The sequence below is a fragment of the Malus sylvestris genome, chromosome 9 (genome assembly GCF_916048215.2).
Source record: "Malus sylvestris chromosome 9, drMalSylv7.2, whole genome shotgun sequence".
NCBI lineage: Eukaryota > Viridiplantae > Streptophyta > Magnoliopsida > Rosales > Rosaceae > Malus > Malus sylvestris.
Genome location: NC_062268.1, coordinates 10,938,616 through 10,998,201, shown reverse-complemented (window position 1 = coordinate 10,998,201; position 59,586 = coordinate 10,938,616). Strand labels below are relative to the sequence as shown.

General features: G+C 37.7%; 8 protein-coding genes, 1 long non-coding RNA gene and 2 pseudogenes across 15 annotated transcripts in view; 2 read left to right on the top strand and 9 right to left on the bottom strand.

Annotated features, from left to right (window-relative positions):
• Positions 1-7,253: 7,253 nt before the first annotated feature.
• On the bottom strand, positions 7,254-8,737 carry LOC126633698 (probable leucine-rich repeat receptor-like protein kinase At1g35710). Its single transcript, XM_050304272.1, has one exon. It carries the CDS (start codon positions 8,656-8,658, stop codon positions 7,411-7,413), a length of 1,248 nt encoding a protein of 415 aa, XP_050160229.1. The 5' UTR covers positions 8,659-8,737; the 3' UTR covers positions 7,254-7,410.
• Positions 8,738-12,020: 3,283 nt separating this feature from the next.
• LOC126634124 (proteasome subunit alpha type-4-like) lies at positions 12,021-12,892 on the bottom strand (annotated as a pseudogene).
• A 5,838-nt stretch (positions 12,893-18,730) lies between these two features.
• On the bottom strand, positions 18,731-18,882 carry LOC126634125 (small polypeptide DEVIL 3-like; annotated as a pseudogene).
• Positions 18,883-23,892: 5,010 nt separating this feature from the next.
• LOC126582164 (36.4 kDa proline-rich protein-like) lies at positions 23,893-25,559 on the bottom strand. Of its 5 annotated transcripts, none has more exons than XM_050246180.1 (2): positions 24,614-25,559; positions 23,893-24,577 (listed from the first exon to the last, which is right to left on the bottom strand). In XM_050246180.1, exons 1-2 carry the CDS (start codon positions 25,482-25,484, stop codon positions 24,117-24,119), a joined length of 1,332 nt encoding a protein of 443 aa, XP_050102137.1. In that variant the 5' UTR covers positions 25,485-25,559; the 3' UTR covers positions 23,893-24,116. The 5 variants fall into 5 exon arrangements, with proteins under 5 accessions (XP_050102137.1, XP_050102135.1, XP_050102136.1 ...); XM_050246178.1 differs by having other exon boundaries at positions 23,893-25,069; positions 25,103-25,559; XM_050246179.1 differs by having other exon boundaries at positions 23,893-25,102; positions 25,136-25,559.
• A 3,490-nt stretch (positions 25,560-29,049) lies between these two features.
• LOC126634096 (vegetative cell wall protein gp1-like) lies at positions 29,050-30,824 on the bottom strand. The gene is made up of 3 exons (XM_050304573.1): positions 30,675-30,824; positions 29,592-30,317; positions 29,050-29,286 (listed from the first exon to the last, which is right to left on the bottom strand). The coding sequence occupies exons 1-3, from the start codon at positions 30,820-30,822 to the stop codon at positions 29,252-29,254; spliced, it is 909 nt and encodes a 302-aa protein (XP_050160530.1). The 5' UTR covers positions 30,823-30,824; the 3' UTR covers positions 29,050-29,251.
• A 3,191-nt stretch (positions 30,825-34,015) lies between these two features.
• On the top strand, positions 34,016-35,069 carry LOC126634098 (uncharacterized). Its single transcript, XM_050304574.1, has 2 exons — positions 34,016-34,651; positions 34,840-35,069. The coding sequence occupies exons 1-2, from the start codon at positions 34,157-34,159 to the stop codon at positions 34,948-34,950; spliced, it is 606 nt and encodes a 201-aa protein (XP_050160531.1). The 5' UTR covers positions 34,016-34,156; the 3' UTR covers positions 34,951-35,069.
• Positions 35,070-37,404: 2,335 nt separating this feature from the next.
• LOC126582923 (UDP-glycosyltransferase 71K3-like) lies at positions 37,405-39,731 on the bottom strand. Its single transcript, XM_050247150.1, has 2 exons — positions 38,760-39,731; positions 37,405-38,152 (listed from the first exon to the last, which is right to left on the bottom strand). Exons 1-2 carry the CDS (start codon positions 39,721-39,723, stop codon positions 37,671-37,673), a joined length of 1,446 nt encoding a protein of 481 aa, XP_050103107.1. The 5' UTR covers positions 39,724-39,731; the 3' UTR covers positions 37,405-37,670.
• Positions 39,732-42,489: 2,758 nt separating this feature from the next.
• Positions 42,490-44,274, bottom strand: LOC126582377 (7-deoxyloganetin glucosyltransferase-like). Its single transcript, XM_050246523.1, has 2 exons — positions 43,699-44,274; positions 42,490-43,583 (listed from the first exon to the last, which is right to left on the bottom strand). The coding sequence occupies exons 1-2, from the start codon at positions 44,225-44,227 to the stop codon at positions 42,655-42,657; spliced, it is 1,458 nt and encodes a 485-aa protein (XP_050102480.1). The 5' UTR covers positions 44,228-44,274; the 3' UTR covers positions 42,490-42,654.
• Positions 44,275-47,408: 3,134 nt separating this feature from the next.
• LOC126582372 (7-deoxyloganetin glucosyltransferase-like) lies at positions 47,409-49,129 on the bottom strand. Its single transcript, XM_050246514.1, has 2 exons — positions 48,583-49,129; positions 47,409-48,486 (listed from the first exon to the last, which is right to left on the bottom strand). The coding sequence occupies exons 1-2, from the start codon at positions 49,112-49,114 to the stop codon at positions 47,546-47,548; spliced, it is 1,473 nt and encodes a 490-aa protein (XP_050102471.1). The 5' UTR covers positions 49,115-49,129; the 3' UTR covers positions 47,409-47,545.
• A 5,647-nt stretch (positions 49,130-54,776) lies between these two features.
• The window catches only part of LOC126582376 (7-deoxyloganetin glucosyltransferase-like), a 30,952-nt gene continuing 26,142 nt past the window's right edge, over positions 54,777-59,586 (bottom strand). The window contains exons 1-2 of one of the 3 annotated variants that reach the window (XM_050246519.1): positions 55,947-56,511; positions 54,777-55,849 (exon numbers count right to left, since the gene is read on the bottom strand). In XM_050246519.1, coding sequence (XP_050102476.1) covers positions 54,921-55,849; positions 55,947-56,475 — 1,458 coding nt within the window. In that variant the 5' untranslated portion in view covers positions 56,476-56,511 and the 3' untranslated portion in view covers positions 54,777-54,920. Of the gene's footprint in view, positions 55,850-55,946; positions 56,512-59,586 lie in introns of those variants that run through there. The other 2 variants (XM_050246522.1, XM_050246521.1) reach the window with 2 other exon arrangements.
• The window catches only part of LOC126582395 (uncharacterized), a 29,419-nt gene continuing 25,091 nt past the window's right edge, over positions 55,259-59,586 (top strand). The window contains exon 1 of the long non-coding RNA XR_007609492.1: positions 55,259-55,372. This is a non-coding gene — a long non-coding RNA (uncharacterized LOC126582395). The remainder of the gene's footprint in view (positions 55,373-59,586) is intronic.

Sequence of the window (59,586 nt, the reverse complement as noted above, 5' to 3'; positions counted from 1 at the left end):
CAGAGATATATCTCATGGCCTGGCGAGCTGGCGAGACATGGAAATATTATTTGATTTATGTGTTTGAGTTGTGAAAATAGCTTATTTGCAAAACAAAAATAAGGTTGCGTACGATATATATTTCTTTTTCAACCCTCTCAAAGCTTGAAGCCTTAGGTCATCTCTAACCGATAGTTGGCCAGAGAGCTCGTTTTAGCCCTCTGACCCTTCAAAATCCTCCAAGATATTAGGTCATCTCCAACCGAAGGGTCCAAAGGGCCAGAGGGCTGAAAATAGCCCTAAAACCGTCTCCAACCGAGGGCTAGGCCAGAGGGCTCGGGAATCTGAGAGGGCCCCACGGAATTTCAAAGGGCCAAAGGGCTAGCTGCTTTCGGCCAGCCAGCCAGCCCCGGGCTGGCTATTTTTATTTTTTTTTATAGTTTTCCTATTGTTGTCGGTTATAACCGATAACATTAAAGAATGATTTTTTTAATATTGTTGGTTATAACCGACTGTAATAGGTATTCATAGGCAAATTTTTTTATTTATTTACTATTAGTGTCGGTTATAAACGACACTAATAGTTTGAATTTTTTTTTAATATAACGGCTAGCTGAGTCAGCTAGTCGTTGGGGTTTTTTTTTTTTTTAATTTAAACATTTCCTTTCTTCTATAAATATGGTGAAGTTCTTTTAATTCTTCACTTCATTTGCAATATTTCCTTCTTCAATATTTTTCAATATTTCCTTCAATATATTTCTCAATATTTCCTTCAATATATTTTCCAATATATCCTTCATCTATAATATTTGTTTCAATTTTTCAATAATTTCCTTCATTTTTTTTCCTATAACTTATATTTCACAAAATTTGTTTCATATTTTTTTTAAATTCCATTTTTTTCCTATAACTTCTATTTCACAAAATTTGTTTCATATTGTTTTTAAATTCCATTTTTTTCTATAACTTCTATTTCACAAAATTTGTTTCATATTTTTTTTAAAATTCTATTTTTTTTCCTATAACTTCCTAAGCCATTATACAACATTAAATTAAATTAAGTAACATGAAACAACATTAAATAACATTAACCAACATAAAAATTATACAACATGAAACTTAAACAACATTTTAAAAAACATTTAAAAACATAAAACGTAAATGCCTACTCTATGCTTCTTTGGGCCCAAAGATGTGCAACAAGATCTTGTTGTAGGTACTTGTTTGTGGCACGAGAACGTATCATTCTATAGCGCCTCATGTACTCATCTATAGAGATACTACCAGTTCTTGGATTGAAAGGCAAATTAGGCTCATCATATATTTTTGCACGAGCCCTTCTTGACCTATTTGGATCTTCTTGGTCGTCATCGGACTCTCCATCAATATACCCATCTCGCTTATCCTCCATTATCATATTATGTAATTTGATGCAAGACATTATGATGGAGTCCAAATTTTCTCGACTCCACCCTCTTGCCGGTTCGCTGATAATCTTCCACCATGCTTGTAGAATACCAAAAGCTCTCTCAACATCTTTCCAATATGTCTCTTGGTGTAAGGTAAACAACTTTTCCGTGTCATTCCTAGGGTTTGGAATTGCTTGGACAAGTGTCGCCCACTTTGGGTAGATGTCATCTGCCAAGTAATACCCCATATTGTATTGACGGCCGTTGATGTAGTAGTCAAGTTGAGGTGTTTTACCTTCCGTCAAGTTATTGAAGAGGGGTGAACGCCCAAGAACTGTAATGTCATTTTGGGATCCAGGGACTCCAAAGAAAGCATGTTAGATCCATGTGTCATATGAGGCAACTGCCTCTAACACAACAGTTGGCTTTCTCGACCTTCCGCTAAAGCCTCTTTGCCATCCGGTGGGACAGTTCTTCCAATCCCAATGCATGCAGTCTAATAACCCTATCATGCTCGGAAACCCACGGTCTTCAGCTTTGCGAATGAGCCGATTCAAATCTTCTTGATTTGGCTCGCAGAGGTACTCGTCTTTGTAAAGCTGAACAATTGTGTCACAAAATTCTTGAAGAGTATCAAGGCATGTAGACTCATACATAACATGGGTTTCATCAATCGAATCAGCTGGGGAGTCATAGGCCATCATTCGGAGTGCAACAGTAACCTTCTGATGAGGTGAGAAACTAGGGCGGCCTGTTCGGTCCCGCTTCTATCGAAAGTGCGGATTGACTTGCTGGACATCACAAACTAAACGCTCGAAGACATGACGCCTCATCCGGAAGCGACGTCTGAAATCCTCTTCTGCGTACACCGAGTTGGGGTCAAAGTAGTTGTTCATCAGATTGGCATGCGGCATCGCTCTGTTTCATGGTTTGTAAGAATGACCAGCAATAGAGCCACCCCATTGAGGTTGTTCCTCAGTTAGCTGACACATCATGGCCACAGCCATGGCTGCTGCTATGTTTTGTTTGTTGCTCCTTACTTGAACTTCTTCATCAGACTCCTCATCTTCTCGTCTCATTTGCGCCCATTTTGCTTCTATTTTGGAATTGGATGAGGACCCCCAATTGGAATATGAAGAGGATCCAAAGTTGGAATTCATTGCAAACTTGAATTTAAATAGATTGAATTCAAAGTTGTGTGAATTATATCCCAATCTCCACCCTATTTATAGCAAAAAAAAATTCAAATCCAATGGCTAGCTGACGTCAGCATGATGTCAGCTACCAACTGCTAGCTGATGTCACTTAGCCGTTGGATTTGAATTTAAGTTGTAGTTTTTAAATAATAAATTATGTTTGGCCCTATGACCCTTTGGCCCTCAGTTGGAGATGGTTTTTTGTGAAAATGCTAAAACGAGCCCTCTGGCCCTTGGTTGGAGACAGAGGCAAATATGGCCCTGTACTGTTCATTAAAATATTAAGATCTTGGAGAATCTTGGAGGGCCAGAGGGCTAAAACGAGCCCTCTGGCCAGCCATCCGAAGGGTCCAGAGGGCCAGAGGGCCGAAAATAGCCCGAAAATCGTCTCCAACCGAGGGTTAGGCCAAAGGGCTTTGGAATCAAGGAGGGCCCCACGAGATCGGAGAGGGCTGGAGGGCTGGCTATTTTTTTTAATGCTTTGTTATTTCTGTCGGTTATAGCCGACAGAAATAATATACACTATATTATTAGTGTCGGTTATAACCGACACTAATAGCAATGTTAATATAATATCAGTTTTAACAGTGTCGGTTAAAACTGACACTAATTTGAATTCTAATTTGAATTCAAACGGCTAGCCAGTCACTAGCCGTTGTATTCAATTTTTTTTTTTTTTTATGAATTTAAACCTTTTTTTTCTTTCTATAACTTCCTATAACTTTTTTTCTATAACTTATATTTTCAAAATTTGGTTCATATTTTTTTAAAATTCCATTTTTTTCCTATAACTTCTATTTCACAAAATTTGTTTCATATATTTTTTTTAAATTCCATTTTTTTCCTATAACTTCTATTTCACAATATTTGTTTTATATTCCATTTTTTCTCCTATAACTTCTATTTCACAAAATTTATTTCATATTTTTTAAATTCCATGTTTTTCCTATAACTTATATTTCACAAAATTTATTTCATATTTTTTAAATTCCATGTTTTTCCTATAACTTATATTTCACAAAATTTATTTTATATATTTTTTTAAATTCCATTTTTTTCCTATAACTTCTATTTCACAAAATTTGTTTCATATATTTTTTTTTTAAATTCCATTTTTTTTTCCTATAACTTCTATTTCACAAAATTTGTTTCATATTTTTTTCCTATAACTTTCTAAGTCATTATACAACATTAAATTAAATTAAGTAACATGAAACAACATTAAACAATATGAAACAACATTAAATAACATTAACCAACATAAAAATTATACAAATAGAAACTTAAACAACATTTTAAAAAACATTTAAAAACATAAAATGTAAATGCCTACTCCATGCTTCTTTGGGCCCAAAGATGTGCAACAAGATCTTGTTGTAGGTACTTGTTTGTGGCACGAGAACGTATCATTCTATAACGCCTCATGTACTCATCTATAGAGATACTACCAATTCTTGGATTGAAAGGCAAATTAGGCTTATCATATATTTTTGCACGAGCCCTTCTTAACCTATTTGGATCTTCCTGATTGTCATCGGACTCTCCATCAATATACCCATCTCGCTCATCCTCCACTATCATATCGTGTAATATGATGCAAGACATCATTATGTTTGGCCCTATGGCCCTCGGTTGGAGACGGTTTTTTGTGACAGGGCTAAAACGAGCCCTCTGGCCCTTGGTTGGAGACGGAGGCAAATATGGCTATGTACTGTTTATTAAAATATTAATATCTTGGAAAATCTTTGAGGGCCAGAGGGCTAAAACGAGCCCTCTGGCGAGCCATCGGTTGGAGATGACCTTAATATTTTAATGAACAATACATGACCATATTTGCCTCCGTCTTCAACCGAGGACTAGAGGGCTCGTTTTAGCCCTGTCACAAAAAATCGTCTCCAACCGTGAGCCAGAGGGCCATAAGGCCAAACATAAGTTATTATTTAAAAACTACAACTTAAAATAAAATGAAACAAATTTTGTGAAATAGAAGTTTTAGGAAAAAATGGAATTTAAAAAAAATATGAAACAAATTTGTAAAATAAACGTTATAGGAAAAAATAGAAGTTATATGAAAACTTTTGTAAATAAAAAATAATAATAAAACTGTAAAAAAAAAATAAAAAATCAAATGCAACGGCTACTAGCTATTGCATTTGAATTTTTTCTTAAGAAATCATGTCGGTTATAACCGACAGGAATACATTGATATTATTTAGTATAAATGTATTACTGTCGGTTATAACCGACAATAATACATTTATATTAAGTAATATAATGTATTCTTGTCGGCTATAACTGACAGAAATAACAAAACATTAAAAAAAAATGGTCAGCCCCGGACTGGCTGGCTGGCTGCATGCAACCAGCCTTCCAGCCCTCTCCGATTCCATGGGGCCTTCCCAGATTCCAGAGCCCTCTGGCCTAACCCTCGGTTGGAGACGGTTTTCGGGCTATTTTCGGCCCTCTAGCCATTTGGACCCTTCGGTTGGAGATGGCCTTATTGATTTGGGATACCCCTTAGAGATATATCTCATGGCCCAACCATCAACACACTGAAAACATACTACTTGATAAGGACCTATCTTTCTTGTGGCCCTTATACCAAGAGGAGAATTATCTTCTCTCCTAATCTCACCATTATCTCCCTTCATACTTGAACAATTGCGATTAAGCCACGTAAGCATTTTATATTGAACATTTTATGAGGACAAAAAGACACAAAGCAAAGTGTGAGAGAAGGGAAAGGAAGGGAATGAGAATAAAAGGGAATATTCCTACTCCCTTATACCAATTGAGTGGATTCACAAACTTGGGGAAAAAAGGCTACCACAACACTTGGATTCAGCCATCAATATAAAGAAAATGAGTCACTCACGTGTCATGCACGACTAACGTTAGCATTTCTTATAAACTTGTATATATTGGTGCAAAAACACCATCGACGGGTAGTGCAACATGACTAGCTGGGCGATCATAAATCTCACAAGGGAATGGGCCATACTATATTTGGTTGCTATGCGGCTCATCTTGGTCAGGTGCTTTCTCCAACTACACTCTACGCGTAATAAATTATTGACTAAAATTCTGAATCCGCCACAAACACGCAACAACAAGATCGTTGGCGTACCTCGTGGAGTAGTGAATTAATGTTGGGTTTTGCATTGGACCTCTGGCCTCTAGGTGACGTGCATGCATGGATATGTGATATGTGATATGTGGACCACAAAGGAGCTGCTTTGGCATGCCGAGATCCGTTTGGTGCGTGACAAACTTCAATTATGCACTTGGTTTGGCTGCCTCACACCTCTCACGACAAACATTTACGAATATTATTATTAGCCCCATTAATATTTGTATTTATACTTACCCCCTCCCTTGCATGAATGAAAATATATACATGATTCCTTGGGTGTCTTGTCACAATAATCTTGAAAATACATACATGGCATGTCAATGGTTAAAAAAAGTACATTTGCCACGGCACGTCACATCACGTCGTCAATCCGTTATGGGTTATAAATATATTATATCACATATTATTTTCTTTCATGTTTTGTCTTCTTCGTTAAAGAGTGAGAATTTATACATAAAATATATTTTAAATATTGAAGAAATAAGTAGGAATTAACTTCGCTGAACAATTCAGCAGTCAAGTCTTGTTCAAATAAGTATTAACATATTAAAATGTGACAGTTAATGTGTCAGCTAATTATTGATCACAAAATGTAACAACTTATTTGTCACCTAATAATCACAGACTAGGATTCTCTCTTATCTTCTTTCCATCCCCTTCCATCATCTCCTCTCACATTCTCATATTTATTATTTCTATTGCTATAAAAAATTAATTTGTTGACGTGACTTAACCGTGATCGTTCAAATAGAAGAGGAGGGAAGGAAAGAAAACAAAAAGAGGGGAGAGAATCCTACTCCAATAATCACTCGGAATTTTTGGTTGCACATGGAAGGCTAATTACATTGTACTCAGCAACAAATTTAAAAGTAAAAGGCACGTCAAATTCAATTTTAAATTCAAATCTCAGGCACGATAATTAATTAATAAAAGTAAAGAGTTACTAGACTTATCATATTATCTTATTTTTCCACCAATGTTATAATCTCACCCACCTTAAAAAGTAAAAAAATTAAAATGCTATTTTCTCACTCACTATTATTCCCAAAATAACCTTTAATATATACGTGCATATGAAATTATAAAATTGTCTCTTAAAAAATATAACAAATAATATATAAATGAAAACCACTAAGGTCTGCAATTCAAATAGAAACGACAGAGGTATCCAAATTCAAAAGAATTCGACAAGAACAAATTTAAAAATACGATGGACAAATTCAAATGACATACACACAAATTATTATTCTACATTTTCAATGGAAACATAATCTTCTAACTCTTCCATAGAAGCGTCATCTTCGAAGTCCATTGCTATTTTTTTACCTTCTCTCAATGAAAGGGGATGAAAATATAAGTTAGGGTTTAAGGTAGACAAATTGTCTCCCATGCCCAACCTAATTTTTTTTTTAATTAAGCAAAACAAGATAATTAATGTCCTTATCAATCTTTTTGTAAATGGACAAATTTGTAATTAAAATTTTCATTAAAAGATGGGTGGGAAGATAAGATATTAGGATGGGAATAACATCACTCTAAAAGTAAAACGAACATAATATTTTTCTTTTTACTATTTACAAATACCAACGTGGAAAATACAAATCTGTAACTATATTAAGACAAACGAATTAATAATGTTAATAAGTTGCTCAAACCTCCCTAATTATAGTAGCTAAATCATCAGTTCTCCACATTAGCCGTAGTTAAACACCGAGCACTGCGACGCCGGCCGCGACAGATCCGTTCCCGCGTTGGCCGGGCACGCCTCCATCCCCGCCGGCGGCACCATGCAGTTGTAACTTAAGCACAACGACACCGTATCGGGCAACATCGACCCGGGCTCCACCGCGAACCGGTAAATGTAATTGTGTTGCAGGTACAACGTTTTGGTGATCCCCACGTACACGCTCTTAACGTACTCCCTCGGTACCGTCCCGATCAGACGGTTGTTGTTCAAATACAAGCTCTCAACACCCGCCAGGATCGGCGACAGCTCACCCGTTATGACGTTGTGGCTCAAATCCACGATCGAACCCTCGCCGTACGATGGCGGCTGGGACCCTGCTGGCGGGACCCACCCGGAGAGATTGTTCCGTTGCAACAGGAGGGACTGGAGGTTCGTGCGGAACAGAGTTTGAGGGAGGGGCCCACCGAAACGGTTGGACCCGAGATCTAGGTGGACTAAATCGGCGAGCGAGTCGAAGACGGAGCCGATGGGGCCTGACATGTCGTTTTCAGAGAGCGACACGTAGCGGAGAGTCGTCGGGAGAGAAGGCGGCAACGGGCCGGTGAGGCCGTTGCGTTTTAAGTCCAGGTGAAGGAGCTGGGACGACACTTCGTAGGGGACCTCGCCGGAGAGGGAATTGGAGGCGAGGATGAGGACCTTGAGCTTGGGTAAACGGGTCAGACCCGGCGGAATTGGTCCGGCGAGGCGGTTGTAGCTGAGGTCGAGGGTGTGGAGGTTGGGGAGGAGAGAGAGGGACTGAGGTATCGGGCCGGTGAGGCGGTTGTTGGTGAGGGAGATGACTCGGAGGCTGGCGAGCCGGTCTAGCTGGAAGGGAATAGGACCGGTGACGATTCCGGGGAAGAGAATGAGCTGAGTCAACTCGGTGAGGTCGGCGATGGAGGGCGGGAGCGAACCAGCGAGACCAGGAGAGTCGGAAAGGCCAGTGCCGAGGGTGAGGGTGGTGACGCGGCCGGAGGCACACGTGAGGCCGGTGAATGTGGAGCAGGGGTCGGGGGCGGAGAAGTTCCAGGTGGAGAAGAATGCGGCGGGGGAGCCGCGGCGGGAGGGGACGTCGGTGAAGGAGTTTTTTATGGCGATCAGGGCGCGGAGATCGACGGTGGAGATTTTGTGAGTTTGTTGGACGGAAGGAGTGAGGATGAGTGAGAGGAGTAGTAGCGAGAGTGGGAGTGAGGAGTGAGAGTGTGGTTTGGCCATGGGTGACAAGAAAAAGACCGCCGAGAGTTAAAATTGGTGCGGGTTCATGTAATGTAATATATGGTGGGAGTGTGAGATGATATAATATAACCGTTGGGTGGCGTAATATGGTATGGCCCCAACGCTATTTATTTGGGTCACCTTCTTGACTTTTTGTTTTTGTTTTTGTTTTTTGTTGTGGCTAATTTCTTGACTTGACTTATAGTCAACTTAGTACGGTCTAGTGATACTTATTTTCATTATGAAGTTTTAGGTTTGATTTACAGACAAATTTTGAAGTAGCCACATAAGTTGGAGTCAAGAGTAGATATGAAGATAATCACGCCAAAACATGATGTTCTAATTTGAAAAATAGAAAACGATATGACTGATACTTCAAATTTTACCTTAATCGAAAGATACACTACTCATACTTACATTATGAGGATAGACAACGCTAATACTTTATAACAGTTTGATGGTCGCATCTCCATAGTAATCACGTATACGAAGATCCAGCATTTTAGATATTATCCATTTCGTTGTATTAGATCATCCAAATGGATATCATGAAAAATAATGCAAGAAAGGAAGCAACATTTTTCCCACATCCCAATCAATAGTTATATCCTTCAACCGTTACCCATTGGCCACCATCAAAATATACATTAAGATAATATCTAGAGATGTTAGTTAATCACTGACGTTTTTTTGTGTGTGATGAAATTAGTTAATTACTGACTAAACCTAGTTAAATCACCTACTTACACAGATTCTACACATCTGGAGACTTGGTTTACTGAATGGCGAATGATGACAAAGGCTTAACAGAAAACCAGATATTAGGTTATAAACTCACAACTGCTGCCCAATCGGGTTATAAATTAAAAGGATGTCTTTAGATTCAAAAGCATGCATGTTCTAATACTGGTCAAACTATGCATGCATGCTCTAATACTCAAACACATAAAAGAGGGGAACGTTTATCGTATGCAGTTGTTCTCTTGTTTTATAACGAGGTTGTTTCCACGAATTGAACTTGTAACATTTCGATCACAAAGGAGCAACCTTTCAATTGCAACAAGGCATACATGACAAAATATATAAGTAATTGTAACGGAAACTGCATGACAGTTTCTCTTTACTTGCAAATCATAAATTGTAGTATGATACGTACATAAAAGCAATATGCTTGCGTTATGCACAAGCATGCCACATTGTGAGTTCTTTGCAATGAAGAATGACTTCTTACATGCAAAGATTCATATATTCTTATTTACAAATCACAGTATGACACATATATAAAAGTAACTTATATACGCATGCGAAACAGTGAGTCTTTGCAATAAAGAATAACTCTCGACAGTCTATTCTTAATATTTTGGTACATACATATGTAGTATAGATGACGCATTGTTTATGAGCATTAAAAAAAGCACTGGATATAGATATAGAGAGAGATCCAGAGACAGAGGTGAGATGGAGCTTCGTGACGCCACTGCTGGAAAGATGCTCCACTAGTTACTAATTTAATCAGTCAACATTTAAAAGGTGAGGACACTAATAGTAAATGCAGATGCTGCGAAAATGATACAAGATCAAAGAAAATATATGTAGAAGAAAGGAAGTGTTTACTCAAATTTGAATCTCTTTTAAGTAAATTAAAATACTTTTGGTTGGATGATTCTGGGTTTTAGAAAAGGCAGACGACCCATGCCAAATTGGTAATGGTCCAAAGGCTTTAGGAAATGGGAAGAAGGTGAGAGACTGGAGTGAGCATTGAGTGAGTAGGTTCAGTACGTGGGTTTTAAAGGCTGCAAAAATGTTGACTGTAGAGCATGCGGAATGCCCCAAAATACATCTATATATATATATATATATATTATTATTTTTTTGGTCAGGAGAACATTCATTAATTAAGAAAATAAGTACAAACAATAAAGAGCTAAATCAAAAAGTGAGCAACAACCCAAAATATTTAGGGAGGCCCAACCAAGCTTATGCAGTTATGCCTAGCATAAGAAACAAAGCAACAAAAGGAAATCCTAATCTCCGACACACGAGAGCAGCCCACCGCACCTACGATGCTTGCACAAAATCCCAAATCACACACGAACCATAAGATACAAGATAAAAAATTATATATGTAGAAGAAAAGAAGTGTTTACAAGTAAAAGTCAGAGCAGTGTACCCGCTCTCTCGTACTCTTACACTCAAATTTGAATATCTTTTTTCGTAAATTAAAATACTTTTGGTTGGCTAATTCTGGGTTTTAGAAAAGGCAGACGACCCATGCCAAATTGGCAATGGTCCAAAGGCCTTAGGAAATGGGAAGTGAGTGAGAAACTGTGTCAATTATGTCGTCCACCCATGTTATCACACATGATTTAGTAAAAGCACATGGAGAAATGGCCGCCATAGTACAAAGATTCCTTTCATAACAAGCTTATGGAGCCAGCTGACAGTAAAACATATGGAATTTTCCCCCAAATTTGAGATGGAAAATGGGTTTTGGACCTTGAAACAGAGAAAGAACTACATGGAACGGGTTCATGTACAAGGCCGCAGGGAGGAGAGACTTACACATTACCTTGTATTGGTGGTCATGGTGAACAAAAACCCGTAAAATACAAGTCTTTCTCCATGAGACGGTGTACGTCTTAAAGAGGGATATATGTATAATATAGGCTTTATCTTCTTGGTCACTTTAAAGGATTTTGGGCCTACGTTTTATCCTGCTGTAGTCTTGAAGTGAGGAAAACCTTGGGCTAGGCCTAACTGTATATATTTCAGCAGCCTTCAAAGGCTTGGATGCTGGTGGGAATGAGAAGTATAGATGGCTAAAACTGCATGGGGTGAGTCTTTCTTCAAGGAAATCATCAGAGAGTTTCGAAACCGAGATTGTTTGCCTCTTTCCTTAATGATCAACATGAGACATCTAAGGCAATGCTCTTACTTTCTAAACATTAATCAACACACATATGGCAGATAACTATAGTTGCAGATTCCATGACATCTGCTGGTTTTGGACACCGATCACCATCATACCTATGATCGAACAAACAAACTGACATTTATTGTGCTACAAATCCTTCCCTAGCATAGGTTAGCAGTAGCACAAGCACACTAAACATTCTTCTCAAGTTCCGACATATCTGACTAGACAACATTCTGTAAACACATTCTGCCATAACTTTCTCATATTAGAATCCTCTTCGTTTGTTTTCAACCCTAATCCACTCAAAACCAATAGAAGTTTGCACATCTAGTACCGGAATCAATCTGCTAAGCAGCTGTGACTACACCATCTAAGCCTATTGCAACAATCAACCCAAAGAAAGATGCAAAAATTAGTAGAATGCAGGCAATTTAAACACGTGATAATATGATAGAACAAACTTAAAAAAAAAACAAATCACATCATGTGTCAAACAGCACAAACTTCAAACTTTCCCTAAGATTATAAAGGTCAGGACAAAATGCAGAAAAAGCTTACGAATCCTCGGGAGCTGGCTGGTTAACCCCAACCTTCTCCAACAACTTACTCAAAGATGCAGGCGGACTAACTTGATATTTCACTTTTCGAGAAGGTGAGAGAAATACCTCAGCCAATTCAAGCTTCTCTGGGGTGAGACTTGTGCTATCCATGGTTTTACTGAGCACCTTCAGCGCTAGCTCGACTCCCTCTTCCCTAGTCATATCATCCTTGTAATCCTGCTTAAGCATTGACTGTGCAGCTTGGTTGTTAGCCCCAATCACAGCAGCTTTCCAGCCGGCATAGTTTCCGCTCGGATCACTCATGTAGAGCTGGAAACAGTAATTCTTGTCCCAACCAGCGAACAAAAATGAAACACCAAATGGCCAGAGACCACCAAACTGTGTGTACCCCTGCTTGGTATCACAAAGAGATTGAACAAGCTACTCAACAGGCATCGGTTCCTGATATGCAAACATGTAGCGCTGAGCTTGGACCCGAGCGGTGTTTATCAGAATGTTGGCATCAGACATTATGCCAGCCACAGCACAAGCGACATGGTCATCAATCATGTACATTTTCTCAGTGGAAGTTGAGGATTGGAGGAGTTTGGATGTGACTTTCTTCTCACCAACCAAGACAACCCCGTCTTTCGACAGTCTTCCTATTGCTACCCGCATTCCCAATGGCCTCCATTGCATACTCAACTTGGTAGAGACGACCCTCAGGGGAAAAGATTGTTGTCCGGCTATCATATCTCCTAGACATCTTTGATTACAACTGTGAAGTAAACATCGAAATTTATAGTAAGAACACCCGGAAATTGAATTCGAATTCGAAAAGGAAGAACAAGGGAATCCCAGAAATCAAAATATGAATACAATTTCGGCAAGTATTCTTCTTCAATCTAACATACAAAATTACTAAATATCATCAATTCGGCAAATGCATATTTGAAATACTAAGAACATCAGAACCCAGATAAAAAAATTACAACATTAATATCACCGAACAGATGAATGGATTAACAAACATTAAAATGCACGATAATCAGAGGTACCAACCAGCGAATTACAATGAAGCTGTCGACATTTGAGAAATTTCTCAGAAACTAATTGAAAAAACGATTGTTATGATCCTATATTTCGATCGCAATTAGTGATGTAATAGCAGACTAAATATGAGTATTAGGTCATGTTTGGCACACCGTATAAGGCACCGGATACTACTAATAATACGGTGTACGGTGTTTGGTGGCCATTTGGATTAAATAGGCACCGGATTAAATAATCCGGGCCCACCATTTTAATACACTCTGCACCCGCTTAGCAATCCTCACCAATAGGTTGGTATAATTAGTCGGGTTCGCGCTCCTTCTCTTCGACCCTCTCTGTTCCTACCCAACGCGAACTCTCTCCACCAAGGTATTGCTGCTCTGTCTCTCCCTCATTCCCAACTGCCAGCAGAGGCTCCGGCGACGGAGGAGCCCAAGAAGGAAGAAAAGGTAGCTGGGCAGACGAAACCCAGGTTTTCAATTATGGTGTTTCTAGGTTTTCAATTATGGGTTTTCAATTTTTTGCTTCTGGGTTTTCATCTTCTCCATCTTTTTGCTTCTGGATTTTCAATTATGGTGCTCGAATTCAAGATTTCTGGTCACGTTCTTCAACTTTTGCATATAGAGGAAGACTCTGGTGTGCAGCTAAAAAGTTATTGATTTGAGTTGGCTTGTTGAGGGTGAACATTTCTGATTTGCTTCGGAAAAGGAGACCTAGTTGCCGTCTTCTCCTATTTGGTGTATCATGTGTGAAAGGAAAGGAGATGATGGAGATCATTTGTTGTCCACTGTCTAGGAGCTTTAAATTTGTGATTCTTATTATTTGGACAGGCTGTAATGAGTTGGGTAAATTTCAGAAGGGTTCCAATCACTGATTAGTAAAAGTCTGGATGCTTTTGGTAGAGGTAATAAGGCTAGACTGCTGAGGGGCTGCTGCAGGATGGCTGCTTTGTGGGGTTTACGGGTGGAGAGGAACATGAGGATTTTTGACATTTTAAGGGGGGTGGGGTAGAAGAGCCTTCACAATGGGTGAGGTTTTTGTTGTCTCTTTGCACTGGTGTCATCAGAGTTTTGGAGGATTAACATGTTCTTCTCTTTTGCTCAATTGGAAAGTTGCTATGAGATAACTTGGTTGTTGTACCCTTTGATTTTTTTTCTTCCATTTTCTTATCCGGTTCAGTACCAAACACAGTATAAATAATACGATCATTAGTCCGATACTGCACCAAACGCCCGACTAATTTAGTCAGTACTATCCGGTGGCTATTTATCCTATCCGACAGAAATAGTCAGTACAGTCCGAGCTGCCAAACGAGTCCGAGAGTGATTAGTTATTGCCAGCTGGCAATTTGTTTTAGTGGAAACTTATATAAGCTCATGCTTTGGATGTAAAAGGGAGATCAGAATTTACAACAAAGAAATTAAATACAAAAATATTTGGAGCTCTGCTCCTTCATCTTTCCTTCCCTCATCTTCCATAGCTTTCTTGTGCTACTTACAGATTGATTAAGGGAATTGAGAATTGGGTCTTATCAATGGTATCATCCTTCTCGAATCCTGGTTTCCCTCTTGTGCACGCCCACTCGACCCGTCTTCTTGCCATGGATGCGCTCCTCTCAGCTGCAATCGACTCCTTCAAAGCTTCGACGCGTGCTGCGATCCGTGAAGCTATGGATTCTGCACTCACCGCCATTCATAAGGCTATGAATCCTGTCCTCGTAGAAATCCGTAGTGACCTTGCTTAGTTACACTGTGACTTGGCTCTCAACGTCGAGGGAGATTCTGATCCAGCCTCGATGTGTTCCGAGGAAGCTAAATCGATCGAGGTCGGTCACCAAAAACCTCAGAACGGAGACGGCAACCCACTGCGAATTTCGTCGACAATCCACACCAATTCTATTCTACCATTGCTCTCATCTTCACCGATGTTGCGAGCACTGGCAAATTCGGCCGTCAAGCCACACTCGAACAACTCCGCTGCATCTACAATATTGCTTCCGAAATCGAAGACGATGATATCTGCTCCGTAGCTACTCCTTAAGCACTCGTTCTCCAATACTACGAAAACTAGACCTGAGGTAGTTCTTAATTTGAGTATCATTTCAACAACTCCAAAGGCTAAATTCCATTCTCTTTTGACTGATTACTATGGTGCATACTTGAAAGATAAATTTGGATGAGTTAATTGGTATCTTGTGGGTAAATTGGTGAAGAAAATTTTCTATGCATTGCATCTGTTTGATGATATGTCTAAGAGGCATAATAGGGATAATATGTCATTGAGTAGCAACCTGGAAGCTTTGGATATTGTTGTATTCGTTTGTCGTTATTTACCTAAAGATCTTGCAGCTAGTTTCACTGAGAAGAATGGGACTTTGGGTCATATCAATGCTATCAAGCAGTTCATCTGCTTATCACTGTTACACATCTGTGCATTCACAGTCATGGCCATTTCCCAGCATGACTATTCTATTTTCACCAGCTTGTTTTCAAAATTGAATCAGGAATTGTGTAATAGGGTTGGTGTACACCTTGATGCTGTTTTCTAGCGAATGACCAAATTTTCCAGCAACCGGGTTGGTGTCACACTCTAACTGATCTTTGTGACAATATATCTTATCAAAGGGTTGTCCTCAATAAGAGGAACAAGTTCAATAAAAGGAATTATACAATATGGTTGATGGAGAGGCCCTGCATTCTCCTATCTTTTAAGGTATTAGAAGAAAATGGGAAGAGAAAAGGTTTCAGATTTGATCAGTTTGGCAAAGAGGACTCAGATATGGCAGCTGCTAGTGCTCTCAATGATACAATCAGTAAAGGGAATAACCTATATGTATCGATATTTGTTCAGAAAAGTAAGAATGATAACAGACTCCGTATCTTTTCCAACACTCTAAACCCTACGTTGTCTCAGGAAGTGGTCTGCTACAAGGGTCTGGAACTTGCTACAAATATTACAGAAGCATGTAACAATTGTGTTTTTGGTCAAATTGTGCTCTTGCTAGTGCAAATTGTTACAACCATGATCTGGCTCTTGAAAGAATATGCTAACTTGAAAGGGCTTCAAGATGGACATTTTAGACAAGAAGAGGAAGTGTTTGCAATACTCAGCCATAAACACAGAAATGATCATTTCAAAATCAAGGAAATCATTTCCATGGTTGCCAACAGTTTAACAAGTCTCCTGAATTTAGAGATTGAGTTCAAGCTTCTTTTGCAAGAGGATGGAACAACTATTGCTTCAATCTTATTTTTCTTGGTTTATGGAATGTGTTGAGGCACAAAACTGGAGGTCTTGGAACAACGTAAATCCGACCGTGAATCTGCAAGAAATGTAAATAACACAAGATGTATCGTGGTTGACCCCAAGGTTTGGGCTACGTCCACACTGATATTGTATTTCTGAGGGAGAGAGAGAGCTCTGAATATGAGAGTGAGAGCTTTGAGAGAGCTTAGAGCTTAGGGGATGTGAGGAGGCTTAGGAATTGGCCTCCTTAATTGTGAGGGTGAGGGGTCCTTTTATAGAATAAGGACTCCTCACTTATTACATATTTGCCCATTCCTTTATTACATAATTACATTTAAGTCCCCCGAGTATTTATACGAGATTTAAATACGAAGGCCCTAAGTATGGTACAAACAGTAGTCCCCCAAGTCTTCAGTCAAGAGAGTCTTTTGGCTGGAAACTTGAAATTCAGTCCATGTATGGGCCGAAGTAACTAGATGTCGTCTAGGACTAATACTCGATATGAGGTGGTGCTCAACCTGAAATGATGCTCAACTAGAAGTAGCACATGTTGCGAGGCTGCTTTGCTTGTGGCTTATGTTGCCTTGGTTGGTTCGGCTTGTGGTGTTGAAGGTGAGGGAGTCCCTTTTATAGAATAAGGGCTCGCTCCTCAATACATAAATGATGGGCTAGAGTTGATGCTCGTGGCGAGGCGGTTGCTCAGTAGGCGGCGATGCTTTCTAATGATAGTGAGGGAGTCCATTTTATAAAATAAGGGATCGCTCCTCAGTACATGAAGAATGAGTGCTCTCTAATGAAAGTAAGGGAGTCCCTTTTATAAAATAAGGGCTCGCTCCTCAATACATAAGTGATGGGCTAAGTCCCCCAAGTATTTTTTTATGAGGCCCAGTTGAGGCCCAATATATAGTGTATAGTGTAGTCTCTCAAGTCTTCGGTCAATAGAGTCTGTTGGCTGGAGACTTCAAATTGAATCCATGTATGGGCCAAAGTGGCGGTTGTTCGGAAGTGGTATTTGTATACCCTGCACTAAAGCTTTGTAGGTGAAGCTTTGCAAGTGAAGCTTTGAAGCGGGAGCTCTGTAAATGAAGCTTTTGAAGCTAGAGCTTTTGTAAATGAAGCTTTTGAAGCTAGAGCTCTGTAAATGAAGCTTTTGAAGCTAGAGCTTTTGTAAATGAAGCTTTTAAAGCTGAAGCTCTGTAAATGAAACTTTTGAAGCTAGAGCTTTTGTAAATGAAGCTTTTGAAGCTAGAGCTCTGTAATGAAGCTTTTGAAGCTGATTGACATAAGTGATGCTCATGAATGTTTATGTTGATTGACATGAGTGATGCTCATGGATGTTGACATGAGTGATGCTCATGAATGTTGACATAAGTGATGCTCATGAATGTTGACATGAGTGATGCTCATGAATGTTGACATGAATGATGGTCATGAATGTTGACATGAATGATGGTCATGAATGTTTATGTATGATTGACATGAGTGATGCTCATGAAATGTTTATGTATGATTGACATGAGTAATACTCATGTATAGTTTTGGAGTAGTGGATGTACTTTTGATCACCTGGTTGGTGATAATAGCGGCAGGTTGCCGAATAATTTTGGAGTACTGGGCATATTTTTGATCACCTGGTTGGTGATAATAGCGGCAGGGTGCCGAATAAATTTGGAGCCATAGGGCCTGGCTCTTTTGGGCATATGGGCCTTCGCCCTCTACATAACATTGCAGCCCATTATTTTGGGCTTGCCGTTTTTTTTTATTACTCTCTGATGAAGTTTATACAGATGTCTCCGAAAGATAAGAAAAATAAATTACATCATTAAAAAAAACAAGAAAAGTAAATCACATCATTCTGGTGGGATGTTTATTCCTTGCTTATGCTTTCCTCCCCGCTCCTTCTCTGTCCACCTATGTTGCTTTGTAAGGTATCTTTTGTTTGCAAACCACTTGCTTTTCTTGAACAGCCTGGTCGTGCCCATCACTCATCCTTTTTCTTTTTCTTTTTCTCTTTGCCCTTTTGCTTTCCACTGCGTCTCTGTCTCTGTCTGTCTGTGCGCTGCCAGTTTTCAAAGTGGGTTCCTCCTGCTGCTTATCCATGTTATTGTTCTCATAAGAAATGTGAACACTTGTAGCCTGCTTGAATCGGACTCCGGTAGCTTTCTGGCCAAAGTTTGACTGTGAATATCAAACCTGGCGGTTGTGGTCTACTTAATCTGATCACGGTGATCATCTTCTGCATCTTCAAATTTATGCTGCTTTGATATTTTCACATTTTGAACAAACTACAAATGTTGAAGACTTGGTGGGTGGAAAATTAGTCGTGCCAGCAGAGAAGCATGATTACACATCTCCTAATGATGTAGAGCCTTCCTTTCTGTTGTCTAAGATACCCCCAAGCCTTTTGCATGAAACACTATTTTTCTTGCTGGACTGATCAGTTTCCATGCCTGAACTGCTAAGTTTCATATCTCATATATGTGAACTTGACTGGGAGTTCAATCTAAGCTCCATATTTGTTGAAGTTGACACGCCACTGGTAAGCGCTATTAGCAATGAATTCATATTCCAGTTACTTGTAAGAATTGAAACTTACATATCCGTCAATTTTCAATTGTGCAGGGACGTTGTGGCACCAGGAGCAGCGTTTTTTCTTCCTCTAATTGCAACAACATTTGAGACTTTGTTTCTTCATCTAGCTTCAGTCCTGCTATATCGACCTCCTTGCATGCCCTCATACTCTTTTTCCAGCCTCTCAAAAACCATATCGACCTCCTTACTGCCACGCCACAGGCTTTGAGGGAGTTCATCGTCTACCGCCATTGGAGCTCCACACAAGCTATTCAGCTGAGCTTGGAGACTTTTATGCTTTCAGTCGCTATTGTTTCAGTTTCGCCATTGCAGCGCATGAGAGATTCGGATTGACGGTAGGTTTAGATCTGCGATTCGAAGGATTTGGAATCGAGTTTTTGAGGAATCTAGCGGTGGCGGTCCGGCCGAGTGAGGATGGTCAGCTGAGAGACCGTTTGCTAGGAATAGGGTTTGAAGTAGTCCACCTGAATCTAGGAATGTAAATGCTTCGGCGCCGGAAACCAGAACCGACGAGATGAAAATTACGGCGAAGCACACGCACACACTCTTTTTGGCGGCCATATTATCGAAGAATCTAGATTTCTGGAGAAGAAATCGACGTCGGAGTTGTGAATTAAAATGCAGAAAAGCTATGGTTTATAGATGACAAGATGTACGTGTGAAGGAAGCAACGGGCATGGAGAGAGAGTAGAGATGGTTTAGAATGTGTGCTGTGGAAGTTGCGGAGAGTAAGAGAGATAGAGATATGGGACTGGTTTCTTGGGTTTTTCCGGGAAAACTTTGGGTTGTTGGGTTTTTGCAGATTTTGCAGATCCATGGTGGAGGTGAAAAAATGAAAGAGAACTGACATAGTTTTTTTGTATCGATTCCCACAGACGGGGCCAAATGTTGATGCACAAAACCGGAGGTCTTGGAACAACGTAAATCCGACCGTGAATCTACAAGAAATATAAATAACACAAGATGTATCGTGGTTCACCCCAAGGTTTGGGCTACGTCCACACTGATATTGTATTTATGAGGGAGAGAGAGCTCTGAATATGAGAGTGAGAGCTTTGAGATAGCTTAGAGCTTAGGGGATGTAAGGAGGCTTAGGAATTGGCCTCCTTAATTGTGAGGGTGGGGGGTCCTTTTATAGAATAAGGACTCCTTACTTATTACATATTTGCCCATTCCTTTATTACATAATTACATTTAAGTCATCCGAGTATTTATACGAGATCTAAATACGGATGCCCTAAGTATGGTACAAACAGAATGCATTTCAAGGAGCAATGGAAATCTCGGACAACACCATATGTGACTGTACCTGAGCAACATTGTGTAAGCCATCATGTTTTCTCTTATGTGATTGGTAAAAAATGGATTTTGGTATTGTTGGAGTTGCATCATAAGAAAACTGGCAGACGTATTCGGATGCTCACTTTTGGTAGTGAAGAGGTAATAGTATTCAGGCCAAATCTAAGAGTTGATGGTGCTAGTGTATATGCATGGTTGTACGATTATGAAGGTATCTGCAAAGTCTGTCATAAGCTGAAAGTAATTTTGTTAGACAATATGGCACACATCAATGTATTGGTTGCTGCTGGTGTAATTTCATTTGGTTGTTGCTGGTGTTATTTCTTTGCCTGTTCTTCAGGAAGTATGTACATCACATTTGTCTTTGCATGGTCTTTGTATATTTGTCTTACCGTGAATGTAAGTTGGCAAAATGAGCTGTTTAAATTTTTGGAACTTGATACTACTCAGCCACCTTATGTATTCAAATGCCAACTATACACCTTAACAGAGGTGATAAAGGACATGGTTGAAGCTTTAGGTTTGCTCAGGCCCTCTAAATCTTCCATGCATAATATCGGTGTTGCTTATGAAGGTTTAAAGTTCAATGATTTCAATGATTCAGAAAGAATGGCAGTTTTCAATATCTTATATAGGCTGGTCCCATCCATTAGCTTATTTCAGAAAATGGAGTTTTATGACAATCAGACATTAGGTGGTCCCGGTATCACTGAAAAAGGCTATGAGATATGCTTCCTCGAGGGGAATATGACTGAGAAAGACATCACTCCCATGGGTGGCTTCCCTCACTGTGGTGTGGTGAAGGATGGCTACATTGAATGGTGTGTTGGACCTAAGAAGAGGATAGTTAATCTTCGACAGTCTCTTCTCAATCAGACCTCTCGTCTTGCTCTCGAGGATATCAAGCTCAGAACCATCTCTAAGGCTATAATTCTTGGCAATGGTCCAATTGCTATAGTAGATGCATTGGTTGAGAATCTTCTGGCAGGTTCCCTGGGAGTTTGCCCATTTTCTCCATTTGATGTTGTTGCATGCTTTTTGGCAACTAGCATGGAAATTGAAATGATATCGTGGGTCGAAATTTATGAAAAGGCTACAAGTAACAAGTGCTCACTTACCAAGTTATGGGGAGCTGCCATAACCAGCTCAGGGTTGCTGTCAGGCTCATCTCCTCAAGTTGTGAGCTACCTGCAGATTGTATTTGCATTCCCTGCAGCTTCCCTTCTGTTGCAAGACTCCTTAGTTTCTGCTCGTTCAAATAAGTTTTTCAATTTTCAACCTTGAGGACAAGGTTGTTCTTCAAGGGGGAAGTATTGTTATGATCCTATATTTCGATCACAATTAGTGATGTAATAGCAGACTAAATATGAGTATTAGGGAGTGATTAGTTATTGCCAGCTGGCAATTTGTTTTAGTGGAAACTTATATAAGCTCATGTTTTGGATGTAAAAGGGAGATCAGAATTTACAACAAAGAAATTAAATACAAAAATATTTCGAGCTCTGCTCCTTCATCTCTCCTTCCCTCTACTTCCATAGCTTTTTTGTGCTACTTGCAGGTTGATTGAGGAAATTGAGAATTGGGTCTTATCAACGATCGTTGGTGAATGCGAATCTTACCCAGATTCGCTCACGCTCCGTTCGTGCAGATAGTCAAAGAAATTTTATAGCTTTGCCGCCTATTCGGCTCAGCTCCCTCTTTCTTCTTCAGTTCTTCGTCGTCTTCTTCCTCAAGAAGTAACCAAAGGTCTCACTTTGTTTGCTCTGGAGCAAGGGCTTTCGTGAAAATTTGGGCAAAACGATGGGGATAAATATGGGCCTGTTTGACGTGGGTAGCCCAAATGTTGGTTCATATGCAACCCATAATATTCAAGCATGTTTTTGAAATTTTGATAAAAACATGAGAAGATATAGTAGGGATTGTGGTTTTTTTTTCTTTAATACAAATATTATTATTAAGATAAGGAAGAAAGTTTGAAACTATTACAATAATTTAAGGGTGGAAGGTGTTTCGAACTCAAGACATATAGGTAAAAACTCAATACCTTATTCATTCAGATATTTGACTACATACATACATATATAGTAGGGATGAATGAGATAAATAATAGGAAAATTTTGGTGGGCTCGATAAATTTATCCATAAATTTATTAGCATTGGTTTTGGTTTGTGTCAATTATTAAAGGTCTTTTTCTTTCATTTGTCTTAAACTAATATAAGAGTCAAACAAAATTTCAACGAGGGGATTTATTTGTTATTGGGTTCAACGACAGATAATACCCCACATTCACTCCGTTATATAAAAAGATTATTTGAGACTGTAGGAGTGACATTAAGTGCTTTTTGTAGAACGATGATTCTTTTCATTCCAAATTCTCTCTGTACTCATGTCGTACATTTATTGTATATAAATTATTTTAAATTTTTTATTTTAAATTAAATATAAACTGTATTTGATAAAAATTGATCACACAATATACAATAAACATATACGATATGATGATATTCAGAATCCTCGCAAAGAAGATTCCTTTCGGTAGAGAGTTTGGTATTGCATGGCAGCATGTGAGACAAACATTGCTCATCAGAAGTAATTGAATTGGAACTTGAAATGTTTTAGTAACACTATTGAAAGTTAGGTGAGGACATATCATTTTTTTTATAGAAATTTTAATGAAAAATTTTTAATATTGTTTATTTAAAAGAAAAATCATATTTTTATATTCAAAAATCAATTCTGATGCTATTCACTTTACATTTTATTTTGTCCTTATCGTTAAAACTAAAAATTTTCACATTCTTTTCATTAATTTTTTTAAAATTCTTCTTCTCTCTCTAAATTGTCGATATGGTGGTCGATCTCGATCATATGATCGCTAACATGTTTTTTTGGGATAAATTGATCAAATAATTGAAACATCGAAAGAATATTATTCCGATTCCCCTTTGGATTTGGTGCATGTGATTCAGCAGGACCTAAGAAAGTTGTTGACATATGTATTGCATGCATGCATGCATCGACATGCATGTGGCACTTGACGTTGATAGTTTCTTCCTACTGTATCTTTAGGTACGAATGCAGTCAAAAAGTAACTCAATAATGCAGTACACAATGGAGGAGGATTGTCTGCCCTCCAAGTTCCCGTGCCCTCCCATGCCCTCCTGATTGTGTGGTCACAGTTAAACCACGTTAATATTTTATATTATTATTCATTTTTATTTTATTATCTCTATAAAAAAATAATATAAAATATTAACGTGGCTTAACCGTGACCACACAAAACAGGAGGGCATGGAAGGACACCGAAACTTGGAGGGCAGACAATCCTCCTCCGTACACAATCACGTGCACCTGCAAACACACTTTACATAGCGACCGACAAGGGAGAGCTAGGAACCTACATTGCTATGTTATTAGCGTTTCGATATAATAATATAATATTATGTACGAGTTTTTATCATATTAATAGACCGAAACACTACGGTGGTTCCATCCAAGTCATTCTACAGAGAAAACCAGATTAACAGTGAATTAATCAAGTTCTTTAAGCTCAAGTTATAACATTCCAAAATAGAAACATCCACAGCTCACCAAATTAACATGACTTAATTAATTACCAGTGTTTCGATCCACCTGATACACTCTTCAAATAAGCAAAACAAAACCAAATTACAGATATTTATCCTTAAGAAGCAGTTTTTACTTCCACGCTTTGACATGCTATTATTGGCTAGGTGGCGCCACATATTGCTAAATGACGACATGATTAACAACCACTAACTGTGATTTAGGAATATGACATGATGATCACCTATGCAGGACACTGGAATCCAGAGGGAGGTGTCTTCCCACAATCAATGAGCACCTGAAGAGCAATGGGGATGATGAGGTTGATATTGAGAAGCTTAGCCTTGATCGTGGTGCAAAGGCAAATAGCAGCGTCCAAGTCCACCAGTCCCTGAAGCACCGGACAACATGCATCTTTGGCACTGCTCCCAATTCCAATGTGGATAAGTCCACCCAGCACATCTACACAAGCTCCCAACTTTAAGGTGTCGATGGGGCACGTGTCCTTCGGTGGCGACTTTGGAGGTGGTGATGTTGGGGGTGGTACTACCTTTGGTGGTGGAGGAGGGCATGGTGTTTCAGTGGGTGGAGGAGGCTTCACCGGGACAACTGGGGTTGGGGTTGGTGTTGATGGTGGGCTTGGCACTACAACAGGTGGTGAAGGTGGAGGCAGTACAACTGGGGGCTTGGGGGTATATGGTGGAGGCAGTACAACTGGGGGCTTGGGGGTATATGGTGGAGGCAGTACAACTGGAGGCTTCGGGGTATATGGTGGAGGCAGTACAACCGGGGGCTTCGGGGTATATGGTGGAGGCAGGACAACCGGGGGCTTCGGGGTATATGGTGGAGGCAGTACAACCGGGGGCTTCGGGGTATATGGTGGAGGCAGTACAACGGGGGGCTTCGGGGTATATGGTGGAGGCAGTACAACGGGGGGCTTCGGGGTATATGGTGGAGGCAGTACAACCGGGGGCTTCGGGGTATATGGTGGAGGCAGTACAACCGGGGGCTTCGGGGTATATGGTGGAGGCAGCACAACCGGGGGCTTCGGGGTATATGGTGGAGGCAGGACAACCGGGGGCTTCGGGGTATATGGTGGAGGCAGTACAACTGGTGGTTTGGGATGGGGAGGTGGTTTGACAACTGGAGGCTTGACAACAGGAGGTTTGGGATGGGGAGGTGGTTTGACAACAGGAGGTTTGGGATAGTGAGGTGGTTTGACAACAGGAGGTTTGGGATAGGGAGGTGGTTTGACAACAGGAGGTTTGGGATGGGGAGGTGGTTTGACAACAGGAGGTTTGGGATGGGGAGGTGGTTTGGCAACTGGAGGTTTCGGATAAGGAGGTGGTTTTACAATGGGTGGTTTAACATGAGGGGGTTTGATTGGTACATGAGGAGGAGGCTTTGCATGAGGTGGTTTGACATATGGTGGTGGCTTCTTTGGTGGTTTAGGGTGGAAGGGTGGAGTTACATGGGGAGGGTGTTTGGGTGGCAAGTGAGGAACTGGAGGGTATGTTGGTGGTGGGCAATAGGAGTTAGCAAGAGAAGTGAGCAAACTACCCAAGTTGAGAATGAGGACTAAGAGCAATGCCAGAGCATAATTGATCTCCATGTTCAATACTAGCTACACTCCACAACCCTCAAGAGAGCTGGGTACAAAACTAGATATTGAAACCCAATACCAAGCAAATGCCTTTATAGAGAGTTTAACGCGCTTAGTGTGTGTGCTTGACAGTGTGTGTGTGAGAGAGAGAGAGAGAGAGAGAGAGAGAGAGAGAGACAGAGAGAGAGAGAGACAGAGAGAGATACTCCTGCTCCTTTCTTTGTCGTACCAACTGCATATATAAAATTACTAATTTGTGTATATTTAATTTGCCAAATTGTCATCACTCATTGACTTGAGGGTCTTTCCAAAACCAAGTTGAAGTTCACATTCGCCACAAAACAAGATGGAGGAATGGAGTCACTCCTTCCTTTACATTCAGATTTCAAGACATATCCAAGTAGGGTATTGTAATTTGAAATCAGTGGTCATGATCTTTAACCAAATATGGGTATGTTTGAAGGAGAGATTTGTAAGCACCAATAACTTCAGGTTAAATTAGTTAAAACTCCATTGTAAAATAGTAGATGAATGAATTTGAAATGATAAATACAATGAATTGAGAGGATGTGCAAATTGATTACTTGAAACGAACCAATTCTAAATCATTTGCTTATGTTTTTGTACAGAAACGCATTTCTAAATATCTTACTTCATTACTACAAATTTAACCATTGTATTAAAAATAAATAAAAATAATTTAGTACTAGCAAATTGCTAATCCAATCATAATGTTAAAGGACAAAGGTAAGGAATCAAGAAATTGGATTTTGCTATAGGCAAATTTTTAACATGTAGTGTGCTTTTCAACCCGTGATTGGGGTTCATGCTGCCAAAACTACACATGTGATGCTTTCACTAACAGAATTTTTTTGTATAAAAAAAACAATGGGGACAAAAGAGGCCCTAGACTTTTTCAACTTAAAGGGCATGCCTTTTTTTTTTTTTTTATAAATTTTTTTTTTATGGGAGGGTTTTGTTTTCCTTTTCTTGAACAGGACTAGTCAATTACTGTTATCTCTTTCTTAGTTCGAGTTAAGGCATTCTTATGAATAGACAGATGCAATCGCATTTGGGTGTCGGCCAGCATCTTATTATATATTTTCTCAATTAAATTATTGGAATTCGGATGTAGGAATTTCCTTTTAATTTAGAGAACTTTCATGAAAATAGCTTGGACTAAGTTTTATCTTAGACCATCTCCAACCCTTGAGCTAAAAGCCAAATTTTTTAGCCCGGAAAATTTGGCTTTTAGCCCAGAAACATCTTTTCTGCTCCAACCCTTCTAGCCTAAAATTTTAGCCCGGAATTATTAAAGAATGAACTTAAGCTAATTTTTTTCTTAAATCAATTGTTTTTAAAAAAAATAAATATGTAGATTATTGTAAATTAATTTTACGAACATTTTAATCTAAAAAAATTTAAATTCCGATAAACATTTGACATTTAGCCCGGGGGGAAAGCTGGGGGGTATTTGGCCCAGAAATAACATTTGGCATTTAGCCTAAAATTTTGACATGGGTTGGAGAGTGTTTGGGGGGGGGTAATTTGGCTTTTAGCCCAAGTTTGGAGATGGTCTTAATAAAAAATTATGCTATAACTATATTTAATGAAAAGACTTAAGTTTTAATAAAAAGGACAAAAAAAACTTAAATTTTAATGAAAAAGATATAATTTTAATATTTAAAAAAAAAACTGACGCGCGGATCCATGCTCCCCTCACACAAACTGTTTATGAAACTTACTACACTGTTTATAAAACTTAATAGTACTACACTGTTTATGAAATTTAACGATACTACACTGTTTATAAAACTTAACGGTATATGCTCGTCCCAGATTTTCAAGTTCTTTCACCAGAATGCAATAAAAAGATTAAAAAAATAAAGCATGATAGAGATCAACGTCCACGACGTTAAAGTGATGCATGACCAATAGCTCAATACCATTACTAGAAAAATGGGTGATGAGTCCAACGATATTGTCAATGATGTTGCCCCACCCTTACCCCCAACCATCCCAACTCACACCTGACCGACTCCCTCCCAACCATACCGCCTCAGATATGGTTCTGAATTGAACGGATCCCACTTCAATTTGAAATTTTAATTTTAGAGGAATAAAATATATTTGGATTATGTTAAAGGGTTATGCAACTAAAGGATTGGTTGGGTGCTCTTTGCATGCGCATTTAGTTAGGTTTTTTTTTTCTCTCTCTCTTGTATTTATCATTAAATAAAGTTATATGATGATTTTTTGTTAAAACTCAAAGTTTTGAAGCTATTTTCATTAATTTTCTTTTTAATTTACACAACTGCTATAACCCTAGCTGCATGCAATTGCATTTCAATGTAGGGTAATGCTATCTGTATGCTCATTTTTATTTCTTACACAATTTCTTAATTTTTGGTTGTCGGATTGAACGAATTAAAAATCTACGATAACAAAATTAACAATGACGTGTAAAAGATAAAAATTGATGCATTTTTTTTAACAAACTAAAAATAATGCTTCACATGCAGCTACAAAAATTGTCATCGAACCTCCATTGAAAAGTGACTAGGGTTGTACTTGTGGCCGTGCATTAGGGTTTGTATTATTTTGTAATGTGTAAAGTCATGTTTGCCGAAGAATTGCGTATATATGGAGGAAATAATGAGCATGTATTGCCGTCGTCTTCCTATTGCAAACAAGTATGTGTATTGGCTTTTAATGGTGAAAGTCCAACCTGTCGGTCACTTCCCCAAGCTATTTGAATTAACGTCCAAAAATGGTAAAGCAGCTGGCCTAGTTGTTGCAGTATATGCCACTAAGTGCTGATGGTTTATCTTTGTCAATCTAAACATTGAAGTTTCTCTTATACTTATTATCATTAAATAAAGTTTTATGATGGTTTTTGGTTAAAATTTAAAGTTTTGAAGTATTTTTCATTAATTTAATTCAATCTAAAATTATTTGCTTATTTAATTATCAAGATAAAATTTCATTGTTTTTTATATAACAAAGTATTCGTTAATTTTTTTTATAACTAAATTAGTAAGTGAGAGGTCTTAGGTTCGACTCTCACCAAATGAGAATTTGAACCACATTATTGCTTAGCCCATTGTGAGGCTAAACCCATCCTCTCCCTTTAGTGTAAATAATATCATTTGTTCAAATTTTTTTTTTAAATATTTCCGATTTGGCTAATATTTTGCAAGGATGATCTATGAGGTGCAACTTGAAAAATAAACAGTTCGGATCGTTAAAATTCGATGTGGTGTGGACCTCACAGCTAATCTCCATTTAAAAAAAAAAAAAAAATTCTTTCCCTTGAAGGCATCCTAAGACTAAAAGGACTAGATATAAAAGCACCACTCGAGATGCTCCTAACTCTATGTATATGTTACAGCTCAATAAAAGAAAAATATTACATGTGTAAGCAAGTTCCAATTGAGCGAGTCTAAATAACTTTTCTGTTTAAAATTAGTTATTAATTACATCCTTTCATTTGCTTTCACTTGATAATGTTCATTAATTAACAAACCCTTCAGAGAATGAAGGCATCAAATGCAAGTAATTTGGCAGCTGTTCGTTCCCTTCCAACCAAATATATAATTATATGAGATCATTCTCCACACGAGTTAATTATTACTTATTGATAGAATAAAAACTCATCCTTCTTGCTAATCCTGCTAAATGAAAGATTATACAAGTGCTTGCAGATTCTGGACAATCTGGAAATCTCAAAGGGAATATATTCCGTGCAATAGAGTTTTCTTTATCTTCTTCATGAATCATCCCTTGTAGAAGAATTTGCATCCATCAAAACCTGCCATGTCACAACCATGCAATGATTAATTTGTTAATTAGCATGCTGTGTGTCAGTGTTCTTGAATGAGCATGCGGTGCAATATCCTAGTAGATAACGTCTTAGATTTCTAACCGTACGTTCCGAATTCGAAACTCTCCTAACCCTAAAATATTGTAAAAGTTTTGAACCCTTTCCCTTGCGTTATTAATAATAAATTTAAAATAAATGTCCAGATCAAAGCTCTGCGAGATATCAAGTACAATATGCCAAATATATATAAGGACAAGAAATTTATATCTTGATTGGGAACAATTTGGACTTACTGGGATCAACTGTGACAAGCATGGCAGTCCCTCCAAAATCACAAGTGCCTCCAGCAGCCTTCGTCTTCTGCCAGTAACTGTTGAAGGCGTACGAAGCATGCGACAACAATGTGTCGGGCTTGTAGCAGGACCCACTGGGCTGGATTGACTTGCAGTCTGCCCCCGACCCACATGCATAGTCTAGGGCTTCTTGGACTATCGGGTCCGGCACCGCCGGGTTGGCCACGCACCATGCTGCAGACTGCGGTGGCTTTTTGTGCGGAGGAGATGGTGGCCCGGACGGCGGAGGGGAAGCTATGGGGGGCAGAGAGATTGGTTGGGTTGGGATGGATTTGGGTGGGATAGGAGAATTTTCGGGCGGGATTGGGGTTGTGGTTGGTGGGTATGGGCTAGGCCCATTTTGTGGTGGGTTTGGGATGGGTGAGGATGTGGGCCCAGATGAAGGAGGATTTGTAAGAGGTGGGGTTGAAGGAATCGGTGGGAGTACAGAGTACGGATCTGGAAGAGGGAGATTTCCTGGTGCTGGTGAATCCAACGGTGGTGATGAGGAGGGAGAGGGAGAGCTGGCATCGAACGGTGTAAATTCAATATTTGGGGAAGGCAATGGAAATTGTAAGTCCAGGTGATATATTGCTTTCAGCTTGTACTTCTCTAATTCATGGATTGAATTGCTTTTGTGTAGTTTTGTGTCATGGGGTTTAAAGAATTGGGCAAAACTTCTTGCATCTGCACCAAAACAAACCATAGAATTAGTTGTAAAAGTTGTCCAAGTAATGTAAGTTGTGTGTAGGAAGAAAGAACTTGCATGCAACTATTACGTTACACTAATCGTAACTCGTCAATCAAGCACTTCAAAGTGCAAAGTTAAATGATAGGCTTGTAATATTGTCATAGTGACATATTGCCACAATGATGGTATTATAAGTCAATAACACACTTCAATGTGAGAAGTGAAAACACATTGTGTCATGTGATAGGCTTGAGATACTGTCACTGAGACATTTTAGACGTAAGTAAGTTTCTCTCTGCTAATGAGGAGGGCTAAATTAATGACTTTGGACACAAAGAAAAGCACTTGCTTACCACATAGAATGGAGAAAGTTGTGATTGAAATGGAGATGTAGAAAATTGGTATGGTGCTCAATCTGATGCAATACATTGTGAACTCCAAAACACTCAGAAAACCAGTCTGAAATATTTTGCTTAACTGAGTCATCTTCCAAGAAAACATTTGGGAGATATATATAGACAGGACATAAAGTAAAGCTAATTAAAGAAGATTCATCTTCACTACTTTGTAGTCTAAGATTTTTTGTTGCTTCCTTTGAATATATTCTTGCTTGGCAGAGGAGAAAATATGAACATTGCAGATTTTTCTGAACTTTATTTTGCTTGCTTTCCACTCAAAAGCGACGCACACTTCTATTCTCTCTCACTCTTTATATTAGGTTCTGCATTTCTCCGGAAGTTATGAGTCCTTCGATAAGTAGTTTTCGAACTTTTAATCATGTCTCGGTTAGCTCATCTCTTACTATCCCTAGATGTTTAGCATCTTTTCTTTTGCATCATGATGGAACGCCTTAAAAATCTTATCTAGTATATTTGTCTTCTGTTTAGTGAGTTTAAGAATATTAAGAAACGTATATATTTGATGGACATATGAATACTAAATCCTTGACATTAGATAAACTTCGTACCTACCAAACTCTTGGTTTGTGCTTGTCATTGAACCTGATACCTAGGAGTTTTTGTTTGCCAATGTAACCACGAAGGCATGGAGGCTGAAAGGCCACAAACACACACCATACTGGAATTGGGAACAAAAGACCAGCATAAAACTTTCACTTGTCGTTAAGGATAAGATGCCATCTCATTTTTTGGCATGTCTTACTCTCTGTATATTTCATTGCAGACACGTAGTAGGTACTGACTTTCAGTTCTAGCTAAGAACAACTAGAAGGTCTAAGAATTATCGAGACAGAAAATTTAAGTTCCACATAAAACTCCTTTACTAGATTTTGCAGAAGAGAGAAATTATACTCTTCACTAATCACGCTTGGTTGACTATAAGTCCAGAGCTCTCATTCCTGTTGATAACTTTTGAATTGAAGATTCTATGTCAACCTGTTATAATTTGGCTGTTCTGTTACCATTTGGCAACAAGATTTTGCTACTTGTAACCTAACTCTTCCTCCTTTGGGGAATTTGGGAAGAAGTTACTTACCCGGTATGTTCAAATTATGTTTAGAGTTCAAATTTAAACACAGCATCTAAACTTGCACAATAAGTTATATGACCGTTGCCAACAACCCCTTGCCAGCTACGGCAAGTGAGGCTTGAACTGTTATTGAGTTTAAAAAGAAAATCTAGTCATGTTCATTATTCGGAATGTCAATTATGTTTTTGCTCGAAATGTTATATAATTATGATGCCGTTGGCAACGGCCTCTTGCCATCTATAGCATATCTAGAATTGGTAGATTTATAGCATTTGGAAGGCAATTGACTGTATTCAACGGTCGTTTTCCATAGTACGATTTTTACCTTTCTTATAGTCTATGACCTGAAATGGCATGATGACCTGTTTTGGACGAGGCGGTTAGGTAAACTCATAGTATAAATTCGGGTCTAAGTGTTCGAGTTAGTAGCCACTGTGTGTTTGTTGCTAAGCTGTAGCCTCATTCAGTACAAAAACAAATATGGCTGCAAGACCTCTCCTAGATATGCTAAATGCTAATCGGATAGTGCCTATCCGGCACATTTCATGGACTCCGCCCCCCAATAATGCATGGAAGATCAGCTTCACTGGTCACCATGAGCCGGAATCAAGGACTGGTTCTTTTGCTTGCATTGTGAGAGATCACAATGCTGTATTCAAATCTGCCATTGCTGGACCTTCAGGCAAGGTCAGGGACGGTTTGGCAACGCATTTGATTGCTTTCTCCCGGGCAATTGAGTTTGCCATGACAGAAGGCATTGATTACCTACAGATCGAAGGTAATCATCCATTTCTGTTTCAGATGATAACAGGTGAGACCAAGATACCTGACTCCGAGACCAGGGAACTTGTTTTTCGTTGCATTCATGACTTGCAGAAGTTTAGGAGTGTGACATTCCGCTCGGTCACTAGGGGTGACAATTCTGCTGCTAACTTGCTGGCCAGGATTGCTGCGGAGCGCAAGCGAGTCGAGTTTTGGGCCGACATCCCTCCTAAGGATGTAGCTGAAAGCCTAGTACTGGATGTCATCGGCCGTTGGGTGCTTCCTTAAACTTTGAGGGAGCCATCATATTTTCTTCCAATGTAGTTTGATCGTATTTCAAACTTAGGTCAAATAAGGGAGAAAGATTAAGGTTAGATACATTGAGGTTTAACTCTTGTGGTTGTACTAATCGTGTAATAACCAAGTTAAACTTGTCTTAGTTTACTACAGTGGAAATTTTGACAATAGTAAAAAATTAATTATGATTAATAGTGGAGTTTTTATTACCTATGAGTTACATGCTTGTCTATATCTGTTTCGCTAGCGACTGTGGCACTTGTCTTTAATACACATGAAGTGTAGAGGCTAAAAGAGATGTGTTTAAATCACTTGCGTTATTTGTTCTTATACTTGACATAGTTGATACAACATCATGCAGAGGTTTTTTATTTTTTTATTGTTTTGTTTTTTTAATTTTATATTTTTTTAACAAACGATATTATCTACACTATGAGGGTTGGGGAATTGGGTTAAGCCTCACAATGGGCTGATAATAATGTAATTCAAATTCGCTTTTGATGAAAATCAAACTTAAGACATCTTACTTACAAATGAAGAGGAATACTATTAGGCTACAATATTAAGTGGCAAAAACCCTCTTTTTATATACTCGAACTTCTCCGTACCACTGAACATACGTACTCTTCTACTTTTGTGTAGGGGAAATCAACAAGACAAGGAGTAGACTTATTCTGGTGTAGTACTCTTTTTCTCTTCTTACACCCCTCTTTTGTTTCTACTTTTAATTTATTTTGATATATTCAATCCAAGGTTGAAAAAAAATAGAGTGTGGAAATTACTTCTCTTATTTTGGAGGTTCATACTTGTAATGTTAGAGAAATTTCAATCGGTACCAAAAATACAAATCACATTGTGTACCATTCAATGTGTTATAATAAGAATTATAATTTGAGTTAAATATTAATATTACGTGATCGTGTTTTATGTACGTAGAAAAAGTACTCAGTAATCTTGATTTCCAAGAGCTAATAGAAATGTAAAATCTCAAGTACAAAAAAAAAAAAAAACTTTGTTTTGGGCTTGAAATAGAACCAGGGCTAAATCTAACATATCAGAAGTTTGGGCCTAGATCCGACATATCGGAATGTTTTTAGGTCAGAAATCACATTGTTTCGGCCGTTGGACATTTTAAAAGCAGACACTAAAACCCACGGCAACGGTAACTTTCATGTCCCGTTTTGTCCTCCTTCCCCTTTATTCTGCTCCAAAACCAAACTTCCCAACACAAAAGATCTTAGCTTTTGCGACCAAAAAACACCAAAGTTGTTAGCTTTTCACTTCGTTAATGGAAGTAGAAGAAGAAACATATTATCTCACTTCACTCAGACAGCAAGAAGAAGAAGAAGAAGAGAGAGAGAGTTTTTTAGCTTTGAGCTGCGCTTGCAAAGTGGTGGAGTATTTGCAGCCAGTGATGTCAAACGAACTGCTCTGCAAGTTCCCGGACAACTCCGCCTTTGATTTCGACTACTCGCAGAGCTCAATATGGTCCCCGTTGGTCCCCCGGGCTTACGCTCCCATGGATTTGGATTTGGATTTGGATTTCGCGACGCCGCGTAAGCTCAATTTTGAGATGGGGTTGGAAGTGAAGAATCAGAACAGCCTCGTTGAAGCGGGTTCCGGCATTAAGAAGAAGAAGATCCCCACAGCCACAACTTGTTTCAATCTGAATCGGAGTGCTCTGAAGAACAAGCTGATGAAGAGGAAGAAAAGCAAGATGGTTTTGGCCTCTGATTTCTCTCCGACTCCTGTTAACGTTAACTGTAACCCCATAGCCTCGAAGGTACTGCCTTTTTTTTTTGTAATCTGTGTTCTTAGATTTTTAATTCGTTTTTAATTTTTTTTTTTTTTAATGTTTGATTGAGATTCTGAGATTCACCCATTGGAAGTTTAATCAATCTGGTAACTGAAAATTTTTGGTTGATCTGTTTTTTGATTTCTAAGATATGAATTTGTGTAATTGGTGTTCAGGTGTGGAATAAGGTGCTGAAAGCTGCCTCTAAGCATTTCAAGAAAAAGAAGAGAGATCCAATGGATCATGTGAGGTTCTCCAATTATTTGAGACCAGATGGAAATGTATGAAGGATTAAATTTAATTCCTCATTTGTAATTCTTTATTGTTTCATTTAATTTGTTAAATTCGTTTAATTGTCTTTGTAATCTGGATGATGAATAAGGGCAACATTACTTTGTAGAAGAAATATGTTCTCTTTGTCCTTAAAATTCCATTTTCCTACGTTCCTCCAATATAGGAATTTACCTGGGGTAGTGATTTCCGCACTTGCTTTGCTCATTCGGCATTTGTTGTGTTTCTACCTCTTGATTTATTCCACATGCTAGAAAAAAGAAATGAAGGAGTGCATGAAGAAAACAAAGTGTGAAAATCACTTATCGTTAAGTCCGTTGCTTAAGCACACTACTACAATATTAGCTTTAGGTGTCGGACGATCCTGGCGGTTAATAAGTCATTCTGACGGATAAAATATTTCCGACACATAATTTATTTACTGTCGGATTAAAGTTACTTTCTGTCGGATATATCCGACATAAATTACTGGCGGATTTTTCCTGACGGATTTAACCGCCATAACCGACAGAAATTGATTATTTTATTATTTTAAAATGTTACATTGATTAAAAATAAATAAACAAATGGTGTAAATATTTTTTTTTCACTCACGGTCCCATTACCTAATCTCTGAATGTTTTTTTTTTTTTGCGATTTTTTACACATGCTATCTCGAAGTACATACAAACATATTTGACGGTTGAATCGTTGAAACTAGTTTCGTAAAATGCATATCCTATCAAATTGATAGATTTAACAAACACTTAAGAGTTAATGTTATACTTCCATTCAGTATAAAAAATTATCCACTAGTGTAAATATTTTAAATTGAACATTGAATTTTTTATTGCATTCTTATAAGGTCGAGGAGTGTAGCTGTAAAAAATCATCAAAATCGAAGCTAAAATAACCGTTAAATTATGATTTTTTGTTTATAATCATTGAAATTTTTTGTTTCGTTACCTAATCTCTGAATGTTTGTTTTTTACAATTTTTTACGTATGCAATCTCGGAGTGTGTAAAAATAAGTTTAATGGTTGGATCGTTGAAAAAAGTTGCATAGAATGCATGTTGCATCAAAATTGTAGATTAAACAAACACTAGTTAATATTATACTCTATTAAGTATAAAATAAGATTTTGTGGTATCCACTAGTGTAAATATTTTAAATTGAAGATCAAATTTATTCATTACATTCTTATGGGGTCGAGGAGTGTAACTGTAAAAAAATCATCAAAATCGGAGCTAAAATAACCGTTAAATTGTTATTTTTCTTTTATAACCGTCGAAAACTTTTGTTCCGTTACGTAATCTCTGAATGTTTATTTTTTACAATTTTTTACGTATGTAATCTCGGAGTGTGTACAAATAAGTTTGACGGTTGGATCGTTGAAAAAAGTTTGGTAGAATGCATATTGTGTCAAAATGGTAGATTAAACAAACACTTAGAGTTAATATTATACTTCTATTAAGTATAAAATAAGATTTTGTGGTATCCACTAGTGTAAATATTTTAAATTAAAGATCAAATTTATTCATTACATTCTTATAGGGTCGAGGAGTGTAGCTGTAAAAAATCATCAAAATCAGAGCTAAAATAACCGTTAAATTGTGATTTTTTGTTTATAATCGTTGAAAACTTTTGGTCTCTTACATAATCTTTGAATGTTTTTTTTTTACGATTTTTTACGTATGCAATCTCGAAGTGTGTACAAATAAGTTGGACGGTTGGATCGTTGAAAAAAGCTTCTTAGAATGCGTATCACATCAAAATAGTAGATTAAACAAACACTTAGAGTTAATGTTATACTTCCATTAAGAATAAAATAAGATTTTGTGGTATCCACTAGTGTAAATATTTTAAATTAAAGATCAAATTTATTCATTACATTCTTATGGGGTCGAGGAGTGTAACTGTAAAAAAATCATCAAAATCGGAGCTAAAATAACCGTTAAATTGTGATTTTTCGTTTATAACCGTCGAAAACTTTTGTTCCGTTACGTAATATCTGAATGTTTATTTTTTACAATTTTTTACGTATGTAATCTCGGAGTGTGTACAAATAAGTTTGACGGTTGGATCGTTGAAAAAAGTTTGGTAGAATGCATATTGTGTCAAAACGGTAGATTAAACAAACACTTAGAGTTAATATTATACTTCTATTAAGTATAAAATAAGATTTTGTGGTATCCACTAGTGTAAATATTTTAAATTAAAGATCAAATTTATTCATTACATTCTTATAGGGTCGAGGAGTGTAGCTGTAAAAAATCATCAAAATCGGAGCTAAAATAACCGTTAAATTGTGATTTTTCGTTTATAACCGTTGAAAACTTTTGGTCTCTTACATAATCTTTGAATGTTTTTTTTTTACGATTTTTTACGTATGCAATCTCGAAGTGTGTACAAATAAGTTGGACGGTTGGATCGTTGAAAAAAGCATGCATTAATAAACATTGCACTATAATTGTTATTGAGCACACAAAATCAGTTGCTTTTACTTGAGTTTTTTCTTAGAAAAAGGGAGACAACTGGTGGTAAATCACGGTTATCCACCCCTTCCAGGCCCGGAAAGATTATGAGGAATTTCACATTGCCCGTGACAGCAATCAAGCAGCTAAGATCAGTTCAGTTGCGCATGCACAAATGAACAAATCCTAGTTATTTATATTTGTAGTTCCCCAAAATAAAAGCAATTATATTGTGCTGTGAGCATATGTGCGACTAATCCCATCATTCCTCCTTTTTGTCAAGGCTTGCCAACATAACCTCAATCAAATGTCGAATCGTAGTAGAGGAAGATCCACCAGCTCCAACAGCCTTCCTACACACTTCACTCATCTCCTCAACTCTCTTCCTCACCGCACCATCACCGTCCATCACACACCTCACAGCCTTCTCAATCTCATCCGCCACCATAAAATGATTACCACCGTCCCTTCTGTAGTCCAATCTCAGCTCCACGGCCAATCCCAAATCCCTCACCATCTGAAAGGCATTAATCTGCTGCTCTGCAGACAGAGGCCAAGTCACAATAGGGACACCATGCCACAAGCTCTCTAATATGGAGTTCCACCCACAGTGCGACACAAACCCTCCGGTTGCTCTGTGGGCCAGGACCTCCACTTGTGGGGCCCAACCACACAAAATACCAACATCTTTGGTCCTCTCCAAGAATCCTGGAGGCAAAAACTTCTCATGATTTGCGTACTCACCTGCCATTACATTTTATAAGCTTAGAAATGTTCACAAAATTTACACTTGGAGGGGATGAGACCAAATTCACTAACAAGTTGAAAAATAATGATTAAATTATCTATGAGAGTAAGAGAAGTAATGTTTGATAAGTTGCTACTTACTTAGACAAAAAATATTAAATTTTCATTTTGGATTTTATTTTTCAGTAAATTGTAAGAGACTTGTTAAATACTTAAATGAACACTCATTATATGGTTGTTCTCCATGTTTTGAATATGTTTTAGTACTTTATGATTTTATGTCATGTTATTTTGCAATTTAAATCTAATAAAATTATGTATAATCTTAAAGTATAAACATTTATTTATATGTTACATAATAAATTTAATTAAAATAAAAAATGGGCCTAGGCCCCCGTCTAAATGTATAGGCCCTAAGCCCTTGCATGTCGCCTGATTAGCAGCTAACGCATTTTAAAACCTCATTTTACATTGTTATGCATGTTTCTTAATTTTATTTTGATTCAAATATTAATTCAAAATTCAAAATTCTAAATAAAAAAAAAATATATATATACACATAAAAAATGTGCTAAAGTCATTTTCCGAAAATAAATTGTCTCACCTGGCATTACAAACTGGCCCGCAGGTGGGGTTTTCCGTACGGACCACAAGAATTTCTTACCACTCTTTTCTAATCCAACTGCAATCTCTCTCAGTTGGGCCTCGTCAAAACTTCCAAAGCTCCCAAAGCAGAGGAACACCACTGATTTCGGAGGCTGATCATCAAGCCACGTCATGATCTTTCCAAATTTGGCCCGATCAGACGGCTGCACATGATGCTCACCAATCAAGGGTCCCACCGTGTAAACAGGAGGGATCTCAGTCTCACAATCCAAAAGTGAGCCAACAGCATGGGACTCCAGCTCAAAAATTGTGTTGACGATTATACCCTTGGTTTCCTTGAACCTCCTAGCATGGTTTGCAAAGCAACTGTACCCGGTGTCCATGTAAGCAAACGAAGGAAGCACATTTGCAGGAACTGGGTTGACATAACTCGGCACAACAGACTCAGGGTCTGATGGTTTGAAAACTGTTCCGAGTCGGTCATACCGGCCCGGAAGGTGGAGGAGAAGCCCTAGAAAACCAGCCCCGGAAGTTAAAAACAGATAAGATGGAACCTTGAACTCATTGGCTACGTCAATCATGGTGGTGCAGAACATATCAATAACCAAACCAGAAACGAAGGAGTTGGGCAGAACATGGTCAGCTATGGCGTCTCTGACGTGGGACTTGTAGTTCTCTATGTAAACTGTGGCGTATTTCTCCACAGATTGATGAAGAATCTCGAATGGGCGGTTCACACTGGGAAGGTCTATGATTTTTATGTGGGCGTGGGAGGCTGCAAGTGATCGAGCAGTGCTAGGGTTTGAGTCCAAAGTAGTGGAGGATTCATATGGTGGTTTCATGACAAGGATTGTGACAGAGAATTTATTACAACTGTCGAGTAATCGTTTCGAAAACTCTATGGTTGATACAAGATGACCAACCGCCGGTGTCGGAACAAACACCAGCTCTGATCTGTTCATTGTGCGTATGATCAGTTGAGATGGTACAAATAATTTTAATTGCGTCTTGATATAAATTTTGGTAGGAGTGGTGTGTGGATGAAGGGCGAGGAAACGTCTTACATTTTTATGTCGCGTCTTGATATAAATTTTGATAGAGTTGTGTGTGGATGAAGGATGAGGGAACGTCTTATATTTTATGCGTTATAGACAATTTATGAAGAGAAACAAAAAAGTTAATATATATATATATATATATTTTTTTTTTTTTTTGAGTGCATCAATATTTTACACTAAGGGAAGGGAGAATTCGGCAAAACCACACAATGGACAACCTAATTTGGTATCGAATTCATCATCCATGAGATTCGAATCTAAGACCGAAGTGTTTTGAAACCGAAATTGAAGAAAGTCAATTTCATTCACATAAGGGCCCAGAACCAGAAGTTACATGGAATCGGAAAAGCAAGGAAACTTCTACATCGGATGCTAATTGGCTCGATTAATGAAACTTCCAATATGGTGGCCAGTTCACTTCAGGTTAGCCAGCATGTAAACTTACAATATGATGGCCAGTCCACTTCAGGTTAGCCAGCATGTTGTTTATGGCTCTACTAGAACATTATAAATGGGCATAAATTCAAGGTAAATCTTTTTTGCCCATATCGATGGTGGAGGTAGACTCAGCAAGGCATATACAAGCCATGAAACTAGATCCCATGGCTGTACACAGGCTACGACATAGAAGCAAATTAAGGGACCAAGAACAAAAATGTAATTAATTTGACAGACATGCTCTTGAAGTTTAATATTTTTCATTAAATAAAGTTATTAGAAGACTTTTGGTTAAAATTGAAAATTTTGAAGCCTTTGTCAGTAGCTTTTTATTTTTATTTTTATTTTTTATTTTTTATAAAAAGGAGATATGTGTAAGTTTTTATGTATATATTTTTAATTTAATGACACAAAATGTCACATGATAATATACTGGTGACATGTAAATTGTTCTAATATAGATGGCATATCATTTCTCCATTTGCTACCTCACTTCATACATCCAGCACTACAAGTCTACAACTACAAGTCGTTTCACTTTATTTTCGATTGGACCATATGATCATGAGATTACAATTGGACTAGGAGGAGTTGGCAAGGCAATGGTCCATACGCCGGCCACCACAAAGGATGTGATTTGATACCATAATACCCATATATTGAGGTTTTTTGTAATTTCATAAAAAAATCCTTGAGATTTTCAAAATTACAATAGCACTCCTTGAGTATAAAATTGATTTCACAAAACTCCATTTACTAAATTTCATCCAAAAACTTGTCATATCATAAAAAAAGTTATGAGATTACACGGACATCCCTTGGAGGTAATTACATGGACATCCCTTGAAATAATCTCATCGGGTTTATTACTTTTTCACATAATCGTCCTGAGGTTTTAACTGTTACAATATATAAATACATTATGACCTTACAAAATTGAACGAGCCAAACCTCTGAGTTGCCATGAGCACTATGTTCACCAAGAGTGAGAAAGAAAAAAAAAAAGAACCAAGAAATAGGAGGTGTAAAAGAGTAATAGGTCTCTCAAGTATGTCAAGTTGCTATATCAGTTGAGAGCATATTTTGGATGTTCCATTGTTACACACTTTTGAGTATTATTTCCATCTCTTGTTATTTCTATTGTTAAATATGTCATGGGCTCATCAAAATTCCAACACATCCAATATCGCATATGTATCAGATGAAAAGTAAAGGGATTAAAAATAGACTTGTCCACGTTAAATAGCCAGGTCATCCACTTAATTTTCCCATTACACATGTCAAAGGGTGCATTTCTAATCTCTCCAAATAACACGTTTCTTTGGATCCAGCCATCCAGGGCGCTTGCTGATCGAGGTGAAGCTTAATTAGCAGAACTGCAGATAAGCATCGAGGGCAGCCAAAATAGGAGATTAAAGAAATTTTCAAGGAAAGAAGATTACACCATCTTCAAAGGAAATGTCAAATTATAAGAGTTAAATTATAATTGATGACTGATATGACAATTTGAAGTTTTATGTCAAATTTTGTATTTCTCCAACAAAAGTGTCAAATATTATTTTATTATTTAAATAGAATTTTAAATGCTTGTAATTATTAAAAATTTTCAAAATTTTTATTGGTTCAAATTTTAGTGGAATAAGAGACCCACGATTAAAAAGAATTAAAAATAAATTTGACATTGATGTCAAATTTGATTCCAAATCACAAAGCCTTCAACTCCAGTATGTAAATAACACTTCGGTTAGAGAGATTTTTGATGTCAAATATGTACAGTGACATTCCACCTAGGATTTTGACATCTCCATTGAAAATGTTCTTAGCATTCATACAAATTAAGGTAAGGGAAACGAGGAATCAAAATAGGATTTGATTTCCTCTAAGAGGAATGCTGGCTACATTCTCCACTTGCCTTCCCCTATTTGTCTTTCCCACTCAATAGATGCCATGTGAATTTATCTTACACTCAAATCTATGTATTAATTTTGTTTAAAATTTCTTTCTTCTCTTTTCACTAATGCCCCTAATTAAATCTCATATGTCAACTAAATCATTAAATTATCTACTAAATTTGACAAATTTGCTTTAATCCGGTTTGTGTTTTCTTCTTTTCGATGTTATGCATTTAAATACTAATGAATACTTACGGCTTCTTATGTCATGTTGCTTTTCTAGTTGATACATAATATAATACATGTTTAATGCCTAACAATGCGTGTATAATTTAATGACTGATGAGAAGCTAGAAGAATTACATTGAAAAATTATTGTATGGTACCGCAATATTACATGTTTAATACAATTATAGTCGATTATTAATTAAGGCAATGGAAAACAATAACAAAGCATTGACAGGGCCAAAATAATACATGACCAGAAATATTCTTACGGATGACGTCAAGTTTTTCTTAGTAGCACTTGATTCACTAGCATGTCTAAGTTTTTGGATGAAGAACCATGTGGACCAGTAGCTTCTTCGGCAAGCTTCTTCCACATCATAACCTTATTTTTCATCTTCTTACCCTTCTCCCCATCCATTAACTCTCTGACAAGCCTCTCTACTTCATCCCTCTTCACATCATTACTAATTTCCATGCCAATGCCCCATTCATTGCAACTATAGCGGCAGTCCATCTGCTGGTCGCCGAAGAATGGCCAACAGAGCATAGGCACTCCTGCAGTGAGGCTCTCAACGGTTGAATTCCAACCGCTGTGTGTTAAAAATCCTGCCACTGATGGGTGGTTAAGGACTTCCTCTTGTGGGCACCAACTCGCAATGAGACTTCTTTCTTTTGTTTCATCCACAAACTCCGGCGGCAAAATTGCTGATTGGCCAATAACTAAATCAGGTCTAATTACCCAAAAGAAGGGAACCTTGCTGTTTGCAAGTCCCCAGCCAAACTCGACAAGATGTTCAGGTGTCATAACTGTTATACTGCCAAAATTCACATACACAACTGAATTTGGCGCCTTAGTGTTTAGCCAGTCGAGGCATTCTGTTTCTTCTTTCCATAGACTGTATCCAATATTCAAGGGGTGATCTGGTATTTGATTGAGATGTAATTGAAGAGGGCCAATTGGATAAACAAGTGGAAGCATAGATGAGAGAGCTTCCAAAACATCTGGCTCTAAGGCATCAAAAGTTTGAAGAACAACTGCAGAAGCTTCATGAACTCTATCAGTTACCTCCATCATGAAGTTAAACATGATATCGTTGGGATCTGAAGTCCGAATAAAGGTTGGGAGCTCCCTTAAACGGATATCTTTCATTCCTGGAATCCAATCTATAACCTTTTCCAGATATCCATTTGTCAAACAGCTCTCCTCTACCAAAAAAAAAAAAAAAAAATAGAATTTCATTTGCATGTTTAGAAACAAGGAAATCAGAGCGAGCCATAAATTAATTAAAGCTTCTGTAGTTGTATATATAATATATTTTACCTTTGAGTGGTGCCAGACCTTTTTCGATCAAAGCACGAAATTGTATAACTCCCATGAAGCTGCATGCCGCAATAGTGTAGAAGAGCACTATAGGGACTTCAATCTCTTCAGCGGCTGTGATTGTGAACGGGGACATCAAACCATCTGAAACTATGCAAGTTACTGGAGGATTAATGGATGTTGATAGGGCATCACTGTTGAGATTCATTAGTAGTTCACGAAAGGGAGCCAATAATTTTTGTTTTCTGATTGAATCACAAAGCAATGGGACATCTTGGGTGGCATCTTCATCTGAATCGGGAAGGCCGTCCGGGATGGCTGCAAACTGGAAATCAGGTGAGCCATCAAGGGAATTGGGGCCCAGAGATTTTAGAAAGCGCTTGTGGTTGTACTCAGTGTTGACAAAGGTAATATGAAAACCTCTATGGTGGAGGAGCTTTGCAAATTTAAGCATTGCCTTGATATGGCCTTGAGCGGGAGCCGGAATGCAAACAGCATGAGGCTTAGTAGCTACTGCTGTGGGATCCATTTGAGGTTTTGTGTTTGCCTTGCATTGCTTGCACAAATGCAGACTGTTTATAGTGCTACTGAGCTACTTTTCTCCTCAGCTACTTTTCTACATGTCTTGTGATTTGCTGAAGTATAGGGGGTCAAAAAAAGAGGCGTAGCTGTTAGGCACATTGAACCTAGGAGATGAAGAAGCAAAAGTTGAAATACGGCCCTTTCCCTCCCTGTATGTTATTTCTTGCTTGTCAAGTTGAATCTGATTGATCATTATAATTAATATAAATTAAGGAAAGTTTTCCAGGATTTGTAGGTTACTCGTGAAAATAGTTGTCTCTTTTAATCCTTTTATTTTTTGGGGGGATTTGTAGGCATACCTTTTTTGCATGAGTAGCCTTCAACTTGGACAAAATAAAATTTGTCATCCATTTCTTCGTTTTAAATGCCTTCAATATAGTGAATAATCATACCCAAGCCAATCCTCTCTATAATGTTGTTATTTTAGTCCCTAATGCAATGGCCGTAGCTAGTTTTATTGAGACAATGTCCTGTCTTACTTCTCTCTCTTTTCTGTTTTATTTTTCTCAGTCTGCTTGTATATCTCATATATGTGTATTTGGTAGTTGTTAAGACCAGCAATAAGAACACCCGCACAAGTTTTTATTATCAATAATAATATCCTTATATACATGCATAACATTTACTGGATCGATCCCATTTTGCACCTTCAGGGTAACATGTCATAATTTGATTCCTATGTCTTGAAGTATCAAAATACATATGGTACCGTACCCATAATTAGGTTTTTTATTTGATAAGATAATAAGGTCATAATGTCACATCCCCGCCCGGGCTCCCACCACATCTCGGGCTCGACTCCGCCGTAGAACGATATTGTCCGATTTGGGCCCCGACCACGCCCTCACGGTTTTGTTTCTGGGAACTCACACGAGAACTTCCCAGTGGATCACCCATCATGGGATTGCTCTCGCGCGAACTCGCTTAACTTCGAAGTTCCAATAGAACCCGAAGCCAGTGAGCTCCCAAAAGGCCTCGTGCTAGGTAGATACGAGAATATACATATAAGGCTTACATGATCCACTCCCCTGGACGTTGTGGGATATAACAATCCACCCCCCTTAGGGGCCGGAAGTCCTCGTCGGCACACATCCGGCTAGGGATTGGCTCTGATACCAAATTGTCACATCCCGGTTCAGGCCCCCACCACATCCCTGGCTCGACTCCGCCGTAGAACGATATTGTCCGCTTTGGGCCCCGACCATGCCTTCATGGTTTTGTTTCTGGGAACTCACACGAGAACTTCCCAGTGGGTCACCCATTATGGGATTGCTCTCACACGGACTCGCTTAACTTCAAAGTTCCGATGGAACCCGAAGCCAATGAGCTCCCAAAAGGCCTCGTGCTAGGTAGAGATGAGAATATACATATAAGGCTTACAGGATCCACTCCCTTGGACGATGTGGGATGTAACACATAACCTATTTCTTAGCTTTTATGTCAAATGATGATACATTTCGAGTCATGTTAGGCGGGCTTGTAGTTCATACAGATGTGAGATATAGATAAGCTAATTTGTTAGTGCAGTTTCATACTCTTACTTACACTCAAATTATACTACCCATATTTAGGTTTTTTATATTTTGATAAAAATTCCTAGAGACTTTTAAAATTACATTAGCACCCCTTGGGTTTAAAATTGATTTCACAAAACTCCATGTGTTAAAATTTCATTCGAAAATTTATCATATAAAAAAAAAATTAAAATTAAAATTTTACCTTTAGAGGTAATTACAAACCCCTTCAAATAACCTCATCATATTACTATTTTTCACATAATCGTCATGAGGTTTTAACCATTACAATATATAAATAGATTATGACCTTACAAAATTGAAGGAGCCAAACCTCTGAGTTGCCATGAGCAGCATATTCTTCAAGAGAGAGAAAAGAAAAAGAATCAAGAAATAGGAGATGTGAAAGAGTAATAGGTCTCTCAAATATGTCAAAAGAGCATATTTTAGATGTTCGATTATTGCACATCTTTGAGTATTATTTCAATCGTTATTTCTATTGTTAAGTATAACATGGGCTCATCAATTTTCCAAGACATCCAATATCGCATGTATCGGATGAAAAGTAAAGGGATTAAATTAGCCAGGTCATCCCCTTAGTTTTCCCAGTACACATGTCAAAGGGTGCAATTCCAACCTCTCCAAATAACACGTTTCTTTGAATCCAGGGCGGTTGCTGATCGAGGTGAAGAAGCTTAGCAGAATTTCAGATACGCATCAAGGGCGGCCAAAATAGGAGATTAAAGAAAGTTTCAAGAAAAGAAGCTTAGCAGTCAAACAAATTGACGTAAGGGGAGACGAGGGATATTCAAAGTAGGAATTTATTTTCTATAATTTGCTTTAACCCTGTTTGTGTTTTCCTTCTTTTCAATGTTGTGCATTTAACTATTAATGAATACTTCATGTTGCTTTTTCTTCGAGTTTATACATTATATAATACATGTTTAATGCCTAACAATGCGTGTATAATTTAATTAGTGATGCGGAGCTAGACAAATTATGCTGAAAAATTATTGTGTGGTACCGCAATATCGCATGTTTTATACCTCAAGTAATCATGAGGATTTGCTTAATCAAAGTAGGATTTGATTTTCTCTAATTTCTGTAACAGTGTTCGTGTTTATCTTCTTTCCTATATTATGCATTTAAATATTAATGAAAATTGTGCTTTAGCTTCATGTCAACATCTCTCCAACTTGATTATTGTAGTAGGAATTCTTACCTTTTTTAGAAAAAGGGAAAGAGAGAGGGCCTATCTTTTCTATTGATTTTCCATATGGTTAATTAGTGCTATTTTTTCTATTGCGTGTAAATATAATACGATGGTTGATGATGAGAGTTGGAGTCAGAAAGGTCGTGAAAGTGAAACCATAGGACAATTATTTTGTGGTACTGAAATATCGCTACGTTAAATATTTTGGCTACTAATCAAGAGGATTGTTTGATCAACAACCATTTGGTCTCAGTAATACTCTTTTTTTTGTCAAAATTATATAATACTATTTAGGGTTGTGTTATTTACACATCATTTTTACTTTCCACATATTCGTCTCAATCTTTAGTCATTGAATTGAATGAATTAAAAAAATTAAAAGATAAAAATTAACAAACGTGTGAAAAGTAAAAGGGGCTACGTGGATAGCACCACCCTATCGTTTATATAACTATAGCCGATTATTATTTGAGATGATGAATAACAATAACAAAACATCGCCAGAGCTAAAGGAAGAAATACATGACCAGAAATATTCTTACGGATGACGTCTAGTTTTTCTTAGTAGCACTTGATTCACTAGCATGTCTAAGTTTTTGGATGAAGAACCATGTGGACCAGTAGCTTCTTCTGCAAGCTTCTTCCACATCATGGCCTTATTTTTCATCTTCTTACCCTTCTCCCCATCCATTAACTCTATGACAAGCCTCTCTACTTCATCCCTCTTCACATCATTACTAATTTCCATGCCAATGCCCCATTCATTGCAACTAAAGCGGCAGTCCATCTGCTGGTCACCGAAGAATGGCCAACAGAGCATAGGCACTCTTTCAGTGAGGCTCTCAATGGTTGAATTCCAACCGCTGTGTGTTAAAAATCCTGCCACTGATGGGTGGTTAAGGACTTGCTCTTGTGGGCACCAACTTGCAATGAGACTTCTTTCTTTTGTTTCATCAACAAACTCCCGCGGCAAAATTGCTGATTGGCCAATAACTAAATCAGGTCTAATTACCCAAAAGAAGGGCACCTTGCTGTTTGCAAGTCCCCAACCAAACTCGACAAGATGTTCAGGTGTCATAACTGTTATACTGCCAAAATTCACATACACAACTGAATTTGGCGCCTTAGTGCTTAGCCAGTCGAGGCATTTTGTTTCTTCTTTCCATAGACTGTATCCAATATTCAAGGGGTGTTCTGGTATTTGATTGAGATGTAACTGAAGAGGGCCAATTGGATAAACAAGTGGAATCATAGATGAGAGAGCTTCCAAAACATCTGGCTCTAAGGCATCAAAAGTATGAAGAACAACTGCAGAAGCTTTATGAGCTCTATCCGTTGATTCCATTATGAAGTTAAGCATGATGTCGTCGGGATCTGAAGTCCGAATAAAGGTTGGGAGCTCCTTTAAACGGATATCTTTCATTCCTGGAATCCAATCTATAACCTTTTCCAAATAGCCATTTGTCAAACAGATATCATCTACAACACGAAAAATTTCATTTACATGCTTAGAAATAAGCGAATAAGAGTTGAAGACAAATTAAGCAATTGTTTGAAAAGTTGTATTTATGTCACCTTTGAGTGGTGCAAGACCCTTTTCAACCAAAGCACGAAATTGTATACAGCCCATAAAGCTGCATGCAGCAATAGTGTAGAACAGCACCATAGGGACTTCAATCTCTTCAGCGGCTGTGATTGTGAACGGCGACATGAAACCATCTGAAACTATGCAAGTTACTGGAGGATTAGTGGATGTTGATATGGCATCACCGTTGAGTTTAATGAGTAGTTCACGGAAGGGAGCCAAGAAATTTTGTTTTCTGATTGAATCACAAAGCAATAGGACATCTTGGGTGGTATCTGCATCTGAATCTGGAAGGCCGTCTGGGATGGCTTTGAATTGGAAATCAGGCAAGCCATCAAGGGAGTTGGGGCCCGAGGATTTTAGAAAGCGTTTGTGGTTGAGCTCCGAGTTGACAAATGTAATATGAAAGCCTCTATGGTGGAGTAGCTTTGAAAATTTAAGCATTGCCTTTATATGGCTTTGAGCTGGCACTGGAATACAAACAGCATGAGGTTTGTTGTTAGCTGCTGCCTTGGAATCCATCTTAGATTGTGCTTGCACTGAGCTAGGCACTAACTAGCTCAGGGCAGGGTGGGTGGGAGGATATAGCTAAGCAGTGGTAAGGAAATCACAAGGTCGTTATATATTCATTAAGAATGAGATAAAACCAAGTTTATGAGATGAGGTACTAGTGTAGTGTGTCGTTGGAAGGGAGTGACTGAAATAAAACCAGGAGGACTAGAGGAGAGGAGAGGATGAGATTCTGGATATAGAGCCTATCATTCAACGAATGGCTCTCGTTTAAAGCTATGTTTTGTGTCCCCCTCTCTCTACTCCATTTCTTTCTCCTCTTCTCTCTCTCTCCGTTGCAATCTTCGTTCGATTTCGATGCAAATCCGTTCAATTTCACCGCAAGGTCTGTTCGACTCTTGCCTTTGTTGCTATTGTCATGACTCGCGATCTGGTAATGGCTTAAAGTTGCCTCACGAATTGTTTGGCAGATTTCCTTCTCCTCATCTCTTCTCTCTTCTCCATCTACTCACGCCAGATCCTCTCTATTTCGATCCATTGCCTTTGTTGCTATTGTCTTCTCTTTATTTTGTAGCCATTAGATAAACAATTACAGTAAAATCAACAGTCAAGATTAACAAGGGTGTGCAAAAGTAAAAAAGAGTGTTGAAATCACTGCCCTTGTAATTCCTAAAAATACACAAGTCGCCAACACCTCCTCTAACAGAAGCGCAAACGCTTTAAAAGTACAAGATGAATGCATCAGTGATGGAGTTTCTGTTATTTCTGTTATTTTTTATATTTATTTCTGAATTGGTCACCAACAATCAGCAATCACAAACTGTTACTGTTGGAGCTTTTCCGGCTTTCTAGCATAAAATGCTTGTACATTGTTCCATTAGCAAATACAAGATGAGACTCAAATACCTTGACTAGTAATGAGGAAACAAAGTCACTAACAAATTGTCATGTCATGCTTGCATAACTCACTAAATCATACTGTTTGGTCAAATCAGCTAAACGGTAGAGGTGCATGCGACAGAATTTTAAGCTAAGGAGCAGACTGGGATGGTCAGGTAGGTGACAATCTCCTCTCGTATGAAAATTGCAAGTAGAAACAGAAACAATATGCATAGCAATATCGACATGGGCAAATCAAATGATAGTATAGTTAATAAAGATTGAGTTGGCCAATAAACGGAAAGAAATCAAATACGATTTAATTATCTTAACTTCATTGGCAGAAATCTAGGACTATCATCGACAAAGATGCATTTTCGTAAGAAATATCCAAGGCAAGGAGCATATCAGCTAATGTTGACATCAATTGTCAATAAAGTAACAGAGTGAGGTAGTATTATCTTAATTATGACTAGGAACTGCGAACTAGAAAGGAGGACTGCCTAAAGAGCAGCTGAGCGATGGCATTTGGCCACAAACTGGAGTCTGGAGGAGTTGTGAAATGCCTGGTCAGTGGCATCCCAAAATTGGTTTATTATGTGAATTCAGTTACTTTAATTGGTTTACGAGGGATTTCTTCTTATTAGCATGATCTAAAATTATTCATTTACTTCAAATATTTGAATCACAAGGCAATGGGACATCTTGGGTGGCATCTTCATCTGAATCTGGAAGGCCGGCTGGGATGGCTGCAAACTGGAAATCAGGTGAGCCATCAAGGGAATTGGGGCCCAGAGATTTTAGAAAGCGCTTGTGGTTGTACTCAGTGTTGACAAAGGTAATCTGAAAATCTCTATGGTGCAGGAGCTTTGAAAATTTAAGCATTGCCTTGATATGGCCTTGAGCTGGAGCCGGAATGCAAACAGCATGAGGCTTAGTCGCTACTGCTGTGGGATCCATTTGAGGTCTTGTGTTTGCCTTGCATTGCTTGCACAAATGCAGACTGTTTATAGTGCTACTGAGCTACTTTTCTCCTCAGCTACTTTTCTACTGAGCTACTTTTCTACATGTCTTGTGATTTCCTGAAGTATAGGAGGTCAAAAAAAGAGGCGTAGCTGTTAGGCACATTGAACCTAGGAGATGAAGGAGCAAAAGTTGAAATACGGACCTTTCCCTCCCTGTCTGTTATTTCTTGCTTGTCAAGTTAAATCTGATTGATCATTATAATTAATATAAATTAAGGAAAGTTTTCCAGGATTTGTAGGTTACTCATGAAAATAGTTGTCTCTTTTAATCTTTTTTTTGGGAGATTTGTAGGCATACCTTTTTTGCATGAGTAGCCTTCAATTTGGACAAAATAAGGAATTTGTCATCCATTTCTTCGTTTTAAATGCCTTCAATATAGTGAATAATCATACCCAAACCAATCCTCTCTATAATGTTGTTATTTTAGTCCCTAATGCAATGGCCGTAGCTAGTTTTATTGAGACAATGTCCTGTCTTACTTCTCTCTCTTTTCTGTTTTATTTTTTTCAGTCTGCTTGTATATCTCATGTATGTGTATTTGGTAGTTGTTATGACCAACAATAAGAACACCCGCAAAAGTTTTTATTATCATTAATAATATCCTTATATATATGCATAACATTTACTGGATCGATCCCATTTTGCACCTTCAGGGTAAAAAAGGTCGTACCCAGTGCACAAGGCTCCCGCTTTACGCAGGGTCTGGGAGAGGTGAATGTCGGCTAGCCTTACCCCCATTTATGGAGAGGCTGCTCCCAAGTCTCGAACCCGAGACCTACCGCTCATGGGCGAAGGCACTTGCCATCGCACCAAGTGCGACCTCTATTTTGCACCTTCAGGGTAACATGTCATAATTTGATTCCTCTCTTGAATTATCAAAATACATATGGTACCGTACCCATCAATTAGGTTTTTTATTTGATAAGATAAAGTCATAACCTATTTCTTAGCTTTTATGTCAAATGATGATACATTTCGAGTCATGTTAGGCGGGCTTGTAGTTCATACAGATTTGAGATGTAGATAAGCTAATTTGTTAGTGCAGTTTCATACCCTCACTTACACTCAAATTATACCACCCATATTTAGGTTTTTTATATTTTGATAAAAATTCCTAGAGACTTTTAAAATTACATTAGCACCCCTTGGGTTTAAAATTGATTTCACAAAATTCAATCCGTTAAAATTTCATTCGAAAATTTATCATATAAAAAAAATTAAAATTAAAATTTTACCTTTAGAGGTAATTACAAACCCCTTGAAATAACCCCATCAAATTACTATTTTTCACATAATCGTCATGAGGTTTAAACCAGTACAATATATAAACAGATTATGGCCTTACAAAATTGAAGGAGCCAAACCATGAGTTGCCATGAGCAGCATGTTCTTCAAGAGTGAGAAAAGAAAAAGAATCAAGAAATAGGAGATGTGAAAGAGTAATAGGTCTCTCAAATATGTCAAAAGAGCATATTTTAGATGTTCGATTATTGCACGCTTTTGAGTATTATTTCTCTCGTTATTTTTATTGTTAAGTATAACATGGGCTCATCAAACTTCCAACACATCCAATATCGCATGTATCGGATGAAAAGTAAAGGGATTAAATTAGTCAGGTCATCCCCTTAATTTTCCCAGTACAAATGTCAAAGGGTGCAATTCCAACCTCTCCAAATAACACGTTTCTTTGAATCCAGGGCGCTTGCTGATCGAGGTGAAGAAGTTTAGCAGAATTTCAGATACGGATCAAGGGCGGCCAAAATAGGAGATTAAAGAAAGTTTCAAGAAAAGAAGCTTAGCAGTCAAACAAATTAACGTAAGGGGAGACGAGGAATATTCAAAGTAGGAATTTATTTTCTATGATTTGCTTTAACCCTGTTTGTGTTTTCCTTCTTTTCAATGTTGTGCATTTAAATATTAATGAATACTTCATGTTGCTTTTTCTTCGAGTTAATCGTCCAGGTCTTATTGTGAAACAAAAAGGTTCGAGCTCAGAAAAGAAAGAAAAGAAGTCAAGTTCAGTGGGCCGAGGGGGCGCCAGAAAAGGGGATAGAAGAAGCACCCTGAGAGGGAAGGGAAGGATGATATATTCTATAATCAGTAGCGAAGCCAGGAATTGACTGGGGAAGGACGAAGTTAAAATATTGCAAGGTTCAAAAAAATAGCAACAATCAAATCTTTACACCCTTAACTTTGAAGGATGATTTAAGCATTGTTTTTTATAGTATCGTTCCATTATGTAAATGTAAAATGAAAAGGAAAAAAAATTCTTACACTTTTAATCCTAGAGTAGACTATACTAATATGCATAATAATTAATCCAACCAACAATTCAATTAAACAATACCAATAAGCATACAAATTATTCAATAAATAAATATTCAATTCAACTAATCATATGAAATAATCAAGAATTTTAATTTTAATTTTCACCCAAAAAATACATTTTAATCAATAATCATAGAATCAGATTAATAATCAATAATCAATAACCAATAATTCTATACCTATCAAACAAAATTTGTATGAAATAATTAATTAGGGTTAGGGATTGTAAATTTAATAATTAAAAAAATTTACCTTTGAAGGCTGAAGCCGATGGCTCAAGCGCTCAGCGGCTAGAGAAGTGGAGGAGAGTGGCTTGAAGATTGACAATCCAATTGGAATTAAAAAATATTTTTTATGTTGCTGATGGGACTTTGGGTTGCTGACATGATGTGCTCTCTGGCAGAAAGGTTGACAAAACAAAAGGGGGAAGGACACGGCAGCACTGAGGTCCGAGTGGTGAGAGGGATTGAGAGTGAAATGGGAACACGCGGTCCCCCAAGATCTATATTTTTTATTTTGAAAATTACGAAACCACAGGCGCTATTTTAATTATTTTTTTTAATTATTTTTACCAGAATCAAAACGACCTTGTTTCGGTCTGGATGTTTAAAAAAAAAATATTCAAACTCAGTCTGCTGCTGCGCACAGCAAACCCAGACATCACCTAGTCCTGTTTTTCGGCGAGGGGAGTGGCGGCCGCCACTCCTCACCCTCACGTGGCTTCGCCACTGTCTATAATACATGTTTAATGCCTAACAATGCGTGTATAATTTAATTAGTGAGGAGAAGCTGGACGAATTATGCTGACAAATTATTGTATGGTACCACAATGTCGCATGTTTTATACCTCAAGTAATGATGACGATTTGTTTAATCAAAGTAGGATTTTATTTCTCTAATTTCTGTCACAGTGTTCGTGTTTATCTTCTTTCCTATATTGTGCATTTAAATATTAATGAAAATTGTGCTTTAGTTTCATGTCAACACCATGATTATTGTAGTAGAAATTGTTAGTTTTTTTAAGAAAAAGGGAGAGAAAGAGGGCCTATCTTTTCTATTGATTTTACATATAATATAATACATATAATACATATGGTTAATTAGTGCTATTTTTTCTATTGCGTGTAACTATAATACAATTGTTGATGATGAGAGTTGGAGTAAGAAATATCGCGAAAGTGAAATTATAGGACAAATTAATTTGTGGTACTGAAATATCACCAGGTTAAATATTTTGGCCAGTGATCAAGAGGATTGTTTGATCAACAACCATTTGGTGTCTCCGTAATACTCTTTATTTTTTTTCGTCAAAATTATATAATACTATTTAGGGTTGTGTTATTTACACATCATTTTTACTTTCCACACATTCGTCCCAATCTTTAGTCATTGAATTAAATGAATTAAAAAAATCAAAAGATAAAAATTAACAAACAACATGTGAGAAGTAAAAGGGGTTGTGTGGATAGCACCACCCTACCGTTTATATAGCCGATTATTATTTGAGGCGATGAATAGCAATAACAAAACATTGCTAGAGCTAAAGGAAGAAATACATGACCAGAAATATTCTTACGGATGACGTCTAGATTTTTCTTAGTAGCACTTGATTCACTAACATGTTTAAGTTTTTGGATGAAGAACCATGTGGTTCAGTAGCTTCTTCTGCAAGCTTCTTCCACATCATGACCTTATTTTTCATTTTCTTACCTTTCTCTCCCTCGATTAACTCGTTGACAAGCTTCTCTACCTCATCCCTCTTCACATCATTACTAATCTCCATGCCAATGCCCCATTCATTGCAACTATAGCGGCAGTCCATCTGCTGGTCGCCAAAGAATGGCCAACAGAGCATAGGCACTCCTGCAGTGAGGCTTTCCATGGTTGAATTCCAACCGCTGTGTGTTAAAAATCCTCCCACTGATGGGTGGTTCAAGACTTCCTCTTGTGGGCACCAACTCGCAATGAGACTTCTTTCTTTTGTTTCAGCCAAAAACTCAGGCGGCAAAAGCGCTGATTGGCCAATAACCAAATCAGGTCTAATTACCCAAAAGAAAGGAACCTTGCTGTTTGCAAGTCCCCAGCCAAACTCGACAAGATGTTCAGGTGTCGTAACTGTTATACTGCCAAAATTCACATACACAACTGAATTTGGCGCCTTAGTGTTTAGCCAGTCGAGGCATTCTGTTTCTTCTTTCCATAGACTATATCCAATATTCAAGGGGTGTTCTGGTATTTGATTGAGATGTAATTGAAGAGGGCCAATTGGATAAACAAGTGGAAGCATAGATGAGAGAGCCCCCAAAACATCTGGCTCCAAGGCATCGAAAGTATGAAGAACAATTGCAGAAGCTTTATGAGCTCTATCGGTTGATTCCATTATGAAGTTAAACATGATGTCGTCAGGATCTGAAGTTCGAAAAAAGGTTGGGAGCTCCTTTAAACGGATATCTTTCATTCCTGGAATCCAATCTATAACCTTTTCCAAATAGCCATTTGTCAAACAGATATCATCTACAACACGAAAAAATTCATTTACATGCTTAGAAATAAGCAAATAAGAGTTAAAAGACAAATTAAGCAATTGTTTGAAAAGTTGTATTTATGTCACCTTTGAGTGGTGCAAGTCCCTTTTCAACCAAAGCACGAAATTGTATACAGCCCATAAAGCTGCATGCAGCAATAGTGTAGAACAGCACAATAGGGACTTCAATCTCTTCAGCGGCTGTGATTGTGAACGGCGACATGAAACCATCTGAAACTATGCAAGTTACTGGAGGATTAGTGGATGTTGATATGGCATCACCGTTGAGTTTCATGAGTAGTTCACGGAAGGGAGCCAAGAAATTTTGTTTTCTGATAGAATCACAAAGCAATGGGACATCTTGGGTGGTATCTGCATCTGAATCTGGAAGGCCGTCTGGGATGGCTTTGAATTGGAAATCAGGCAAGCCATCAAGGGAGTTGGGGCCCGAGGATTTTAGAAAGCGTTTGTGGTTGAACTCCGAGTTGACAAATGTAATATGAAAGCCTCTATGGTGGAGTAGCTTTGAAAATTTAAGCATTGCCTTTATATGGCTTTGAGCTGGCACTGGAATACAAACAGCATGAGGCTTAGTAGCTACTGCTGTGGCACCCATTTAGATTATATGTTTGCATTGCAGTGCTTGCTCAAACGCAGACATTTATAGTGCTACTGAGCTACTTTTCAACATCTACCGTTCTGGCTTCCTTATGGAGAAAATTTTAATTGTGACGGGAGCACGGATGGTAAACCACGTGTTCTTATGTAAGTGGTGGAAAATTTTATTTTTTAAGTTATTAACTTTCTCACACACAAATCTTACTATTTATATAATGACACGTGATGTACCACTTCGTGTGCCGATCACACTGAAAAATCTATCCTTCCTGTGCGACAGGTTAAGTAAATTTAGAGAGATTTCAAAGAAAATAGGCAGGGTCATTTTACGGATTGACTTAATAGTAGATGTGGCCGCCAACAAATACCCGTGCAACGAAAAAATCAATCGAGCAAGAGAAATGCTTTACGGCTTCACGGCTTTTCCCCTTGTTCAATAGAGAAAGAGAAATGTTTTACGGTAGTGTAAGGATTAGGAAATCTATAGGGAAGATGCTATACAATAATCTTGTTGGTCATTTACCATTAAAATCAAGGGGGGTCCCTTCACTTTGTTTTATATTGCTGCAATATTACTTTACCATCTCAATTTTCTTTGGTTATATGCACTAGTTCTTCCATTCTTGTTGATAGTGCTGGAGTTGTTATCTAAATTTCTATAAAAATTGGATGTTGTTTTGTATCTTTGACTAATTAATTATAGATCGTAAAATCATGGTAGGAGAAATCATATATATCGTAAAATTATATAATAATTTCACATCGGTGACACCATGACCTTATTTCTTTGTAATTATAGATCGTAAAATTGCAAGATTTTGAAGGAATTCAAAAATGAGGGAGAAAAAAACTAAATTAGAAGGTCATGCCTTATCTTCCTCACAAAATCAATCGCACAAAAACCTTAGCTTTTGATGGAATTTCAAAACCAAACAAATCTCTAAGATGAATTTGTCATGTAAACATGTTTAACACAGATTTCTCAATTATTAACACTACTCTTTCTCAATTATTAAAAACATAAAGATCAAAGTTAATTGGGTGTATAATTATATACCTCATTGTGTCAAGTAAGCAACCAACTTCTGCCTCCAAAGACCCAAAATTCTGAAAATTCCAAAAATTTAATTTAAAAAAAAATCCATATATTGAGGTTTTTTGTAATTTCATAAAAAAAAACCTTGAGATTTTCAAAATTACAATAACACTCCTTGAGTATAAAATTGATTTCACAAAACTCCATTTACTAAAATTTCATCCGAAAACTTGTCATATCATAAAAAAATTATGAGATTACACGGACACGCCTTGAAATAATCCCATCAAATTTATTACTTTTTCACATAATCGTCCTGAGGTTTTAACCGCTACCATACATAAATACATTATGACCTTACAAATTTGAACGAGCCAAACCTCTGAGTTGCCATGAGCACTATGTTCACCAAGCGAGAGAGAAAAAAAGAATCAAGAAATAGGAGGTGTAAAAGAGTAATAGGCCTCTCAAGTATGTCAAGTTGCTATATCAATTGAGAGCATATTTTGGATGTTCCATTGTTACACACTTTTGAGTATTATTTCTCTCTCTTGTTATTTCTATTGTTAAATATGTCATGGGCTCATCAAAATTCCAACACATCCAATACCGCATGTATCAGATGAAAAGTAAAGGGATTAAAAAGAGACTTGTCCACATTAAATAGCCAGGTCATCCACTTAATACCCATTGATTATGGGTAACCGCGGTTATCCGCTCATTTAAATTAAACGGTTACGGTTATGGGTAACCGTTTAGATAAATAAACGGTTATGGGTATAACCGTTTACCCCCGAAATTTAAATGGGCGGTTATGGGTATTAACCGCGGTTATAAACGGGTAACCGCTTATTCATTTATTTTATATATGTAAAACTAACACAAACCATGTTCTCGATCCAATAATACTTAGCACCCAATAAATTAGCAAGGAATTCATCGGTCATTCTCTCAATAACACTGCTACAGGAATGATGATTCTCATCATCAAAAAATTGGCCAAATTAATTTAAATTTCTTGCGGGTAACCGTGAAATTGACATAAATGCTTTGACATAAATGTCTTCTAAACAATTTTTGTAACCCAATAATACTTAGCAAATATTATATTTACATTCATTGGTAACAGTTAAAAATATCATCCGTAAACTATTATTTCAATTATTGGAATGGTATAAGGACTTAAAAATTTAAAATATGGAAATGTATGATGAATGTACCTATAACGGTGTTTAATTGTAAAAAAAAAAAAATTATGACAATTTTTTTTTAATTTTCAAGTTGTTAAAAAACATGTAGACGGGTGAAAAAGGGATAATGGTAAAAAAAAAAGATAAACGGGTTAAAAAGGATAAATGGGTAAACGGGTATTAAACGGTTACGGTTAAATGGACATGCGGTTATGGGTATGGTTAACTGTTTATAAACGGTTATGGGTATGAGTATAACTGTTTAGGCAATTACCAAACGGGTAAACGATTATGGGTAAATAACTGCAGTTACCCGTCCGTCATAACCGTTGCCCATCCCTAGTGCAGTTCTAATCTCTCCAAATAATACGTTTCTTTGGATCGAGCCATCTAGGGTGCTTGCTGATCGAGGTGAAGAAGCTTAATTAGCAGAACTGTAGATAAGCATCGAGGGCAACCAAAATAGGAGATTAAGGAAATTTTCAAGGAAAGAAGATTACACTATCTTCAAAGAAAATGTCAAATTATAAGAGTCAAATTACAATTGATGACTGCTATGGCAATTTGAAGTCTTATGTCAAATTTTGTATTTCTCTAATAGAATTGTCAAATATTATTTTATTATTTAAATAGAATTTTAAATGCTTGTAATTATTAAAAAATTTCAAAATTTTATTGGTTCAAATGTTAATGGAATAAGAGACCCACGATTAAAATAAATTAAAAATAAATTTGACATCGATGTCATATTTGATTACAAATCACAAAGCCTCAACTCCAGTCAGCAAATAACATTTTGGTTAGAGAGATTTTTGATGTCAAATATGCACAATGACATTCCACCTAGGATTTGACATCTCCATTGAAAATGTTCTTAGCATTC

Bases quoted from the DNA above. Each gene is read 5' to 3' on its own strand.
- LOC126633698 (XM_050304272.1), bottom strand. From the start codon at position 8,658: ATGGCCAAACCACACTCTCACTCCTCACTCCCACTCTCGCTACTACTC.
- LOC126582164 (XM_050246177.1), bottom strand. From the start codon at position 25,484: ATGGAGATCAATTATGCTCTGGCATTGCTCTTAGTCCTCATTCTCAAC.
- LOC126634096 (XM_050304573.1), bottom strand. From the start codon at position 30,822: ATGTTTTCTTGGAAGATGACTCAGTTAAGCAAAATATTTCAGACTGGT. The intron at 30,318-30,674 runs GTAAGCAAGTGC...GTTTTGGTGCAG, and splicing joins AACTTTCTCCATTCTATGTG to ATGCAAGAAGTTTTGCCCAA. The intron at 29,287-29,591 runs GTAAGTCCAAAT...GTGACATGGCAG, and splicing joins GCTTGTCACAGTTGATCCCA to GTTTTGATGGATGCAAATTC.
- LOC126634098 (XM_050304574.1), top strand. From the start codon at position 34,157: ATGGAAGTAGAAGAAGAAACATATTATCTCACTTCACTCAGACAGCAA. The intron at 34,652-34,839 runs GTACTGCCTTTT...ATTGGTGTTCAG, and splicing joins GTAACCCCATAGCCTCGAAG to GTGTGGAATAAGGTGCTGAA.
- LOC126582923 (XM_050247150.1), bottom strand. From the start codon at position 39,723: ATGAACAGATCAGAGCTGGTGTTTGTTCCGACACCGGCGGTTGGTCAT. The intron at 38,153-38,759 runs GTGAGACAATTT...ATGTAATGGCAG, and splicing joins GGGCCAGTTTGTAATGCCAG to GTGAGTACGCAAATCATGAG.
- LOC126582377 (XM_050246523.1), bottom strand. From the start codon at position 44,227: ATGGATCCCACAGCAGTAGCTACTAAGCCTCATGCTGTTTGCATTCCG. The intron at 43,584-43,698 runs GTAAAATATATT...TTTTTTTGGTAG, and splicing joins AGGTCTGGCACCACTCAAAG to AGGAGAGCTGTTTGACAAAT.
- LOC126582372 (XM_050246514.1), bottom strand. From the start codon at position 49,114: ATGGATTCCAAGGCAGCAGCTAACAACAAACCTCATGCTGTTTGTATT. The intron at 48,487-48,582 runs GTGACATAAATA...TTCGTGTTGTAG, and splicing joins GGGTCTTGCACCACTCAAAG to ATGATATCTGTTTGACAAAT.